Genomic DNA, 54,039 nt, shown 5'->3' on the forward strand with positions numbered 1-54,039 from the left:
ACAGTCTAATGTTGCTGATTTTACAGAGAAATCAAAAACATTTGAAAAGTGAATCTCTGATAATCCAAGACCAAGTTTACTTTGTGGAATTGCATGGACCATGTACTCTGATCAACAATGAAGCTAACTCAGTTATCAGTGTGAGCTGTTGCACCTTTATTCAGTTTGAAACTGGAACTCCTCAGCAACTGCTCGTGTTCAGCTAAACCCGTTTCCGGTTCCCACAGCGGTGGCTGCGAGTGAAGACCATTGGCCAAGTGCTGTGTGGTCACTCCGCCCCCTTCCTCCTCCGTGCTCCTGCTCATCCTTCTCTCTCCTGCACCTTCCATCCTCCCAAACTCCTCCTTCCAAGTCGCTCCATTCCACGAGCTGTATGCCGGCATGCTGTGGTCAGACTCCACCATGTTCTCCTTCTGGAGACTGCGTCTCCTCTGCAGCTCCTGCTCTTTCTCCTGAGCGCATGCCGCCACCTCTCTCTGGATGGCACTTTGCAGGTAGCAGCCCCCATTCCTTTCCACTAGCTGCTCCACCTAGGTGACCAGACAGAGTGACCCTTAATGACCCCTCTGGGGGCTAAATTTAACAGATGACAGAAAATGAGTTTACTAGAAAGACATTAATGCATGTCTTAGTACACTGTAGGGATTTTTCCCTGAAAATGTTTTTAGTGTAGTAATGAGGGGTCTATTTCTGAACAATTTGTTCCAAAACCAATTTCAATAAAGAAGGGCCATTTATAGCATTATTTCATCCCTCACTGTATCTAGAAAATGCCTAGAAGCTGTCAAGAAAAGCACTTATAATTATAAACCCACCATCAACACTGCACCACTGAAATTAATTAAGAATTCTGTTATCATTCATAAACTATTATTATCATGTAATCAGGGACCGTCAGTTTCATTAGCATGTAAACTAACTGCTGTGGTAGTTCAGGGATTAAGGTACATTACTTGACTAGTAATGGGAAGGTTGACCCTCACCATCACCACCAAGTTACCACTGCTGGCCCCAGAGCCCTCAACTTGAGCCCTTACCCCTCAACTGCTCAAGTTCAGTCATAAGTTAAGTCGCTTTGGATAAAAGCATCAGCTAAATGCCATAAATGTAAATTAGCATTTATATTAGTGTATGTGACTTAACACTTAGCAGGCAGAAACCCATCCTTCTCTGACCTTCTCTAGAAGAGATGCAACCTGTTGCCTCTCCTGCGGCTGCCGGTTGTTAATCACATGCCAGTGTCCGCTGCAGTTCTCCACCATGGCCATAAGGGCAGCCTCCTCCCGCCTCAGGTAGTTCTCTTGGTCGCGGCCCAACAGGTAATCGCCGCAGGTAAGCAGGACCAGGGTGTGTGCCAGCGCCCCCGGTCCAAAGGCGCGCTCCAGCTGGCCCGGCACCCGCCCTTCTATCTCTGTGAACTGGCCGACGGGCACCAGGATGAGGAAGGCGTGGGGGCCGGGCGCGGTCAGGGCAAGCGCCCTCTCGGTCTCCTGCAGCACGCTGTCCTCCACCTTCTGACCACTCCAGTACCAGCGTGGCGTCTCCACCAGCACCAGGCGCCGGCCCGCCGACACGCCGTGCCTCACCTCACACTGCCTGCACGTGACAAGTGGTGAAGACATCGCGCTCTGGCCCAGGAGGGTGTCCGCCGTCAGGGTCTTTCCGCAGCCGATGTTGCCCACCAGGACCAGGCGGAGCTCCGGGAGGCTGCGGAGACTGCTGCGCCGTTCCTCATGATCATCTGGAAAGTGTGGATAAGAGGTACACAAATTATTTATTGTATAAACATATTCACTACAGCAGGGGTGCCCAAATTATTTACTGTACAAACATATTCACTACAGCAGGGGTGCCCAAATTATTTACTGTACAAACATATTCACTACTGCAGGGGTGTACAAACATATTTACTACATCATATCGCCTGGACGGCACTGAAAGAGAGTATTCGTTTTCCGTCACATTGCTGGCTCGACCCTGCACAAGCAATATGGGCCAGTAACGAGACAACTAGGGTTATTGATCCATGAGACTGGATTTCTGGAGCTGGCCCAGTTAGAGAGTCCTAGGCCTTTCCGCATTGGCCCTTAAGAAGGAGGAGTTTAGGGTATCAGTGGTCAGGTGTCACAATCAACACAGCAAGGCAAGCTTGCTTCATATCAGCTGTGGTGAGCAAATTTGGATGAACTTGAACTAAAATACAAGAAATTAAGAGGAACCAACAAAACAAAAGAAATATAAAGAATAAAATAGGGTAGCATGGAGTTCGAGTCTGTTCTAACTGCTTAGCGAAAGGCTGTTGACTTAGAAAGCTTTGAGTCTTGATCTCCCTTCGCAGAATTTCTCGGGGGGTATTGTGGGTCTGTTTCACAGGTTGTATTCAGACCAAGTAGGAGGTTCTTTCCAGGTATCTGCTCTGATACACACACACTCCCGTATTTAACACCCTGTCAGGTCTGTTCAACAACATTCAGCTATGTAGTGGTGCACGCGTGCGCGCGCGCACACACACACACCCCTTTGCACAGATCCTGCTCTTTGCTGAATGATATTCACTTCAATTTGCTGAATGATTCTCCACATAACTATGCTCCTGAAAGGTATTTATATTCACCCTACTGCGTGTGTGTGTGTGTGTGTGTGTGTGTGTGTGTGTGTGTGTGTGTGTAGGGGTGTCCTTCTTGTGGGTCCTTCTCTGCTTCACACTTCGTTTCAGACCAAGTAGTGGGTTAAACTTCAAGTATACGTTGAGGTATAATTTTCCAGGTATCTGCACTAAGACACACAGTCTCATATTAAGCACCCTGTCAGGCCTGTTCAACGACATTCAGCAAGGAGGGGTGCACACACACACACACATACAAACACGTACGTACACACACACATACAAACACGTACGTACACACACACACACACAAACACACACACACACACACACACACACACACACACACACACTTGGATGGAACCTGCTCCTTGCTGAATGATCTTCACTTTAATGATTCTGCGTATCACTATACTCCTGAAAGGTATTTAGAGCCACCCTACTGTGATATGTCAAACCAGGAATGTCAACCATCTACAACCATTTACATCCGTCTTTCATGCAGTAATGACTGGCATTATTGGGCTTTATGTGTCTTTAAAGGCTTCAAATAGCTGTTTTTTTAAACCATTAAATTAGTAGCAGAGAACTATAGTGACAACAATTCTTTAAAAAACACCTGTGCCTCATAATCAGATCTTAATCACTTCTTTAAAAATCACCTGTGCCTCAATTAGATCTTAATCAATTATTTAAAAAGCACATGTGCTTTTTCAATTCTTTAAAAAGCTTTTCTCATCATCTCATCCACTGTTTCAGTTCTCCACATGACCCTGTCCTGTGTCTAAGGTAAGAAAGTATGAGAACAATGTGGACAGCTGGAACACGTAATTAAAGTGACTTTAATAAAGTCCAGTACGGGTAGACTCAATCCTGCAAATAAAACGCATTGTGTAATTTATGTAGCTACATTAAAGCCATTAAATGTAGTCTTATTTTCACTCTAGCACCCATTACTTACAAACAGATCATTCATTTTCATCAAATAAACTAACTACTAATGTAATTGTTAAATGTTAGTCACCCAAAATATGAAAGGCAGAATTCACTTTTCTTACCCCGACACAGCAAATCCATGTTTTCTTCTCTTCAGCAGGGCAGTGTCTCTCGTCTTGCCCTCTTTCACTGTAGTGTGGCCTGTCAGAGCCTCGCAGCTGGCTGTGTCACACCAGGAGTACCATTCCCCCCACCCTCTACTCTCTGTCTGGAATCTTGGAGGAAAAAAACAAACAAAAAAACAGCCGGTTGTCTCCACCCACCTGCATGCGCTCCTCAGCAAACACACACACACACACACACACACACACACACACACACACACCTACAGTGAATTAAATAACCATTGTTCACTGCCTTCCATACATTCTGATGCTGGGTGGAGGTGGACAGTTGTCATGTGTGAGTCATGTGCCCGGTACCAAAACCTGCTGCTCAATCAGAGCGGCACGCAATAGCTGTGAGAAACAACACGTACTTCCTCAACACCAGCCAGTCCCTGCTCTCCACTCAGGCCTCACTGGAAATGACAGCTCACACTGGTTTCGAAAAGACTTCTTACCTGGCTACCAGAACCCCTCAGCGCCTCTTAGGGGAAACTTAAATGACCAAATAATGCACATGAACTGCAGTAGCAAACATGAATTCTCCTCAAAAATCAAATATGTATTCTTTTGTTTTGTTGTGTGTCGGGCACTTCTTCAAGTCAGTGTGTAGCCAGAGGTTACCTAGCAACATAAGGATGTGTTAAACAAATGGCTAAGCTATTTCAACTGAACACAGAATTTAGCATTAACAGATCCAGACTTAAGATTTCCTTATTTAAAGGGCTTTAGAAGATCTTTCTAAAATCAGACACTGAACTAACCACTAACCAACACCGTCTAAACACGGATCTACAAAAGCCTCATGATGGCTATCACTAAAAGATGTTTTACAAATGGCACAAAAGAAAAAGCAATATGGGTACTTGTGTGCAGTGACAGAGAATCTAGTACTACTTGTTCAGTTTCCCTCGTCTTCTTGGGGGGGGGGGGGGGGGGGGGGGGGGTGCGTGTGCGCGCATAAACTCAGTCTAAACTCTCTGGACGCTTCTCCTCCCAAGCACAAGACAGATCAAACCTTGCTCCAAACATTACTTCTCTGCATAACTGTTTTTGAAGTACTAATAAAATCTGGAGCAACTATCAACAGTGAATGAGTGACTTGTCCATTCTAAATACACAGAAATATCAAAATCAGAGCAGCTGCACATCATTTAAAAGAGATCGCTAAAATACTTTTAATTGAAAGAACAACCAAACACACACCAACAGAAATACAAAAAAAACAAAAACAGGATAAAAATGGAACAATGGATTAAGAAGCATGTTAAAAGTAGACATGTTCCTGTGGTCTGTCCAGTGCAAAAATGTGCAATTCAAGTCCTTTCCTCGAAAACCAGTTGTTTAGGCCACCAAAAGCCTGAACGTGAGGAGCTATCAGCTAAGGTCCTTTATCCAGAGAGGGACACAGAGTGTATTTGTATGGGTGAGAGACGATCCTGGTAGTGTTTAGAGTCCAGGCATGACATAGGCTATATTGTCCAGAGTGTTTGACTGGAGAAAAGAGAAAAAGACAATTAGAGACTACAATTTCAATCGAGAAGATTGAAACATTAACACTGAGCACTCAGTTTATAAGTAACTTGATTGCAGGGCCTTAACTCAGTGCGATTAACTTTTATTTTCACAGGACGTAATGTGCACATGCCAAACTGATTTTAAACTATGAGGATACTGAACTGGTTCTTAACCCTAACCGAGCAAGGCCGGCTGACTCCAATCCCAGAGGGCAACGACACAGCAGAGCAATACAGCGATCTTTTTGCTGGATGTGACCCTATTCAACCTTTCCAGGACTGGTCATTAGTAACTGAATCAGGCACACTGCCACAGGGAACAGTCAACTGTGCCATGCTGTGGTCCTGAAGGACTAGTCTCTTTTTTGAGGATGAAACAGTTATCAACAGCCCTGTTATTTAAGCTGCTGTATTTACTAGTTCACCTGTTATAAGCTAGTGTTATTATGGGTACCATTATGATATAAACTACTGTAATAACCACATACCCCTACATTATGGGCCACTATAACGAGTACCTGTTTTATAAGCAAAGAGTTACCAGTTATAAGCAAGTAGTTACCAGAGTCTTTATGACATAATGAATACAAGTGTAATAGCATTATAGCAAGGGTTCTGAACTCGTGGTCCCCCTGTTCCAGGTAGCGTGGGCTAATGGTGGGCCTGAGAGGGTGTATATTAAAGGACAGGGCAGCATGGAGCAGGTACCAGTATGTGAGCAGGACAGCCGTTGAGTTCTGGCACCTGAGCAGTGAGACACGCCAGAGGACCCAAAGCACACAGCATAGAGTCCAATAGCACAGAGAGGGAGCCCGAGACAGTCACCATACCCTACACACACACACACACGCACACGTGCGCACACACACGCACACACACACAAACAGTTAATGTTTAGTACTAATTAAGACACACTGGGTCACTTTCTGGATGCACGTTGAGGACCCAAACAGTGATCAGGGTTTAGGAGTTAATCATGAACGATTAATGCCTCATGTCACGACATGTCTCTCTCACGTCAGTCAAGTCAATCTCAGCTGAAGTGTTGTGCAGGCCTACAAAAGCGATATTTTACGTTGCTGGCATGAGGGAGCAGACCGCGGTACTCAAAACTTGAGTTGGTGGTTCAGTTCATCTAACTATTGGCCACTGCAAATCTAGATCTAAACTTGGCTTGGTGAAGTTCTGTCTGATTCTGTCTAATTACTGCCACCACCCTTAAACAATCATTAGCTCCGCCCTTTTCTGCACACCTGGTGCTGCTACCGCTGTCCCTGTGGCATATTTCTAACCACTCCAAATCTATGCAGATCTAAACTGAGCTTGTAGCCAGAAAACAGATGTCCTATAGTTCCAAGCCCAAAATCAACGAGGAACTAATTGATGGAATCCTGTCACACCTCAGTCTCCTGCAGCCTGCGACCAATGAGGGAGAGTGACTCCCCCAGCAGCTGCAGGTGGGCTGCGGCATCGATAGGGTCCACATCCGGGTCTCTGAGCGGGGAGGACAAGGCCTCAGTTGCAGGAACCGGAACCGCCCCATTCTGCGCCAGGGAAACCACTGGCTCCGCCCTCTTGGGGACACCTGCTGTTGTGGGCGTTCCTGTTGCTGAGGTAACGACACCCGGGAACGTTGCAACACCTGTGGAGGGAGTGGGGTCAGAGTTTTGAGTCCAAATCATCAGTCTGCCTCTTAGAGTGGAATTCTTGCATTACTAGAGTGGAAGTTTCGCATTAATTATATAAAGCAGTACAGTACAGCAGTACAGTATACTACATGTCTCCTCATTATTACAGCTCTATAATTATTACATAACAATGATTAGCCATTTGTCCATGCTTACTGAATGAATGTACACAGGGTCCTTTTGTTTCCTGTGCAGCAGGTTTGGCCTGCTATGCTAAATGCCTGGATGTACTGATTCATCCATTAAGTATGCTTATAACATACAGGGCTTAAGGGGGGGTGGGATCAAGGACTCAGCAGTCGACAACGGTGCCGTCTACTGGCCTTTAGTTTTGTTGGTGTCTTTGGCAGGTCTGGGTTGGCTGTGTTTGCTGTGTTTTCCTGCGGCTGCTCCGGACTTCATTTGTTTGTGCTGTAGATACTCCACCCTCTCCCGCCACACCTGAGAGACCCGATAAGGCGCTTACTACAAGCACACAGTGCACCTCTAAACACAAGGTGACCCTACACCTTTTGCAAGGCTTCTGGTAAGAAACAAATCTCATTTACAGTATAAAGGTTGATATGCTTAAAGCTTGACTTAACTACTATATACATTGATGCACTAATAAGGAATATCCTGCGTAGACCATTGCATGGTGACACAGACCTGTTTGTCTCCCTCGGGGAGCTGCTTCCAAGCATCTGCCAGTTTCTTACTCAGATCCCCAAAGTCTGTGGTAAACAGGATTACAAAACCAGAACCCAGGTTAAAGGTTGAATCAGGTGTCAAAACAGTACCATCAGCAACACTGCAGCATGTGAGCAGGGTATGTTATTACAGTTATTACAGTAAATTACAGTATGCTTATTTTATTTTGCTCTTTTAAAATAAAATTACTAGGCCAGGCAAGGCAGTGAAATGTTCAACTGACCTATAAAGACAAAACTGAGGTAGCAAAAAAAGCTAAATCATAACCTACACATGATGCACCAGGTAAGCAATTACCTAATAAGTTAACATACATGCAATAACTCACATTGGATGTCTGAGCTGTACTGATCAAGCTATGATTCTCTTAATCTTTATCTTAATCTTTAAGGTCTTTAATCTCATCAGACACTCTGAGCAAGTATAAAAGTACTGACCCAGACCCGGCTGCTCTTCCAGGATGCTTATCCTGTACTCCTTACAGAATATCTGATATGCTGTAAGCACCTTCTGCTTCACCTGTGGGAAAGACGGGGAGAGGGCGAGCGAGAGAGAGAGAGAGACATGGGAAGACAGTGAGAGAGAGAGAGAGTAGGGTCATGGGAATCACTTAACATAATATGTGTTCTTTACTACTTTTACTTGTGGTCTCATTTTCACCTGATGGGGCCTTTAATTACAAACCCAGCCACCCTACCTTCTCAGCCTTTAACCTGGCCTTCTCTTCTTTCTTTCTCTTCTTCTCACTGTGAAATCCTGATCGTCCCATTCCATATAAACCATCCTGTGAGCTGCCGTTGTCTACAGCAGTGGAATCAGAGATGTGATGGACAGGGAAAGGCAAATCAACAGATCAAGGCAAATTTTTCAGTGCAAACACAAACACACAGACACACACAAAACAAAGAGGAGAGAGAAAAAAAAAACAAAACAAAACAAAAAAAAAAAAAAAAACCTCACGTCACCACAACAGTCAATTTTGACACAAGGAATGAGAATTAGATCAGGGGTTACCTGCTCCTGTTTTCTTCGTGCTTTTGCTGCTGCGTCTCTGCTCCCTCTCCTTATCTTTCTTCTTCTTGCTTTTCTTGCTCTTTTTGCTCTTCTTGCTATATGGCGTGAAGGAGTCATCAATGACCAGCTGTCCACTTTCCGTGCCCTCTGCCGAGGAAGAGCTGTCATCGTCCAACGGATCGTACGATCCCCCATAATGCCCTATGGCATGGTACGAAGATAGGTCAGTACATGCACCGCTGAAGCTACTGCCATCTGTGTTTAAGTGTAATGTTTGTTTATTTTATTTTCATAAACAGCAAATGAGAAAATCCTTCCGTCTAGTGTACTCGGCAAATAATAAAATTTGTGATTCTGACATCACTATCACTCCAGAACTGTAAGCCCCCTCAATCCAAACATTTTATTTTCTCAAAACATCAGCAAGCCAGAGGGCAGCTGCTTCCATGAACAATTGTATCGATGTCGCACAACCTTACGTTCCGTCCTCCACAGACCCGAAATCAACGCGAAAAGCTTCCCGCCATCCCTGCCTCACCTTCGAGCTCCACCTCCTCTCCGACCACAGGCAGTGCCTCTCGTACTATGTGCTGCTTCTTTTTGGCAGACTTGGGTGCCACCACGCCCTCTCTCCGGCGCTCCTTCCCTGAGGGGAGAGAAGGGTACGAAGGCTTCTTGGGGAGCGTGGGGCTTGGTTCTGAGCCCACAGCCGTAGGGGAGGTGATGGCCTGGAGGAGACCCATGGCAGTCACGGCAGTCTGGGGGGAGCTGGAGGGGGCAGGTGAGGGCAGGGAAGAGCCATGGATCTCTGACAGCCTTTTCTTCTTTTTGTGGTGCGACCCAGAGCCATGATCTGTTGGGGGACAAGTTTTATTGGGACACTATATTAATGAACTCATGCATGATTAATACATATGTTATATATGCAATACGTTATTATTAATTCATTTTGTAACTGGTGCTATTTGGCCAGTACTCACTCTCCTGCCTACCTTTGTGTTGATAATCATCGTCATGCTTCTTCTTTTTCTTCTTGGGAATCTCACTGCTTGCAGGAAGCCCCTCAGGGTCCTTGGGGATCAGCAGAGAGCCCATGGTGAGCTCAGGGCACAGCTGGCACAAAACATAACTTGTCATTACACCATAGTCTCCTCACCTTTGGACGTTTCTTTGAGGACTTGCGAACCTCCGCATCAATGATCTCCTCTTCTCGCAGGAGATCTTTGTAAGATCTCCTCTTTTCTCTCTGGCTGCGGCCTGCTACCAGACTCACCTCACTCTCCATCTGACAAATATAAGGTAATGCCAGAAAACCCTGAGACTAAGGTTTTTCTTGTACAAAGATGATGTTACAGTAACAAAGATCATTGTACTTACCACCAAATGTTAAACCAAATGTAAAAGTTCCCATATTATGGTGTTAAAGTTTACAAATCTTAAATTACTTATTTATTGTACTGACCAAAGATCCAAAAACATAAAATAACCAAGATCATTACATAACTTTACTCTTCAAACTTCACACTGTCCCAACCGCCCCTAGGATGTATAACTGAGATAGACTAACACTATTTAAATTAAGATGGCAAAACCGGCAGTGCATTGTTTACTGTCATTTTGAACCCTCCGTTTAACTTAATAACTGCCGTAACGGTTCCAGCGTGAAACGTTTCGGAAGCGCTGTTATCCTTGCCTAACAGAATGTAACAGAGACGGGTGCATTAGATGGACACAGTAACGTTAGGAGAGAAGCTAGCTAGGCAGAAACAATGCCTTCCCGCCTTTGTTTGAAAACAGTATTCCTAGCCAGCTAAAACGAGGTGTGTTCTTACAACCTCCTGTCCGCAGAGTAGCAGCTTACAAGCTCCTAATATTTTTAGGGTAGTAGCGTGGCTAACACACCCCTTCTTACAAGCTCCTAATGTATGCAGGGTAGCATCGTGGCTAACCTAGCTACCTAGCTAACCTAGCTAGCCCCACGGCTCGCGCTGCTGGCTCGCCTCAGCTTGGTCTCTTCGGTTGGCTAGCAGCAGCAAGCTAACCAGCTAAATAGCTAACTAGCTGCCTAACTTTCAAAGAGAATAGCTCTCTGTCAACTCTCAGAATTACCACAAGCTTTCCGCTCCCGCGCACATAACGTCATTGGTATCACTGCGCCTTTAACGACAATTAACATTTCAATTCAGAAAAAGAATGTACCATTAGAAACCATTCGTAAAGTTCAAGCTATCTTCGCCATCTTGACCACCGAAGTGCTTTTTACTCGACTGAACGCAACATGGTGGGAAAAGCTCAGTCGTGCCCCCAGTGGGTGATCTGAGAGCGTAACTGATACCCAACATGTGGCCCGGCAACGCTCTCAAAATAAAATATCCCGCTCATGTGCTCTTAAATAAATGGACTTCACCAGAAAATTATGGGAACACTTAAATCATACGTAGGATCTAAATGAACGAAAGATTCAATTTGAAGATCTTTATTGATATAAATTGTGTACTTGGTTGAGAACAAAATTATATAACAACAATCAATGGAATTCAGAACCATTATCCCACTGAGAGCTGATGATTCAATATTGCACCAAATAGTAAAAGAACTGAAATCACAGGCTGGTCCAAATTCCATCATGGCAACTCATACAGTGACTCAGTAGTGGGTATGGCCCCCACATATCTGTATGGAGCACAGATGGGGTCGTGGTGGATATCCTCCCAGACCTAGATCAGGGCACCAATGAGCTCCTGGACAGTCTGTGGTGCTACTTGGCGGCATCGGATGTCTAGCCCCAGAGGTTCCCTATTGGATTACAGTCTGGGGAACATGAGGGCCAGCCAATGGCATCAATGCTTTCACCATCCAGGAACTACACACTCTGGCAACAATGCCCAACATACCATGACGAAACCAGAGTTCTGCACCAGCATAAGGTCTGACAGTGGCTCTGACAATTTTGTCCTGGTACTTAACACCAGTCAGGGAAAAGTTAGCTATCACATGGAGGTTTGTGTGACCATCCAAAGATATGCCTCCCCAGACCATCACTGACCCAACGCCAAACCGGTCATGCTGGATCATGTTGCAGGCAGCATAACGCTCACCATGGCGTCTCCCTTACTCTTTCATATCTGTCACGTGTGCTTAGTGTGTACCTGCTGTCATCTATGAAGAGAGATAGCAAAGCTACAGTACTGTTGAGAAGAATTAGTCAGGAAGAATGAGGAAAGAGCAATTGTCTGTGGCCACTGAAACTGATTTACAGTCCTAACTGGACAGACTGATATGCTTGAAGTTTAACTTACTTGGTGTTATACTTCGATGATTAAGTATTCCCTTCATTTTATGAGCAGTGTATATTCGCCACCACAAATTCAATGAGACAATTTAGTGAAGACGAGAAACAGTGTCACCTAGTGGTGACTTTCAAACTTTTGAGTCGTTCTACTCTCTTGGTGTTCTCTTTGTTATCTGTTGCAGGAAACAAAACTGAAGCACGACAAGCAGGTTCATCCACGTTCCTTCAGAGGTTGAATGCGTAAGAAATTAAAAGGAAATAAAATGAAAAAAGAACAGTAAATTAAATTAAAAAGAGAATTTTTACAACCCTGTTTAAATAAAAGGAATCTGACACATTGCCCAACATCCTGAGAATCTGACACAGCTGTGTGCTTGACGACCTAAAGCAGACATTCAGCATGACATTCAGACAGTTCAGCAAAGAACAGTCCACACTCAGCCCACTTGCAGATTCTCAGCAGATACTGAAACGGTACCTGAAGAAACAAAGCTTGGAATAATTGAACTCTAGTACTCTGCAGCACTGAGAAGCAAACACAGGGAGAAGACAGTCTTAGAATTTTACCAAGATCTCGATCAGGAACAGATACTAATCAATTTGTTGAAAAAATGCACAGAAGTGGATCTCCATGTTTAGAAGCACTTACATATGTGAACAAATGTTTTTCTTAAAGAAGCTGAATAAATATCCTCTATGAAAAAGACTGACAGACAAGAACATGCAGGTAGCACTCAGACTTGTGACCACCTCACTGGAACCTGATATTAATCATTTGGTATCGTAGAAGTGAAGCAATATTTCCCACTGAACAAGACATTCCTTGTAAGACATTCCTTGTAAGTACCTAATGTTATGTAATAATGTACTAGCATATACTAATAAATATATGGAGAAGTCTATAAACAAGCAATGTTAATATTTGTGGCCCTCTATTATAGATGTCTGAAACTGTTAAAAATAAGTTGGGCACCTGGCTATTTTTAAAATTTTTAAAAATCTTTTTGTAAACAGACTTCCAGAGAGCACTGAAGTAGACTATCTGCTAAAGGATGTCCAAATATTAAAAACTAATTATACTTAACAGCCAAACATTGATGGTGGTAATAGAACCTGAGTGTTACAAAGAATAAAATCATACAAATGACAGATTTGGAAAGATAACTAGATGTGTTGTAAAAGTAAGGGAAAAATGAATATCGTGTATCAGAATTAGTGTAGTTTGTTTTGACTTAACTGCTGAGCTCAGGTAAAAGCCACAGAATATTCTGAAGTTAAATTAAATAGAGCATTTTTCATGCAGCCAGAATTTGGTAATCATGTCCTATTTTTGTGAGAACTAGCTTTGTTAACAAATAAAAACACCCTCATCTTAAAGCTGTTTTAACAGCTTCAACCATTTTTACTGTTTTTTGAAAGACTGCTAATGTTCCTCTTTTTTTTCTTTTTTTTTTGGTAAGAACAGAATCAGGATGCAATAGGATCTTTGGGCTTGTTTCTTCTTTAGTGTCAGAAAGTGCCCCAGTTCAGCTGATAAACTGATAGAGCAACAGTTTAAAAATCTAGCCCAAACACAGCCTAAAAGACAAAACGATTGTTAGCATGCATGTGTGTTTGCCAATGAGAGCTCATCTTACATTGCTCCAGATCACTCTGCCATTAGAACCCCTGGCAAAAATCATGGAATCACAATATTGTAATTAATGTTGCTTGTTCCCAGTCAGCTGTGTCTAAAATTAGGTATATAAACAAAGTCTAAACAAAATGAAAAGGTTATAAAATTAAAACATGAGGATAGAAATGGCAGATGTCAAAGCAGCAGGACAGACATCTCAAGCGTTACGTCTGAGAAAATGTAATAGAAAATGCACAAAATAAATCAAAACAAATGAGTGGGAACAGGACATTGTGAGTATTCCCTCCTTTGGCCTCCAGAGGGCTCTCTCCCCTGGGTTCTAACTCAGGCGCTATGGGTTTTTTAAATCATCTGCACCTGTTCCACTCTGGTTGCCTCACTCCAGTGTGAAGTATTACTGGGTTTTCTGTGTAGCTGGATGGCATGTTTGGTCCTTAGATTTCCCTTTGTTCCTCTGCTTTTCCTCTTTGCATCATTTCTGGTTTTGACCCTGTTTTGGCCTTGGACTGCATGCTTTGCCTCAGTCTTTTCTGTGTTCATTAAAGTCCTAACCTGCATGTAGATCCCTTTCAGCACTCTGAGCCTCACATTTTAGAGTCAGTGTTTGTGAGAGAACTGTAAGAGTGGCTGTGGGAGTAAAATGGGATTTACTTACAGAAAAACCAAAGGAAAAGCAGCATTAACACCTAAACAGAAGAAGCTATGGAGCAATGGATGACTTGATGAGAATAATCTTCACTGAAGCTTTATGAATTTGCATTGGCCAAGGAGATGATCCTGGAAACTTTTGTCTGGTGCCAAAACATATAAACATGTTGGGGGGGATTTCCCCACTCATTTATGATATACAGTCGCAAATTAGGTGAGTAATCGGAGGAGATCACAATCCTCAACAGTCTGAATGCAAAGGTATACTTTGATATTTGTAGCACATTTCTCATTCAGTTCATAGGAAATAGGTTTGGTGGTGATGAAATCATTTTTCATGATAATGTAGTCACAGAGCAAAGAGTGCTAAAGGTTTTCTTCAGAAAAGGTACATCAGTTGAATGACATGACCAGAAAACAGTCCTGATCTCAGGTCAGTTGAAAATTTAAGGTGGAAATGTCCATGGCAAGGCTTTATCCTGCAAAGCAGACCTGTCAACCACTATGCAAAAAATTAATGTAACCAAATTGATGCAGAATTTAATTTTTCACTAAGTTAACTCCATGCCGCAAAGAATTCAGCCCGTCATAAAAACCCAAAGAGAAGCAGAAAAGTACTAATTGTTTTTTATTCCATAATTGTTTTTTGCTTTATATGAAAATGATCGTCATTAATTAAAATAATTTGTTTAATGTGTCTCATGAAGCCAGAATGTTCAGCTATTAAAAAACTGTTTTGTGTCACGTCTGTGATTTGTTTATTTGCTATAGAGCAAAAAAGCCGGGTGGACGCCCTTTTAACGGCTATTCCATCACTTTTGTCAGGACTTGTATACACTGGAGAAACATTTGTCCGGAGAGTTTCCTGCTTACTCATGTTTAACGGTTGCCCTCCCTGTAGCGGATGTCAGCATTTCGTTTCCACGTAGCCGAGCCACTGTGGGGTGTTTCGCTGAGTCATGGTTCAGATTTAAAGACGCAGCTAGCCTTATCAAAGCAGAGTGCCGCGACGCCCAAATCACAGTTCAGCAACTGTTAGTCACCTTCTTCAACACACGTTATGTAAGGACAGAGAACATTACAAGTATATTATTCACTGTGTGTGATGTAGGCTACAACTGTAATGAGCACAAATGTACAAAAACTGTATGTTAAAGAATGCAAAAATGTCAAGGCAAGCAAAACGTGACCTAATGAAAGCTAAAGTTGTGAATAACCAGTCATTGTTGTGAAATAAATACTGGTCATACTGTAAGCTTCTGTTCTGCTTCACTGCAGCGCCTATAACATTTAGAAAACTAAACCTATGGAGTCATGTTTGTTAGTGTTACCCTTTCCTACAGCAAGTAACATTGCTTAATGTCAAACATCTGCTTTTGCTGTGCTGCTACAGTTTATACTAGTATCTGACTGTGTACTTTACTCACAGTGTGTCAACAGCAGTAGAGAATAAAGGTCATGTGATTTAACAAGTCATGATCTCCCCTCCCCCCCCCCCCCCCTTGGCTGTAGTACTGAAGAATGCACCAACTCATGGTTAGTCTCTTCCCTCCACCCTCCACCCTCCACCCTCCACCCTCCCTGCTTCTCTGTACAGTCCAGGCTGTGTCATGGTTAGCACATCCCTCCCCCATTGCCCACCCTTCCGCTGTTGTTGGGCTGCCTGATGTGCCGTGTCATGCTGAGCATGGACACTCCTCCTCTCTTTGTTCTAAGCCCTGCCTTCTGTTTGTCTGAGCTGAGTGCAGAGAGATGTGGGAGGGAGGCAGTGAGTGTGAGAGTGAGTATAAAAGAAGAACGCTTCAGTATGACTCCAGACTCCAGAGGATCAGAACTCAAAGCCGAAATACAGAAACTAACAAACCTCACAGGCTACGACACACCACCATCTAAACTTTGAGTGAGTAGAATTTTTTTTCCAGTAATGATCAGTTTATAATATATTTTTGTCTTTGTAAAGCATTTTGTTTAACTTTTGTTTTAGAATGACTGAATTATGGGTGTTAGTCTCCTGTATCATCATTCTGAGATGACTTTAGATTTACAGTCTGATGTTTCGTAACACTACTTGTCTTTTAAGAGATTATGTACTGAAGCTGTTCTAATTATCTTATGTATTTATTCACAGAAATGGAAGCAGATCACAGGTGCCTACTGAATGAGAGAAACCAAATCACAGACTGGTACATGCAAAACAAATCTTGGATCTACACACTGCACCTTTCAACTACTCACTCCCTTAGCTACATATTACCCAAAAACATCACTGAAGATAACGGAATCTGTGTTTCAGTGAGAAGTGAAACGAAACAGTAATTTTAGCTTGAAGGGTGTTATGTCCTTATTTATGACATACAAGTGAAAAATGACTTCTAAAATGGTGTGTAATAGGTTTGCAGTTAACGTGGTGCTGGTTGTGTCCCTGCAGTGACCTGTCCGAGCAGATAAAGGCGGTGACAAAAGAGAGCCATGTCCAAGCCGAGAACACCAAGGTGATGCTGGCCTTCCAGAGGGGTCAGCTGACTCTGCAACAGTACAAGGTCTGCAACCTCCCAGCCTTCTCAAGACTGTCACCTCTGCCACCCCAAGCTATTTTTAAAATGAAACAGTTTTAAATAACAGGGGTTTTTATGCAGTCATCATGGCTGTGAAATGCTGGTCAGGTCAGATTTGTAGAACAGACATGATTAGACTTGCCTGCACTGAGTAATGTAAACACTCACATTTGTTGCCAGCTAATGGGAAGAAAATGATCTAAAGCCAAGTTGACCTTTTCTTTTTGTCTCTTTCCTTAGCTCCTTCTGTGCTCTTTATACAAGATCTATGAGGCACTGGAAGAGGAACTAGACAAAAACTCCTCCCATGATGGTGTAGCACCAATTTACTTCCCCCAGGAGCTGGCAAGGCTGGAGTCCATCAAGAAGGATCTGGAGCACTTCTATGGTGCAAACTGGAAGGAGCAGCTCACTGTACCTGCTGCCACACTGAGATATGCTCAGAGGCTCAGAGAGGTAACAGAGAACGTGTTACAGCCTTTACATAGTTAATTTTTGGAAACAGGACAGATGAAGGAGATTTATCAATTTAATTGTTAACTTTCAAACACAGTCCTGAGGAACACTGCTCACACACTTGATTCAGCTAAGGATGTGTTTATAATTAGCAAATGAGCTGAAACAGCTGCACTAGAGCAGGTGCAAGGTCTGGTTCACCTAAGTGCATCTGGTCCTAACAAAGTATTTCCACACTGTACACAATGCTTTGCAATCAAATATATTTTTTCCTTCTCTTTCAGATTGGCAGGAAGCATCCAGAGTACCTCGTGGCTCACGCATACACTCGTTACCTGGGCGACCTGTCAGGGGGCCAGGTGCTGGGCCGCATTGCCCAGAAGTCTCTGGGGCTGAAGAATGGAGAGGGCTTGTCGTTCTTCTCTTTCCCTGCCGTGAGCAGCCCAAACCTGTTCAAGCAACTGTACAGAAGCCGAATGAACAGCATCACTCTGACTGAGCTGCAGAGAGAGGGTGTGCTGCAGGAAGCGGTCAGGGCCTTCAACTTCAACATCCAGGTTAGAACGCTACTTCCTTCACCACACGACAGCCCGCAACTCCATCTGGGTGTGATGTTTTCATGACTCTGCATTTTTCTTTTTAAAGTTACTTGTGAGGCAACTCTGTGACACAATGCTATGGGCTAATGTGAACCCATGTTTGGTTTGCATTGTCAGGTGTTTGAAGAACTGCAGAACTTGTTGAGCACCTCAGAGGAGACAGAACTAAGGCAGAGACACAAAACCCACAGCCCAAAGATGTCAGGTAAGAACACACACCCACAAACAATGAAATTTAGTGATCATTAACTTATGCAGCATGTGAACAACTTTTTTGCTTCCCTCAGATGCTGGTACAGACAAGAGCTTGGAACTGCCCTCATCCCTGGTCTCCAGCTCTCAGTTCCTGAGGATACTCCTTGGGTTGGCTGTGGTTCTGACAGTCGGCATGGGAGTCTATGCATTTTAAACCAGTTCCTGTCACTCAGTGGCATGTCAAATACTGTACATTATGGTAACGGTTAGTGAAGTTAAATTGTAGCAGTGCGTGGTAAAACTGCAGAAATGACCCTGGACAAAAAAACCTTTGTAGGCTTCAAGCCAGAAGCAATTTTCCTTAAAGCACTTTAAGGCGGCATTCTTTTTCCTAATGTAACATTCGGAACTAATTTTGTTGACTTTGCAGAAGTTGTTTGGTTGTCTTCTTAGTTTAATTATATCGATCCGTCTTAATCTTTCTTTACGCAAAGATCAAGGTGCAGGGCAGAATCGCACAGATACTGTTATGGTATCATCCTGCCATGTCTTCTACTGTAGCAATGTTTCAAATTGTTTGTGTGCAAAACGTTTGATTGTTTTTTTTTATTAAAAAAAGTACATATTTTTATTTAACAACGTTTCATAGCAGATCTCGTGTATTTATTTGGACACAACACATCGGGCTATATTGCTTTGCTATAACGGAATTAAGGGGTGCTAAAGCAGGAAAATACTCGATCTTTTCGCCAAAGTCTAGGAAACAAAGCAAGGTCTAGTTAGTGGAAATTAGGTGTTCTCATATGTGACTGGACACACAGATCTACTCGCAGAAGTCTATAGCTGTATTCGATTTAAAATACATATGGTATGGAATAACAGTATATATGTACAAACTCTGTACAAACATTCGTTACATACAAAAAGTGTGACGAGCGTTGAAATGTGCTTCAAACTTATTTGCAAGCGCATTTACACGCAGTGACTACGGGGTAAGGAACCTGTCTCCACAGACACTTTTTCCTCAAGAAGCACGGGCCCGTTCTCTTCTCCGCGCGCCTCGCTTCTCGCGCGCAGTCCTCTCCGACGTCGTCCCCGCGCCCCCAGCAGTGCCACGCGAGGATTTTCAAATGCGTTACCTGCGCGCGCCGGCACGCCATTCCGCTCGGGAAAGAGCAGGCGCGCGCGCTGCCGCCTTTCTCGCAGTCCGTGTGTCGCAACCACCGCGGCCAGAAGACCGGGCCCAGGTCCACCCACGTGTGGCGGAGGCTGCAGGTGGCCGACTGCACGAGCCATTTCCGTAGCGACGCCGCAGCGTCCACCGACAGCGCGCTCAGGTCCAAGTCCGCGGCCTCCTTCTCGAGTTTCTGCCGATAGCGCGCGGCGCTCGCCGCTAGCTCGGAAGTTGCCCTGACGCTGACGCTTTGGGTGGTCTTCGCGTAATTTGGAAACGACAACGTCTCGTTCCTTCGGGAGGTTTGGCCCGCCGTGTCCACATCACTCGCAGGCGGGGACGTGTCCGCCTCGGCCGGCCGTTCGATAGACATCCAGAAGGGGTCGAAGGACGACCCCAAAAGACGAATGAGCCTGGCGGGACGCAGGTGCTTCGGCTTCGGACCGTAATGGTAGTCCTCTTTGTTTAGCGAGAGAGTGTATGGACGAACCCCCTGCGCAGAAGAGGCAAAGTGGTCTTTGTTGCGCAAAAAACACAGCTGTGGATCCACATCCAGTATGTTAATCAAAGCGTCTTTGCTAGGTCGGCTAGTACCGGACGAGAGGACACGTATGGGCACACCGGTCCAAAACATCAGAAACAAAATCGTATTGCCCTTCGCTGTCCAACTGTAACATCCATTCATTTTGATACAGGCGGCAGAGGAAAGTTTAAAAAAAGCTGAAATACAAATCGTTGAAATGCAATAAGTCTTATAGCGCAACAAAACGATACGTCTGTCATTCCCCACCCATCGGAGGACGAGCCGACTAATTCTACAAAAATAAAAAATAAAAAACACACACACACACACAAAAGCTACAGCTCTGCCGATCCTCTCTCCGCGGTTGTTTTGAAGTCATTGTGTCCTTCTTGGGAAGCAGACATCCTTGAGCGCTATTTCAACAAGCCAGTTAGACAACAGACTCACTGCCGTCTAGACCGCACTCACTGAATCTAAACACGGTAACCCAGATTCAGACAACTCAAGGTGGTGGTAAAAACTAGCATGGGACACTACAAAAATCACACCTTTTAGGAACCCAAAGTCTATAAAAAGCTCTCAAGCTGGCTTCAGTAGATTATGCTGACAGTTAATGTTTTGCATTCCAAAACACTTTGGTCTGGATTTCCTTTAGGCACCTGGCAAGAAAACGCTGTGCTTGGTATTTATAGACAAAAGATCGAGATGTTCCACTTTTCAGAGAAAAACAGCAGTGATTTGACTACATAAGCATATCATTCAGTCCCAACATAATGTGCTGCAGAGACTAACTTCACATCATATTTGAAACAGCATCAAAATTTACTAAAGAAACTCTAAAATTCCCACACTTCCCCCAGTCCAGACAATCCTTAGAAAGAAGTCTTTCCAGAAGCCAAGCCGAAGACAGACAGCACATCTTTAATTTCGCATCACTCAAATCACAATGATGATCTTAACCACTTTTAGATTTTAACTGTCTAGACTTACATGCACATTAACTTAAATAAGATTCTAACATGACCATGTATGTAAGTTAATCTTAACAATATCTGGTATGCCACAGTTGTGTACTATGTAGTCCATATATCACCCCTATAACCAGAATGCACACATATCACAGTAAAGTCCTTCATAAACCTTCAGGTAGTAATCGCCGCTGGGTATGACACGCCAGCCTGTACTTGTACTTCCAGAATAGCACGCTAAGACAAATCTTTAATTACCTCCCCAATTCTGTATTTCCATAAACAGACTCTAATTTAGCAATAATTGCAGTTCATTTTAATTATCCTAAGGCTAATCATTTTCCATTCATTTGTTCCCTTGCAACGCATCTCAAATTCGTATTGAGGTAAGACTGCGTACCAAAGGCCCACTGACTGTAGCTGTTAACTATAGGCTGTCCTGGCAAATAATGACATTCAGACACTATAGAAAATGAGCTGGAGATTTTCATCTAGTCTAGACTGTGTAAGTAATATTCAGTTGTGGGACAGCTTTTTTGCAGTTTCTAACTGCTTTGATGCTCCTGAGTGGGTAAAAATGTCAGATTTTTCAATTCCACTGCCAACACACGGCATTGGGTGCTGCATGATCCGATAGCTGATGACACGCCTTCAGGAAGGCTGAAAGGCTGCACGCCCAGCCGTGCAGGTTTTAACATACAATGATAAACAAAACATCATTTTTGCCCTTAAGCGCTGCTTAAAAAAATAACTAATAAAATCTTGCCTTCAATAACAGGGATTACAACAGCCATTATTGGACATTATAACATTACGTTGTCCTCAAGGGATTTCGCTGAAAAAAATCTCTTCTTCAAAAAAAGAAAAAAGAAAAAAAAGTGTCATTATCTGTCATTATTATAACATTTACACAAAAAGGCCTTGGATATGTTACAGTGCTTTTACAGAAGGCTACTGGGTCGCACTCCTCACAGAGAGAACTCCGGTCTTCCTCCATCCCGCCCCGCCCCAAGTCTGTTAGAGGGAGAAGAACTCGTCCTGAGCGCTCTCCTGTTTCCCTGACGACTTGGGCAGCTGGGGGTTAGTGGCAGCTGAGGGGGGATTCTGGACAGATGGGAGATGATCCACCACTTTAGCCCTCTCTGCTAAAAACCTGTCGAATGCTGTGAGGGAGAGGAAATCAGGCCAGTGACCAGAATGACGCAAGATGTGTGGCTGTATGGTGCTGGGAGACACTGTATGGGGGAGGAAGTAAGGGTAGAGAGAAGAGAACAGAGAGAGAGAGAGAGAGAGGGAGAGGGGGAGAGAGGGAGTGTGAGTGTGGGAAAGAAAACAAGCAAAAGTGAGGGGGAGAGAGAGAGTGCGTGATTGTGAGAGAGAAAAAGAGAGCAAGCAAGACGGGGAGAGAGTGAACGAGTGGGGGAGTGACAAAAGAAAGTTAGCAATAAAGGGGGAGAGTGAGAAGAGTGATAGTGTGGAGAGGGTCAGCGAGTGTGTGTGCGCACTCACCTTCACTTGTAACCCCTTCATCATTTGTAGCATCATGCTGAAAAAGTGACAAAACCAGTCACTTCACCCATCACAGCTGAAATATCCCACATTTAAACAATTATATATGAAAACATTACACACATATTGATCACACGGTCAAACATTTGTAATGCTCACATGTTCAACTACATTACAATGCGACTGTATTATAAAAATCACCTGCCTATACATGTTAGTTTAACTTCAGGTTTAAGACTGTAACAAACATGTTATGAGAGGTTATAGTGAATATTATTACACTAAACACCGTCTCATTTAAGATGATTTGGGAAAGGGGGCCTTGGATTCTATCAAAATATATTATGTTTATCGAAAACAACAAACACAACAAAGCCTTCCCGGAGGAAATGATTCTAACCACCAGATGGCGCTATTGCGCTACTTCATTCTCTCTTAGACGCTAATGCCTGCAGATCAACAAAAACAAAAAGCAGTCGCAATGCCATGTTTACCGTTTCTGCGGACAGCCATTTTTCAATATCATCCATAGCAGCATTCTGTGGTGTTGGCATCTAAGAGACAACACAAAAACAATAGGCAATAGTGCAAAATGATTTCTGAAATACAAAGAATCAGTGAAAATCAATAGCACGATCAACAGTAACTGAGAAATGGCTGTTATCGTTTAGGCAAATCTACAGCTGAGACATGAGGCTAGCTATTTTAGGTTTCAGGTAAATTAGTAGCGACACAGCATGCATACAGTCATCAGACCACAATATGTGAAACCTGGAGATAAGTACATGTCATTCCTGGGTCAAACACTCTTCAAACATTCTCTCATATGATTAAAGCACTGAAGTGTTTTGAAAGTGTAACTGTTTTTTTTTTGTTTGTTTGTTTAAGTTTCGGTATTTATTCTTTTAGATGCTTCAAGATGCTTTAAATGCTGTCATTGTTTAAATTTGAAGTAATTATATAGTGAACTTGAATGTGTAGTGATCCAGCTATCATTGACCCTGAGTTTCACAGTAGAGAGTACTAACAGGTAGTACTACCAACAAAAAGCACTATTTTGCAGTTTTTAAACAGAGGACCCCTCTTTGGGGTTTTCAGAGAGCACCTTTAATGCACATGAGAGTTGCTCAGTCTTGATTACCATCAGCAGAACAAGCGTTAAAGTCCTGAAGAGCCACTGATTCAAAGGGATATGTATTTATTACAAACTACAGCTGGCTTTTTGGATGGAGTGTAACCCTCAGCTAGGCCTCTCTGAACTAGACAGTCACTTAAACTGATGAATAAAAATTTTTTTTGAAAGAATACAAAAAAACATGCATGCAGACCTTCCTGTCTGGTAGTATGTGTGTGGACCCAACACACACCACATACTACAGCAGGTTTAAGGTATGTTGATCTGTTTTGGAAGCCAGGCAGAGATTTTTCACTTCTACTCCACCACTGAACTGAGCATCATTTTTTAAGTGCATCTATGGAGCATCGGACATGGAGCAATATGATTTACATTATGAATTATGCAGTGTGGTGTTGCTGATGGACTATGGATTATGGAGCATATATTGTGTCGTCACTGGAACCCACCAGCCCCTCACTGTATATCCATTGAGACTGACGCATCCAGTCACCTGTCACATCCTTTGCACATACACACAGGTAAACACAGTCTGGGTTAGTATGTTAGTGACATGCTAAAGTGCTGTTGGTTGGTAAATAAAACAGATTAAACATTAGCACAAACAAAAGCACCACTCACATCTTTCTGTTCAACTGTTAGCTTAAGCAACATATTTCCTGACTTTAAAGAAAGGTAACAGATAAACATTTATGCACGCTAGATTAATATTTTTGATGATGTGCTAAACTCAGCATTACCATGTTAGAGTAAAGAGAGAGGTAAAGTGCAGATGAGTGCAGAGTAGTTAATACTGACCCCTCCTGTGACCTGGAGTCGAGTGTCTAACGCGCCAGCCAGGCTTTCAATGGCACCAGGGTCCTCGTACCTCACACTGCACGCATGCACACACACACACACAGACAGACAGACACACACAGACAGACAGACACACACACAGACAGACACACACACAGACAGACACACACACAGACAGACACACACACAGACAGACACACACACAGACAGACACACACACAGACAGACACACACACAGACAGACACACACACAGACAGACACACACACAGACAGACACACCTTGCAGTCATCTCGTTTGCATGGAAGGGGAGCCTTCTCAAGTATAGAAAGGCACTTATTACCGCTCGAACATCTCTCGACACATGGAAAATAACAAAAATACTCCCAGATTTCCATTTAGTACAACTGCACATCTAATTAGGAATAAAACTGACACCAGTGCTCAGATTACAACTTCATATAGTAGTAATGAATTTATGAATTTCTACAATAAGAAAAATTAAGCACATTAGAGATAACAGTAAGAGTATTAATGTGACATCGGGCAGCTACTTAGAGATCAGAACAAACAAGCCAAAAACAATTCTAGAATCCTTTACACCTATCCAAGAGCCAGAACCTACATCTCTGATCTCACCCTCAAACTCCTCCACTTGCTTACTAGATTCACTACCCTCACACTTTCTTAAGGAAATCCTACCTGAAGTAATTGAATGATTACTGCTAATTTGAAAGATTTAGCAATGTAGCCAATGTTCAAGGAGGAGTTAATTAAATTTAGTAATCAGACCGCTTATCAAAAAATGTAACCTCAACCCATGTCAGCTGTCAAACTACAGGCTAATCTTAAACCTTTCAGTCAGGGTTTAGGGCCCATCATAGTACAGAGACAGCACTGATTAAAGTAGTTAATGATCTGTTGTTGGTCTCTGCCCAGGGTTATGTCTCTTTGCTTATACTGCATGAGTGCAGCATTTGACACTATATATCACAACATTTTACTAGATAGATTCAAAAATGTTGTTGGGATTAGGGGAATAGCCCTTTCCTGGTTTAAATCTTATCTAGCTGATCACTACTGTTTTAACATAAATGGAGACTTCTCAGCATACTACAAGGTTAGCTATGGTGTCCCACAAGGATCTGTTTTAGAGTCTTTGCATTTTTCCTTATATATGCTACCGCTAGGTGACATACGTAAGCACTGTTCTAGTTTCCACTGCTATGCTGATAATACTCAGCTATATGTCTCAGCTGAACCAGAGGACATATATCAGCTTAGTATTACTGAGGAATACATAAACGACATTAGACACTGGATGTTGAGAAACCTTCTCTCCCCTAATCCTGACAAAAAAGTGCTTCTGTTAGGCTCACAGACAGCCAAGACCTCGCTCTCTAATTGCTTATTGACCCTCAATGGTCTCTCAATCACATCTTCTCTAACAGTTAAAGATCAGTTATTATGGATCCCAGTCTCTCATCCGAAGCTCATGTAAATATTTCTAGGACCGCCTTTCTCCACCTCAGGAACATTGGAAAGATTTGGAACATACTACTTTCACATGAATCAGAAAAGCTAGTCCAGTCCATGCATTTATCACTTCAAGATTGGACTACTGTAATACCTTACTATCAGGCTGTACCACCAACTGCCTAAACAAGCTCCAGCTAGTTAAAACATTTTTACATAATGCCCATCTTAGCTCCTGTTTCAGTAGTCTTTGAGTTACAGCATATGGTCATGAATCATATAAAGCGTGAAGCATATGCATACTGTGATTACGAGTAAAATGTGTTTGGCGCTATATGACGGTGATCTTCCACTTCTGCAAAGTCTAAGCATAAGGGGCAGTACAGTTTAGTGTTTAGTGCGCTAATGCTTGAACATTCAATGCGTGTCAGACCAGAGCGTATGAATTGCCAAAGTGTGCAGTGCAGGCCTGGGACTGATGTATCCCAAAGCCTACCTCTTCCTCTGCTCAGCTAGCGAGCTGCCTCTCGTCTGTGCAAACATATCAAATTCATCTTCTTCCTCTGTAGGTTGGGGTGGGTGAGAGAGAGAGAGAGAGAGAGAGAGAGAGAGAGAGAGAGAGAGAGAGAGAGAGAGAGAGAGAGAGAGAGAGAGAGAGAGAGAGAGAGAGAGAGAGAGAGAGAGAGAGAGAGAGAGAGAGAGATGTAGTAGGATGTAGCAAATAATAATATGAGAACAATGAAAAAGAAGTCTAAACAAACATCATATTCAACATCAGCTCTGTAGCGAGGGTGGGAAGAAGGGACAGGAAGCATGAGCGAGAGGGAAAAAATGGAGGTAGTAATCACTCACCTGCATTGTTCATGGGTTTGAATGGAGGGTCAGCCACTGGATGAACTTCAGGTGGAAGTGAAGCCTGATTGGCTGGTGGCATAACAGGGCTAAGGTCTATGAGGTTTCCTGTCTTTTGCATACATGAAAAACCATAAAAATAACAGTGTTCCATACTCATAAAAACATATATATGCAAAAATGCATAATTTGAGTGAACAACAGCCTGAAAATAAATGCATGAATAAAGAATTTTAAAAAGAAGTGTAAAATTACTTGCTCTGTCGTCGCTTGTTGTGTAACGCTAAGTCTTTCAAACCTTGATTCAGAAAAAAATGCAAACCTCATAAATGCAAGCCTGAGTGGTTACATATAACAAGACCACTTTGGTTTCTGACTTCTCAAACATCCACCTTTAATCAAGAGGTCTTCTAGTGCTGATGCAGGACCAGCTCCCAAGCAAAATGCTAACCTGAACTGTTACAAGGGAAATAGCAGAACGCTGACCTCAGACTAGCATAACACCACATCCTCTGCCAGCATCGCGACAGACTAGTGCAGGCTTTAGCTAAGCCTGTGATAGAGTGGTGGCACTGTGGTTTTGGTTTCGAGAATGCATTACCACATGCACGTGCCTGGGTATCACACAAGCACCTGCCTCATTACATTACAAAACTCCACACCACAGTGCCCCTGTATTCCACTTAGTAGTGAAGCACTAGCATACAACTCAATGTTACAAAAACACAGTTTAAAAAGAAGCATACAAGTATGTGTGGTGTGTGTATGTGCATATATGTGTCTGTGTTCCTTGCAACTATACAGTGTTATCAGTTCATTGCAGTTCTAGCTCCAGCACCACTAAGTGGTTCTTTTAGAGACTGCTAGGCTGTAGTACCTTTCATAGCGGATGAAAGCGTTGTTGAGATCATCGTTGACAACCAACAGCTCACCAATCAGCTCTTCCTCACAGAGCCTGGGGATCAACTCCACAACTCTCTGCTGCATGCTCTTACACACAGAGTTCAGCTGCTGCTTTTGCATGCACACGCGCGCGCACGCACACACAGACACACACAGATGTAACAGAGGGTGAGTGAAGGGACTAGAGAGGAGAAATGCAGAGGTGAGTTAGCATGTGAGAGGGTGTGAGACCAGGTGAGAGAGCGTGCTAGTGATCAGATGAATGGGGTGACCGAGCGGGTGAGTGTGCGAGCAGGTGAGTGTCGGTTGAGCGAGGGGTGAGCGAAGGTGTGCGCGAGAGGGTGCATTGGCAAAAAGTACAGAGAGCAGTACCTGCAGAAGCTCCAGGTCTGAAGGTGAGCTCTCTCCTGGTTTAAGCTGGTTCAGCATCTCTGTCATCACCGTCAGGTTTCCCTTCACCAGGTCCAACTCTGCTCTGAGCTTCTGTTTCTATGATATGTGCACACACAAACACACTTTACTACAGTGCTACATCTCTGCAGTCATACATAGAATGGTCAATCACTGCTTTACTTTTTGGTCAGTGATGAGTTAGTTCACATGCAATGAGCACCTGTTCTCGTGAGAGGGGAACAGCTGATCCATTTGCCTGTGGAGTGGGTGTGGGTGTGGGGATGGGAGCACGTGTCCTGCAGACAGCAGACACAGGAACAGATGGGGCAGATGTCCTGTCTTCCGGAATGCTCTGGAAGAGGCCATAAAATGGAGAGTCAATAAGGCCAGTTGCGGTTAAATGTCGGGTAAACTGCACAACACTTATCTGTGGATATAGCAAAAACATTGACATGACAATCACCAGCACGAAATTTAATCTGTGAGTGTACATGTAAAAACACAGCAGTCTTAAACATACATTGTAGTAGCTCATTTAATAGTGGTCATCTGATTGGTTTCTATAAGTGAATTAGACTGATTAATGATGACTAGAAATAACTCATGCTCGAGAATGAGTTTTTCCTACATGTGGAATCAACTCACGTTGTTCTATTGGCTGTGAATTCTACGTCCCAAATTTGATTGATTGTGTGGAAACCTACTATTATATAAGCTATGAATACAATCAAGTCAGGAGGATATTTTGAAGGAACTGAGTGCAAAAGTGGTTGAATCTACCTGTCTCTTTAATTTACATGACACACCGTAAAAGATGTAATAAAACATTTCAGAGATGAAAACAGAATTCATTTACTGTAGCTATGGTAACACATTCCCCCTCTTACCCTTCAGCTGCTAGCAATATTTGCAAGCAAGAAAAAAAACCTTTGTATTAGTCTCCATGTTTGTTATGCTTCATGATCAAGAACACTCCAGGCCTCCCCCTTGTTTAACCTTGTTTGACTGACTTTCTTTCCCTTTGAAGAGCTGCAGCTCGTTATTAAAAAGAGCTATTCAGTAAAAACTCAGAGCACAGGGTACGGGACAATGGAGCTAGTTTGCGCCGGGTCCCCTGCTCTCTTCTGCCACTAGACACGAGTGTTCTGAGAGCGTTTTATGTGGCCATGTGCTCTGTGTGGGAGGGTAAAGTCCAAGAGGTGGTGAGAGTTGTGGGGAATTACCCTGCTGGGGGTGTGGATGGGTGAAAGGGCATCCAGGTCAGTCATGGGAAATTCCAGCCCTCTCTTCCTCAGGTCATCATACACGCTCACCACTCCGGCCAGCGAGGGGGTGTTCCGGAAGGCGTCAGCCCATGCCTGCAGGAGCCGAACCCGCACAAAGAACGTCGGAGGCTATTCCCATAAGCTCTACTTCACAAACAGGTTTGTCATTGGTTTAAAAAAAAAAGAAATCTAAACAAACCTGAATGAGGCTTAAGATTCTGTCCTGCAAAACCATTGGGGGGTTGTTTTTTGGGAGAATGGTTCCAACAAGAACTCCCTCCACAAACTCCTGTGAGCAGACTTGAATGTGGAAACGATGGCCACAGTTCTTCACACATGTCTCGAGCACCTGGGAATATGATGATGATGATGATGATGATGATGATGATATTTATATGCATTGAATAATAAATATACACTCCAAGAGAGGCACATTGACTGTGCTGTGAAAACAAAACACTTTCCGACAAGTGTGTCTTGTGCAGACGTTATCCAAACTGTGCAGTCTTGAGCATGCACTAGACTAGACAGAGGGAGTGGAAAAGAAGAGAGGGGAGAGAGAGCCCAAAAAACTGGGACCTTACAGTCAGTGCCAGCATGACCTCTCTGAAGTTCTTATTTCCAACAATCTTCTTCTTTATGGCTTTCATTGCATCTTTGGGTCTGTAAACACACGCACGAGCAGAACAGTACTGTAGAATTCCTTTAGCATGTAGCGATACAACAAATACATGAGAAAGAGTAGATATTCAGTCAACAGAAAAGGGACACCACAACTGCGTATGTAATAACCCCACCCTTCATCTGTCTCATTGATGATGTCACAGATTTCCATGTTCAAGCCCCAATCCTCAGCCTGTAGTGCAGCGCTGGTGGCTCTCTCTGAACAAGACAGATACCGACGTCATCAACTCAGTAAGTGAGAACAGCATAGTACTTTAAAATAAAGGACATGTTCCATTGAAAATACTAAATTCAAAAGGCTGAAATACATTTGTCTTGTATTTGTCTGCAATTGACAACACCTCAAAGAAAAGAAACAGCAGCTCACAGCTCCGCTCAAACCCTCAGCACTGATGTATTTGGCGAAAACTAGACGCAAGAGTTGGCAATGTTTATGAGACCTCCCACCCCACTTTAAGGCTTTTCTAACATCAAAAGAGACACCAAAAGGTATATGCTCATAAAATCTGAAACACAGATGAGAAAACATAAGTGCATAAAGAAACACCTACAGTTGTGTTTCTGATGCAGCATATTGGATGCAATATATTATCCACTGAGCCATCCTGTCCAGTGTTGTCATGCTTTTTCAACATGTCACAAAGCAGTTAGACACATTTCACTTTTCTGCAAACAGGACAAGGGAATTGGCTGGGGACAGGTTTCCACTGCATGAAAGAACCATCATTCAGTGACAAAAAAACAGGCCTTTTTATATTACACTGCAAAAGGTGGACAGAATTCCTCTGTTACTTTGGCACACAGTCAAGTAGGCCAGCCCTGGTTGGAGAGCGAGGTATCTGAAAGTCACTTAAGAGCCTGTACCAAAGATCTCACAGGAAGAAACTACAAATTCACCAAGAGCAATTGTGAAAAGGAAATGCAGGAAATGCATCATGTCTTCTGTGTTAATTCAGAAATAAATGTGTTGCTCTGTAGGCCTTCATGACAGCTTTCAATCCAAACCATTCTATCTATGAACAGAGTTTCTGGGAAACATTTCAGTGTGTGTCCATGTGACGCAAAGCAAGCACAGCTCACATGAGTTTCACTGTGTTAAGATGTCAGCTGTGTGAGGGCCTTTTAATTCAATAAATCCCTCCTTCATGCTCTCTCCTCGGTTTGACTGCTTCATGTGACTATCAGCTGCCTCTGCTAACATTCTGAGTAGCCTAACTAACCCGTAACATTCATGACCTTAATGTGATAATTACAATGGAGGTGAGAAACTGTGTGTGTATGTGTGTGAGTGAGAGTGGGTGAGAGAGAGAGAGAGAGAGAGAGAGAGAGAGTTGAAAATGAGCAAGTATGCCAAAATTCGTAAATACAAACATCTAAAAGATATATAAAAATTACATTGTTGAACATTCTCCTGAAAGCGGAGGTTTGCTGAAGTGACGCAGTAAGCGTCCCTGTCCTCCGCTGTCTCCGCTAGACTACCACTTACAAGTGAACCCGCACTTCGCATCTATCAGGACAGATAAGGCTCCTGCTGGGATCACCTTGTTTAAGAACAAGCCTTAGAAATAAGAGTATGTCAAAATAGTGGGTCGAGGTTGCCTAATGTACCACTACAATCGGAACTCCAGATCTTAGATAAAAACAAAACAGTAAACCAGCGAGCCCGAGCATTCGGCTTTCAAGCTGCAGGTGAATACTCAACAAATAGTTTTTCTGTTTTCAGTTCTCCAATTAATCTAACGGACTCGCCCATTTTTTGCACACAAAATCGGGTCCAAGGAGGGGACAAATCCAACAGGCCTACAGCCACATAATAATTCTAAATGTATTGCGAATTGGCGAATCGAGTTCGTACTCTGTGCTACAAACGATTTACAAATAGGCTATGATAAGTTTCTAAATTTGCAGGCGGAAACTTTGAACTTAAACGATAAACATATGAACGTTTTAGACAGTACGAGCATAAATCGATGTAGGAAACAGTTGTTAAAACGTAGGAAACTGAAATCGACATCCAAAACAAACAAGATTCAACAGACCACAGGTTGCTGTTGCAAAATTCATCAACTGGTGAAGCGTATGATTGCAGCTAAAGGGCCACGCAGAAGAGGAAGCTCGCGCTCCCATTCTAGCTGACAGTTCCTATTCTAGTTAATAATTAAACAACACAACTTTAAACTAGAAAAGTTGTTTTAAAACACTCACGGATGCGCTGTCCGACCGGAGACGATAACGGGCTCCCGATAAGGAAATCCATTTTACTTTATGTTATGGAGTAAGGGAACGATATTCATTCACTCGTGCCACTTTCAGGGGCTCTCCGTTCGGTCGTTAAAGCGCGCGCAGACGTCTGCTGAGCCCTGCACTCTGAACGTGTGGTCACGTGAAGGAGCTCGGTTAAGAGGCGCGGCTATCAACCAGTTTACGCCACCGTGAGGATCACCGGTCTGAGGGAAGTGTCACTTTGCTGTTTAGCTGAGAAATAATTTTATAGACTGAATGCACAATTAATGCCACACATATTGGTTGTAGTAGTGCCTGTTCTCTGCAGGTCTACTTTTTTCGATAAATCGATAAATTCAATGTACCTTTCAAATTAACGCATATCACTGTAATTGTAAATGTTTTATTAAAACAAAAACCATGAACAGCTATTTTTCATATAATTGTATCACTATACAAATGTTTACATTAAAACAATGCTATTGACAGACAATGGTAGCGTTGACTTACGAAGTAGCAGATTTAAGAGTACCTGCAGTAAAAGAACTTTTCATTTTAACCTTCGTAGAAAGGTAGCGAAGGAGAGATGTAGCACCTTTGTGATGAAAGATAACATTCATGAAAATATCAATAGCACAAAATAATAATTTAAAACTAAATAAAATGTGTTTATGATTTGCCTACTATTGCGCATTGCTATTGCAGGTAAAGCACAGTACCTCTAAAACGGTATGAAACAGTATGGCATTTTACAGTTCCTGTGACATTTTACAGTTGTCAGACTGATCAAACCACAGAGATATGACTTCTTTGTGAGACACAGGCTACAGTGATAACAAGACATTTCTGGTTTTCTTAGACTAGTACATAAATGAGTTGTCACTGTGGTTGCGGTCACTTTTGATATAAAACAAGAAAGCAAGGCTCGCTAGTGGTTTCATTAAAAACACACAACCATAGCAAAAGCTAGAGCTATAGTCAAGGGTAAAACCCGAGACGACTTCTTTCCGCCACGATCTCCTCTGCCTCACAGGGAGGTAGTTGAATGTTACGAAGCTCATTTCAGTTTGATGTAGACGAGGATTACATCTGAGTCCTTGTTGAAGCAGCTTCCCTCTAAGGTAGTTTAAAATGGAATTTTCCCGTAGTATGCGGTGTAAGCCGCTATTATACCATCAGTATCCGACATGTGCTCACAGGCCAGGTTAGCTTCACAAACCTCTCTCAAACTGAGAGAGAGAGAGAGAGAGAGAGAGAGAGAGAGATTGATTGATTGATTAATATTGCTATTGTAAATACGATCATAAGATCTGTATCAAAAATGTAACCTACACATTTCTAACAACATTTTCAAAATAAGTGGAAAATAAAGCATATACGAATCCTTGTAAAGCCACATTAATGGCAGTACTGATGATAAAAATGAATCTAACTATCCTACGTGTGACATCAGCATTCCACAGGCACCCAGAGCCCAGTAGCATGTTGTGAAATAAATCAGCGTTGTGATATACAACAGTATGACGAAAAACCACGGAATATGTATGCTACCTAACTGATTGCCTATCAAATTAATGCTTGTTAAAACACTTCATGAGCAAGAACAGAATAGAATAAAATCAAAAGTATATGAAGAAGAGAAGAGAAGAGAAACAATGGTTTCTAGGAGGGTTATCCAGGAGCAGGTGTACCTCTCCAACTGGACTGGGGTCAGGTTTGCAACAGGCGTGTCAGCTCTTCTATGTCTCTTCAGCATAGACGTGGCTAGAGACCTCTTCATCATCACATGATCAGCATGCGCAGCTGTAGGGAAACAGTGGAGTCACACACACTCAAAAGCAGCACCTACAGCATTGGCAGGATGAGTCTATCAGGGTTTCCCAGTCTCTGGCCCATTCCATAGCAAATCCTGGTCAAGATAAGCTTGACTACCAGTCAGTGAGTTGATTTAGGTGGATAATAGCAGATAGTGTGCAGATAACAATTACTGTGCAAAAGTTGGGAACAAACTAATGTTTTGGACCCTGGCTAATTTGGTCCTTCCATGAGAGTGTTTGAGAAGATAAAGTGACACACAGTAACCAAGACGTTCTGTGCATGAGACGAGCAGGTATCTCACCTTCATCACTGACAGAGTTGGACTCAGTGGAATCGGATGCGGAATTGGAAGATGAATCGGAATCTGAGGCAGAATCGGATGCGGAGTCATACACAGAGTCGGATGCAGAGGACAAGTCGGATGTAGAAGAGTCGGAGGTTGGAGTGGAATCGGTGTCAGGGTCAGGGTCGGCTGCTGGGGCTGACTCGGGATCAGAGAAGTCCTCTATGGGGCCTAGAAACACGGACATAGGAAACAAAACTCTTACAAACACACACACACACTTAGACTTCAATGTTACCCTGCCTTTACCTAGTTTGATTCAAGGCCTATAGAATAAAAAAGAAATGCATATTCTTTAAGAGGTCTTTGGTCAGCCTGGGTAGTTATTTACAGATATAAGTAAAAGAGAGAACTGTCACTTCTTTCTCCTCATCTCACCTGGCTTGGGTGTGCAGGCAGACAGCAAAGCGAAGAGGATGAGGATGGTGAAGGTCTTCATCTTTTGTTTTTCGTTCTCGTTCGTTCTTTTGGTCTTCCAGAGATGTGAGCTCGGTACTCTTCTTGTCCTGGTCTTCTTCTTCTACTGCTTTGGCTCTTCGTGCTTTGGTGTTCCTTCTTATGCTGAGCGTCTTTTTATTATTACTTACCCCACCACACGAACTGTTGTCGAAGTTTGTGATTGGTTCGAGAATCAAGTGACACCAAGCCCCTTTCTGTATTCCAACACACACACCCACACCCACACACATACATGCATCTGTATGCATACGCTCACCAAATAGCACATTCTAAAACAGTAATACATGTACCTAAACTTTATATAATTCAGACCAGCCCACAAGCAATTATGAAGTGGTTGTCCTGGAATATGTGTTTACTAAAACTAAAACCATATTGAAAGTAATCCAGTGGTCAATATGTCTGTACACTTATACTGCAGTTTTTTTGGCAACAGTAAACGTGATGCATTTTGAGCTTCTGTATGATACGTGGTGTAGCTACTCTCACCTCGACACACACTTGTCTTTCTCTGTTTAGTAATGTACTGTGTGTGTTTACCTGTACTTTAGTCACCTGCAGTTCACCTGCAGGCAAGCGCAGTGCCCTTGCTTCCCTGTACTTCTGACTTCTAGTGCGGGCTAAGACTGATGGGTGTCTGGAAGAGCAGACTGCGCCTGTTTTAGTGTTTCTGAGGCAGAGCAATAACTAGCACATCCATCAAATTTGTCCCTTCTCCCATTTTTCACAGACTATAAACATTTGTGTAAAAGGTAAAATATTGAAGCTCTAAATCATAATTTACAGGCGTCACTAAGTAGGTGACACTTCTGTAAATAGTGATTTGAGTCTGCCTTAATGTGGGTCAATCACTCACCCACACAAACCAAAACAAATTACCTTTCATCCATGATTGACGAGCAAGGGAAGTACAGTTGCCAGACGTGAAATAGTTTAATTAGAGGCCTGCCCTACTTCCTTTGATACAGGCAGACCCCAGAAACTTTACAGCAAACTGTTGCCTTTGTCTCTATGTTTATTTGTATTTTTGGCATGCCGTATGTTGTCACATATGTATTAGAGATAGTAATTACTCATACCTAGACCCTAAATCTAACCTTAATCTTAACCTCAGTAACCAAAAATGGATTGTTTTGAACCATATCACAAAATAAAACATACTGACAAAAATTCCTTTATCCTGCTTGTGGTGGAGGTAGTTACCCCTGTTTTTCTCCAGATATTTCTGTCCTGGATATTTTTGTGTTTTTGACAACCCCCCCATAACACACACACAACACATGGTTGGCGAAGTAAACATGCATGTATAACCTGTGACCTCCTCATGACTTGCTGTGTGTGTGTGTGTGTTATTCTTGGTGCCAGACATTTGTCTTGGACACTATGCTGTATAATTTCAGTGTCTGCTGCAGTGTCTCTTTTGTGGACTTGATCCACCATGAGGTACAGTTTGAAGAAAATACCTCCCACACTGAGCTCTGTGGAAAGTTGAAGCTCCGCGTTGCTTTTGATGCTTCCCAGTCATTGCTATCATTTTTTATTCGGAGCACTGTGTAATACCTTATTGTTCATGCGAACAGCTCCTTCGCTGGTTAGTCAGGGACCACAGTGATTAACGGTTGTGGAACATGGACTCTGAACACGATCAAAGCAAGATTTCCCCACAACTAGGCTGACATCCTGATGCGTTATTGAAAATGTCTACATGGGACCAATCATACATTTAGAACTGCCAAGTAGCCTCATGGCCGTACATGCGTGATGACATATTTTTGAACAATTTTTCTTGTGTTTTGCAATTTTGCTTTTGCATTTCTTGGTTAACATTATACATTGTTTTATATATTTTTTGTAAAAATTGTATTTTGTTCGAGTTTGTCATATTATAAACCCCACTCTCCTCTTTCTTGTGTTCTGTGGGTCTTTTTCAGTCCAAAGTGAAGGTGCACCCAGTTCTTATGGCTTCAGAGTAAAACAGTATATTTTTAAACAGATTTTTTCAAATGATTTTATTAGATTAGCTAAGTACCAAATAAGGCCTTGATATCAAATAGGTCTCACTAGAAAATTCCATTTTACCCACAAATATGGTAGCTTTCTTAAAAAATATAAACATGAAATATGCTGAGGTGATGGATGTAGAAACTGAGATGCATTCTGGCTAACGTTTTCATAAAACTGGCTTAGACTCTAAAGAAACAGTTCAGTTTAGGCCACAACCATTTCCACTCTGTGGGCTTGATCCTATAAGGGTGTCTCCTTTGAACCACCCAGCCCCTCTCATCCATTTCTCTTTAAACAAGTGTTCGCCACCTCAAGAACTGGAACATGTTATTGTTTCTGTTGTTGAGGTTGATATTGCTTCTGCAAGAAGTGTTAAACCAAGTGTGTCAGCCTCCTGAGGCGCCCATGATGAGATGTGCACAACTTCTTTGTGCCATTTGTAACCTTGGAAATTAAACGTCTTTAAGCAGGAAGCAGGTTGTAAAGAAAGTGGCGTCTTCACATGAGGACAACAGGTCTGTTTTCAACAACACTGAGGCTAGAACAGATGGCTGTCTGGTGGAGTAGACTGAACCTGTTTCATTGTTTCAGAGGCAGAGGAGGGACCTTGTGTGAGGGTACAGGCTTCGCAAATTAAATCAGGGAAAAGGACTAAACCAGTATCCTGGGCCTCCATTATATGATCCTCCATTATATAATCATAAGCCTATAGGTTCTGACTTTGCCAGCTTTATGTCCTATCTGTGGTAGAGGACTGGTCAAATGAACAATTTTAGAAAAGCCCACAAGTGTGAAATTACTGGTTTTGGGCACGTCCACAGAGCCACAGAAGAGCCCAAGTGTAAAAACTCTCCTTGGGGCATATGAAAACACACCTTCGCCTTAGGGGTTTATGCCACAGGTGCTACAGACTAACAAGGGCAATTAGATACATGCACACACACACTGTGGGTGAAAGAAGAAGAGAGATAGAGAGAGAGAGAGACAGAGAGAGAGACAGGGATTGGAGGGAGAGAGTTCATGGAGAGGAGCAGCCAAATATGGGTGCACCCCTGGCATCTACCATTAACCAGTCCAGTCCGACCACAGTGGGTACCCACGATACAGTGCTAAAGAAATGCAGACTCTGGAGGCCGTGCACTGGCCGCCTGTACGGGATCAGACTGGATAATTACAGTGGGAGTTTATCTGTTTTTAGACCATAATGTTTTTACAATGGTTGCTTTCCGTGTGTCTCTCCTCTGAAGTTCCCATGGTTTTGGTCCAAGTCTTTCCAAACACAGATGCTCTATAGACAGGGCCCAGGCAACAAACAGACCTCAACCTTTTCTCTTCTAGGAATGTGCTAAAAAAAATTATTTGCACTCAAAGAATTGGCTGATTTTTTTTTTTACATTTTTCACCTCTCCCTCTTTCTCCCTGTCTCTCTCTTCCCTTATGTCTCCCTCTCCATCTCCTTCTCACAAATAGCATACAACTTGGTCATCATCCTTTAACTACAGTACAGCAAGTTGTGGCTTCAGTGTTTGTCTTGACACTGATTACAGTACATTGCCATAGACACATCCGCCTGCAAACGGTGGTTTGAATAGCTAAAAACATGAACTTTGCCTCTGCTGGCATTTGGCTGGAACAAATAGGTTATATGCATCTGGGGTCAGTTTTGTGGTTTTGCGGTTTTATTTGAGAGACAAAGGTCTGGATTTTGGGTGGGACTTCCTGTTTGCAGATCATTATGAAAGATGGGATTTAGATGTTCCACAGAAAGTCATGGATTGGTTTTCCCCGAAGTAGCTATTGTTTCTGTTAGGCTATATGTGGTTAGCCCACATATTATCATACTTCAGTCTGGCCCTCAAAAATCCAGAAAAATGAAAACAATCCCCACTACATTTGGCACTTAAAAAGAAGTTTTGTCTAACTTGATCACTTTGTTTGCAGTCCTGGCTGTGTGTCTATGTGTCTGCTGTGTGGGACGGGTTACACGGTTCGCCAGCTTCCACCATCACTGTAGGCTGGCACACAACCTCAACAACAGCATACATCAGACAGTCTAGAGATTCAGTTCTGAGGACACTGTCTGTCCAACACATGATATAAACTGATTTCGTCTTGCTGCAAATCTCCACCTGTCTTGCTTTTACATGAACACAGACACACAGAGACAATACAAACAATACACACCATTAATCAAAAAATGTTAGCCAGAAGGCTGACGTGTCAATAAAGACTTTAATGAAAGTGTTTTCATCCATGTTCAGAGCTCAGTCCTTGTTTCGTGTTCTCCAGCCACATTTTCATTCTATGGGGGAAAGCAAATCATTGATTGATTACAGAGGTTACCCCATGATATTATGTAGGCCTGTAACCCATGACTTTGAGGATATGATCTGAGAAGAAAAATGACAATCTCTACAAAAATCTCTAAAATCTCAACTTCACAAATAGACACAACATCTATAATTATTCTGAGTAATAGACTGAGTCAGAAAGTCCAGCCAATAAAAAATACACGTTCTCCAGCACATGCTGGTATTTGATTGCTCAGATAATAATCAATGCCAATCACCATAGCAACCCTACCTGTAGTTCTCCCCTGAGGAAGGAGTCACAGAAGGTCTGCAAACGCTCAGTAGAAATCTCACCCGGTGGCATGAGCCACGATTTGTCCAACTTGGCATCGTACAGGCCGACGCGCGGCAGATCGCTTGACTTCAGTTGGAAGTAGTCCAACGCACGTGCATTCGCCTTGTCCTTCCCATTTACCAGCACGAACAGCAACTACATACAAAACGTGCACCTTTGACAAACAGGTAGACATCGACTGCACAGCATAGTTAAACTATTTCCCTCTTGTAACCACCAAACACTTACTAGAATAACAACAAAATAGAATAAAGATGAATACAGAATGACTCATGTAGCTCACCCGGTAAAGCAGGTAGATCAAGATGCTAACAACATCAAGGTCATGGGTTAAATTTCCAAGAATTACACATACAATTTACTGATAAGTGAGTGTATGGTGCTCTTATCTAGAGCTTGTTTGTATGGTCTCTGTTTGTCTGTGTGTTCATGTAAAAGCAAGACAGATGGATATTTGCAGCAAGACAAAATCAGTTTATATTGCGTGTCGGACAGACAGTGTGCTCAGTGTGCTCTCTAGAGTGTCTGATGTATGCTCTGGATAAGAGTGGCTGCCAAATGCTAAAAAAAATTTTAATCTAAATGTACTGGTGCAAAGCTGATCTAAAATCAGCTTATGGGGACCAAACACGTTATTACTTTACCTTGCCAGTGTACTGCGGAGCCAAAGCCTCCAGCCTCCCCTTCAGCTTTTTGTAGTTGGAGCTCCCCCTATTGGCCATGAGCACTAGGTGCACCTTCACTTTGGACTGAAACAGACCCACAGCAGACTGAAAGAAAGAGGAAGGTAGGGCTTAAATATCACAAATATCACAAGATCTAAAGATGTTGTCTGTTGCACTGTTGTTTTTATGTTGCACCATGGTCCTGGAGGAACATTGTCTCGTTTTTGTTGTGTACTTGTATATAGCTGAATAAAACCTCTTGAACTTGAACTTCAAGTTTCAAGTTTCAAGTTTGGTTTATTCGTCGCATACATAGTCATACACAGTATAACTCGCAGTGAAATGGTGGAGAGTGCTCTGTCCAAACTGAGGAAAAGAAAACAGGGGTGCATAGAGAAATATAGATATTCTATATATGTGAAATATATATATGCAAAGAGAAATATATATATTCTATGTATGTACAAAATATATTAACAATGTATGTACAATATATGTATATTATGATTATATACACAATGTACAATGTATATGGTTGTGTATATATGTACACAATCTACAGAATGTACAGATCCATTTCGTATAATAACATATCTACAGTTGAACTTGAATCTAACTAAAGACCATTTTAACTAAACACGCAGAAAGCAATGCATAATGTTAACTAAGAATTGCAGGTGCCATTCCACAGATAACATAAGGGAAACATCAAACTATGTAATGCTGCAGGGCTACAGTGTTTACACCTCTGACCTGTGTGTCAGAATCAGAGATTTATGAAAATTTAAGTAAGCTCTGACTGATGCAATGAGTTTTGCACTAAACAGTGGAAGAGAGAAAAGAAGAGATTAGAAGAGAGATGGCTGTAATAACCTTGATTGTAAAGTAGTTATAAAACCTGAATAAAACAATTAAAGCAAGAAGTGTGTGTGTGTGTGTGTGTGTGTGTGTGTGTGTGTGTGTGTGTGTGTGTGTGTGTGTGTGTGTGTGTGTGTGTTGCAGTACCACTGGATTGTATTCTGTAATGAAGCGGATGTTGTTGATGGTCAAGAATCGGACAACTCCGTCAGTATCAAGTTTTTTCATCTTCGATAGCTGCAGGTTTTCCTGATGCAGATCTGCCTGTGGACACAGACACACACACACGGACTAGTGACTGAGGAGATTCTTTTCTGCATGTTGGTTCAATTTATAGTCCGTAAGACGCTAAGCAATAAGATGTCGTATCAGGCTGACGCTTGTTGACTGAATAACACAAACATGAGGAAAATGTGAAGAACGGCCAAGTGTACCTTCCTGAAGATGGCGATGGAGTCTGAGTCGATGCTATATTTTGCCCACACCTCCTTCACCTTGCACAAGGCTGCTGGAAGGGTCTTCACCTCTTCAGCAGCGGCGAGGAACTCTTGGTAGCCATGTCCTCCTTCAGCCTGGCAAGCACATCCATCCAGAGATAAAACACAGCGAGACGGAGGATATGACTATAGTCCAAGTGAAACACACAGTACACACACACACACACACATAGAGAGAGAGACAGACAGGGACAGGCTACAGCCATTCCCTCCATCTGTGCAACACATTCGCCGCACACACACAGGGTCAAGCTATAGCCATAGTCTCCATCTGTGCAACACACACACATACGTATACAGACAAGGTCAAGATATAGCCATGGTCTCCATCTGTGTGACACACGCATGTTCGTGCACACACACACACAGGGTCAAGCTATAGCCATAGTCTCCATCTGTGCAACACACCATACAATACACACAGAGGCAGGGAAAAGCTGTTGGCCTGGATACTTCGTCATCACACACATAATGCAGAGATTCTCGGATTTTTGCATTTTTCTGGTTTTTCTCTCATCAGTGACACATCATCTGAACACTTTCTATTATATTCTATTATATCTCATATTATTGCCATCAACCACTTCAGAAATTCTTTCAATTCTTTTACAGTAAGACTCTGGGTAAGGCTGAAATGAGACAATGAAACAAACCATTTTCTGAGAGATCAGGAAAACGGAACCTTTCATCGTTTTGTGTTATGTTTTCAACGGAAGAATTAAATGGAAATTAAATTTCAAATGGCACATCTATGCTCCAAGGTCTGTGTCCCTGCTTCCAGACTGTTTGGGTTTATGTTAGGTTGCGCCTGCTTTGGTTTACAGAGACTACAGACTGCCAATCCCACAATGCCTTAGATGCGCCCTTGTTTCCTGATCCGCTTCCTCCTCCACACGATGAGTTGCGCCAAGGGGTTGGCATTCTGGGACGGCTGCTCTGTGTTGCCACGACGCCAGGAGTGTTCTGGGCCAGGATCATGTGGGCTCACAGGGCACACTGGAGGGGAAGCTCTCTCACACACAGGCTTTTTCCCTCTTTGCCGGCTGTGTTTTTGCCATGGTACAAGATCCCTTTTTTGGTCTGTTCCGGTTTTACCCCCACAGTTCCACATCCCACATCTCCCAGACAAGCACAGTCACACACGTACACACTTCTGACCTCAAAAAACCCAACGATGACCACCTCCGCTGAGTCAATGAAGGTTTCAGCTGCAGATACGTCCGTCAGTTTGGGGATGGAACTCTCTGCAGGGGTTGCAGAAGGTCAGTACATCTGATCTGTCATTGATGGCTACTGCTTGGCTTTATTTGCAGTTAACATGCAACACGATTCACACATATCTGTCTTACCCAGCCAAAATTAAATATGATACAGAAATGTATCTGTAGATTATTACATCTACGCCATCATTCTTCTTTACAAAACACATACTTAGGAAAGCCGCACAAAACTATTGGAATTAAACAAGAGAGCACAGACATGTGGCGTGGACAGCGGACCATGTGATTTGCATGCCACATCATTCATTCTGTTTCCAATCATCCTTAATAGTAGCTAACATTCTAATTCTGTAGCCACCCCATTTATTCTAGAATCACCCACAGAAAACCTGAAAGGGAGAGGCTGAGATGGATTTATTTGAAACACAACCTTACCTTTATCTGCTGCTAGGCTGCATGTGAGTAAGGAAAAAACAAAAATGAACAACATTTTGGCTGAGCGACGAGAGAAGACAAAATAAGGAAAGAATATAAACTCTTTTCCCACTATTTTATGCCCCACTCATTCAAATCATGTGACATATTTGGAGTGGTGATTGGTGGATATGTGAGAACTAAGCAGGTGTCTTTGATATGCTGGTTTTGGATTACGTGTCATAGCACCAGTGAGACTTTGTCGACAGGAACTGTGATGAACAGAATCATTATGCTTGTAAATGATAGAGAAAGCCAATGGGTCACTTCTCAACTGGCACTGAAATCTATAGAATATAACGCTAATAAAAGTGTATCACTGACAATGACTTCCGTAAACACCTCCCAGTACCACTGCTCAGTGTGAATGAATGCTTCACACTCTCCCACATCATGAAGAAAGCACAAATAGGACAAAAAACCTCACAAAGTGAAGCACCACATAGAGCTAGTTGAAAGTGTCTACTCATTGTCCAGATCTGAATTTATGTGGTTAATATCTTCAAGTACTTGTTCCGAAGACACACTATCAGCAAGTTATTAAGCCAGCAACCCAGTTGCTGCCAGGACACTACATTCTCCAAAAATTAAGGGAAAAAAATGTATAAAATTTCATATGATCCAGCCAAACCAGAATCAGATGGTGCCTGAACAGCTTCTTGTCCCAGTGGTGTATCTTTAGTAAACAAGCATAATTGCCAGTCATGTGGATTCGCCATACCTTTGCTGCCATGTCCTGTCACTCCACCCAGCCAGTTTGCTGGGATTCTTCTAACTGTGTTTCTTTATAATACTATATGGTAATCCACATCTGGAACACTTTAGGCATATTTAGAAATTACATCTCATTTCATAGGTGACACACAGCCAAACCAAATCTCCATTTCTTGCAGGATAAATTCTCAAGATAATGGTATATCCTGCAAGCATTTACTACATCACATGAATCACATACACTGCCTGGCCAAAAAAAAAAGATTACCACCTGGATTTAACTAAGCAAATAGGTAAGAGCCTCCTATTGGATAATTACTGCATGGGTGATTATGTTTCAGCTGGCAACAAGTTATTTAACCCTAACTGATGCAATGAGTTGCTTCTCATTTGTTAAACAACCATGTCGAAAGACACATCCTGTAGTCGTGGAAAAGATGTTAATCTGTTTCAGAAGGGTCAAATTATTGGCATGCATCAAGCAGAGAAAACATCTAAGGAGATTACTGAAACTACTAAAATCGGGTTAAGAACTGTCCAACGCATTCTTAAAAAGTGAAAACAAAAAAAGTGGGGAAACAACATCTTCGAGGAAGGAATGTGGTTGGAAAAAAATCTTGAATGATCTTAATCGGCAATTACTTAAATGTGTGGTGAAATCACATCGTAGAATAACAACAGTAGACATCAGGGATATGTTTAATAGGGAAAGTAAGAGCATTTCCACATGCACAATGCAAAAGGAACTCAAGGGATTGGGACTAAACAACTGTGTAGCCTTAAGAAAACCACTTGTCAGTAAAGCTAACTGGCAAAACGACTTCAATTTGCTAGGGTGTATAAAGATTGTGGAGTAATAGAAAAAGGTCATGTGGTCTGATGAGTCCAGATTTACCCTCATCCAGAGTGATGGGCACATCAGTGTAAGAAGAGAGGCGGCTGAAGTGATGCACCCATCATGCCTAGTGCCTACTGTACAAGCCTGTGGGGGTAGTGCTATGATCTGGGGTTGCTGCAGTTGGTCAGGTCTAGGTTCAGAAACATTATGTGCCCAAATAATAAGGTCAGCTGACTACCTGAATATACTGAACAACCAGGTTATTCCATCAATGGATTTTTTCTTCCCTGATGGCACGGGCATATTCCAAGATGACAATGCCAGGATTCATCTGGCTCACACTGTGAAAGAGCAGTTCAGAGAGCATGAGACATCATTTTCACACATGGATTGGCCACCACAGAGTCCAGACCTGAACCCCATTGAGGATCTTTGGGATGTGCTGGAGAAGACTTTGCGCAGTGGTCCAAATCTCCTATCATCAATACAAGATCTTGGGGGGGGGGGGGAATGAATGCAACTCTGGACAGAAATAAATGTTGTGACATTGCAAAAGTTTGTGGAAACAATGCCGCAGTGAATGCATGCCGTAATCAAAGCTAAAGGCGGTCCAACGAAATATTAGAGTGTCTTTTTTTTTTTGGCATGGCAGTGTAATATATCTTCATAGGGCTCCCTCTAGTGGAGCTGAGTGGAACAATGGGGTGCCTCCACCCAGGTAGCAAGGGTTGAGCTGTCAAGCACATGTCAAAATATTAGCCATGTTCTTGTGATTTGGAGCTGTGAGGTGGGCCTGACCATTGCAGGGGTGGTGTGTGTGAGCGGGTGTGTCTAGGTGCATGTGCTGGGAGAAGAATGCGTTCTAGTTTGTTCCAGTTGTAGGTTCCCAGTAGCACAGTGCATGTGCAACAAATAAGATGACTGCAGGTTGCATCAGCATGAGGCTTCACACAGAGCTTTAAGTTCCACTCAAGCAGCCTGGAGAATGAGCAAAAGCCATAGATAACAGAATTCTAACTGAAGAGAATTATAACAATAGAAGAAGAAGAGACAAGATTATGAAAAAAGGAAGTCATATACAGGACAGATTTTTTGAAGTTAATGTATGGCATAGGATGTTTGGAAAGCTAGTAAATGCTAGTAAAATGTGGTTAGTTTTAAATGAACATTGCCATGTAAACATTTGCCACATAAAAAATAAGACACATAATTCCATAGAAGATTTTTAATGACGAAGCAACATAATTATCTTAAAAGCACATATGAATCTTTTCGGCATATGTCTTATTGCATCACCAAAACCTAGTCAGTTATAATGAGTCCTAATCGATAACTACAACACACTGTTATGTTAGTTGTGATGATTATGAGAAGACAACAGGAGTACACAGATTAATAATATCAGTGTTACTGTAGCCACCCATGTCTGACAGAACTCTTGAAATCTTGATTGAGCTATTTGTTTGAAGTTTATATAAAGACTTTGAAGGTGTTGCCTAAATAATGAAACATTTTCTTAGTGAGACACTAAATAAATAGCTTTAACAAAAAAAGGATATAAAGTTGAGAGCTGGCAGAAGTGGGTTATAGTCTTGAATTCAGAAAACATACACACCTACACACACGTGTGAACAGGGCCATATTTGAAGCCTGTGCAGACCCCACCCCCAACTCTGACCCCTCTTGCTCAATGCACTGGTGTAGGCTAATTAAAATACGCTACATGTAATCTGAAGGATCATTTTCACAACCTACGAATCAGATGAAATTTCAAATGTATGCCGAATTGCCCTTTCTCCTTTAAATATTGATTTATTGCAATTGCAAATAAATTCATAAAAATGTAAAGTTTGTCACATAAACAGTCATACATGGTATAACTGGCACTGAAATGCTTTTTGTGGCCAAGGAGAGATACAGGGAAATGGATGCGGATTAATTAATAAATAAATATGTTCGTAAAATAAGTTAAATTAAAATTACATTCAAAATAAGTTACGTGTTTCTTAAAATATCATGCAGTGTTTAATTTGGCAGTCGAAAACAGAGCGAGCCACAGGGCTATATCATCACATGTTCTCGGGTCTGAGCCGTGTTAAAGCTTTAAACTATTACAGCACGCCAACATGCTCGGCGAACTGAGAGCGGCGAGAGAGACGATCCGGTAGAGCTCATTACAGCACGCGAAGGCGTCAGGGCTAACATATGCTCTCTCTGCTGTGTGCGAACAGAATGTCAGAGGCAAGCGCTGGACACCTCACGACACGACACGAAGAGCCAGAACGCTGAAGTGCTCGGGTCAAGCATGCATCTTGAGGACCTGGAACAAGGAAATAATTCGTAATGGATTCCTTATTAAATGTCATATTCATATCTCTAACTTTTGATGAAACGAATGTATGGAACATCTGGAGAAAAACTCCAGTGAGGAAGGTGGGGGGGGGGGGTCCTCTGTGTCTATAACAGGCTTTAAGGTAAAGCTGTTATATCATTAGACCCAGTGAAAGCTGCTGAATTGTATTATATCATGAGTCAAAGGAATTCTGCTGCTTACACTCTTGTACATTTCACATGCTGAGCTAGGCCTAAGAAACCGTTAGGCAGTGCTCGTGTCTTATGTAAGCTTACCTTAAAATACACCACATTCTTTGGATCCCTCACCCTGTTCTCTGTATAGGGAGTGTGTGTGTGCTTGTGAATGGAGAAAGGGTTTGACACTAATGGTACAAGAGCTTGTGAGAGATGGAGGGGAGTAGAGAGGATAAGACCAAGTATGAAAGGAAGGGATCGACAGCAGACAGAAGGGGGGAAGGCAAGAGATGGGGGGGGGGAGCCCAGGATCCTAACCTTCCTTTGTTTTGCGATTCTGCGCTTGCCCCCAGAAAACCTCACCACTGCAGACGAAAGGAAGGGGAACGACAATCCCAAGCCTGCTGCGCTGTTACAGAAGCATTATTGATCCGTCATCCGTACTCTCTAGTGCAGATCAGAGCGCAAGCTCGAAACAATCTGTTGCCCATAACGTGATATTGTGTCTTGTTGAGTATGATGGCTAAGACACTGAAGGGAGGAGAAGCACTGGCAGGGAGTGCAGAGGTCAGTGACTACAGGGAAAACACAGCACAGTGATATACTGCTGCAGAAATTGTAGATAAACACGTGCTGTACCAAGTGAGGTCCATGTGGAATTCACTCTATGAGAATCCACATGGTGTAAACACTGAACGTTAACTCAGTGCTGACCATCCTACAGTGGGTGATGAATGATCAGGCACTTAATAAATGAGGTGTGTGAGAGAGAGAAAGAAAAAAATCTGGAAAGTTCCATAAAACAGGAAAATAACTGCAGACTTGCATTAATGGCCAAAAACGCCAAGTATGCACAAGAAAAAGGTGCTTTTGAGGCTTTGACTGTTAATCTAGCATTTTAAGAAAAGCTGGAGGCTACTAGAGTTTCCTAATATACTGTAAGGCTGAAATTACATTTCAAGGGTGCTTGAGGGCTTTCCTTGGTCTGTAAAGACTGGCCTACATTCCTGAAGTAGGCTAGGCTAACTGAAAATGTGTGTTTTGGGTTAAGGTACTGCAAGTGCCCAATATTAGACTACCAATGCTATTTAAATATGCTACAAATAGCCAGTTTGTAAATAGACCTGATGCATAAATTGCATAAATTTTCTGGCTGTACTCCAGATTAGGATGAGCTAAGACTAACCTGTCAAAAATAATTTTCTCCAAGTGCCCCAGCAAAGACAAATATAAACAGTCTAAGAGAAGTGAAAAGGTGTAACTATAACATGAGAGATGAGGATAAATAAATAAAAAGTGAAAAAGAATTTGCACAGATTTTTTTTTTGTACTTTTAATCTTAAGCGTGACAAGTTCAGCATTTTTGAGACTTTGCTTGTGCAGTATATGGAGTGGCCCTTGCGTTCTGCAGTTCTGTACCATCATTAGCAAATAAAGACGATAAACACACCAGCACTCGCAGACAACTGGAGACTCCTCAAGCTCCAGCACCTTCAGGAGCAAGGCCTCCAAACCAGGCCAGAAGGGCTTTGGAGAGGACATCCCTGGCATGCAGCATCTTGACCTGGCTAAACACTAACTCCATGCTTCTGACATTACATTTGACAGTAGCTTTATTCCGGCTTCTGAGGTTCACAAAGCTCTCCATAGACGGCACGGTAGACTTTGCCTGTCCTTGGGATTGATCTTTATAGATGTGATGGTAATGAATTGTTAAAGGTGATGATTACGCGAGAATTAGTTTGGTTTCATTTAGTGGTTTGAAAACCATTTGTTTGTCGTTGCCAGGCTGAGGTACGTTTCATGGCGTCCCTCTCTCACTCACTGTGGTTTGCCTGTGGGAGTCTTATGGGGACATGGACGTGAGCGTTTCGGCTAAATGTGGAATTGTGTGGTTGTCCGCTGCTCCTACTCTGCTTTATCCCTGTCTGGTCCTCTCTCCTCCCCTGGGCCCTTCCACTCTCTTATTGCTATTAGGCTTTAACCTGGACAAAACAATAATCGGGACATTTAAAAAACACACCACCACACATTTCTAAAAATGAATTAACACCGTTCTATAAGTTGGACATCAGTCAACAATTTCAATCAAGGTAGCCAAATGGAACAGATTTTGGGTGTAAAAAAAATAAATAAAAGAAATCAATGTCTCCCATTCCTTTCTAAATGACCACCGACATTTGGTTGCATTTGCTCCCATTTTCAGTTTGAGTGTAGAGCAGTACAGAAAAGACTCAAGCATTTCACAACAGCATGCTAGCATTGTACTGATGTTGCTGTAATGATACGAGTACATCAACAGATTGAGGCACCTCCTGAAGAGATGCTGCATTTATGTTCCTTGTCAGCCTATTTATGTACCATTTTCTCTGGCTTAATACATACATATTTAGATATGTATTTATGAACTTGAATTGCAAATTCTTTTTTTTTTTGTGAATGTCACTGAACGTGAATGTGTGTCACCAGCCATCCTAGTAACATGGCTAATCTGATAAGATTCAGTTATCTAAAATCAGCTTGATGGGTTTATGAGATAGAATTTAAAAAATCTCAGTGATGTGAATGTTTTGTTATTCCAGACATGATGGGAGGCATCTCTACAAATATTAATGCTTGTGACTGAACTACAATTCATCGAGAAATCAGACATTAAACATTTTTTAGAAGCAAGACCCAACTCCTTCATGTACATATTTTAAAAAACTGTTTATATGGACATTCAGATACAAATTACATCACAAATGGCATCCGAGTATGCAGAGAGAAAGAGTTTAAACCAAAAACACACTCACATTGTAAACTAAAGAATAATAATATGCACAACATGTATCATATAATAATGTGCAAAGATGGAAAGAAGATATATGATGGGAATGGAACACTACCAAAGGTGGCAGGCATTTCTTTTCCACCCTGACTGCACAACTGGACATTATGTATATTTGTGCTCGACAAGCCAATCCAACAAACCTAGACTCGCGCACCCTTTATGGTTACTGATCCAACTTCTCACCTGGACTCCCCCAGCAATTTCCAAAGTTCTAGAACTGGAGACATTGATCTGACTATAATTTTCAGCTAACTCGATTCACAGCAACTCTCACCAATACCTTCCGAGTCTAAACATCTCTGCGAGCTGAACTGGGTGGAGCCCGCCCGTCTGTCCGAGAGCTTTGGCTTTAGACTACTATTTACAGTAGTACCATAGCCACTACAAAAGTTAACACACCAGAAAGAAGGGGACTACAGAAATGGAACAATCCAGCCTTCTTTACCTAATGCAACTCTTCAAATAGTCTAAATTGGGCACAGGGAGAGGGTCAGATCGCAGGTACTGAAGCCTTTGTTTCCTGGTAACACTGAGAAACAAGAGTGCATAGACTGCAAAGTACCTAATGGACAGGGGAAAGAAACACCTTTCCATCTTACTGAGCTTTCAGAGAGAGGGCAGGAATTTCCTTAATCTAATACAATGTTCCACGTGACTTTCATCAACAATGGAATATAATTTAACCCCTACACCACAGAAAACTAAAAAAATATGCTGGCAAATTGATAAACTAGAAAAAAATTATGATTCTGAAATGTGTTCTATTCTTTTTACCTAAAGTCTGAGAGTTGGCTAGGAAACAATGTCACTGAAAGCATGTTTTAATGGAGCTGACTCTGGATATTGTAACAGATTACAGAACAGCTGAGTTTGAATGCTGTCTCCAACATCCAGCACTTCTTACTAAAAGTACTGAGATATGACGCTTGCACCAAACAATTTACATACACATTGGTAAATTCTGACCAAAAATAGCCTGCTTGTTTTGAAGTTTGTTAATAAATTAGCTTGTAAATTGGAAGTAAATGGCACTGAAGACACTGCAAATGCCATTTTAAACTGCTTTAAACTAAATCAATAAGTCACTTCAAACAAACAATAAAATCTATTGATACAAAAATAAAACAAGCCAAACAACAGAAATTACCATAGGCTCACACATATAACCGAAAATGTGCTTCACAAATCTTTGGAACAAAAATTCAATGGACAAAATATCAATATTTAGAAGATAGTGACACTTAGCGTAGCAAGAAAAAATACTATGTAATTTAACTTTAAAATAATAATAAAAAAATTCCATCGCCACTCAATCCATTCTGAAATGTTGTTTGGAAGTTGCATATTTGACAGAACTATTCTAATAAAAAGGGCAAGTGCCCATAATCCGATTAGGGGTTATTAAATTCCAGGAGAAAAAAAGCACAATTGATACATCCCGAACTTAATCATGTTATATAGCCGCTCATGCAAGCGGTACCATCATGTTGTGTACTACATGGGATCATTTGAAAGTTTCTTGGTTTACAGTCACATTTTCTGTTTTCACTTGAATAGGAAAAAAAAATATGCCGCAGAAATGGTATGTCAAGGAAATATAATAATAATAATAATAATAATAATAATAATAATAATAATAATGTTTGGTAACATTTTTGTTCTATACTAGTTTATTTGCATATGGTGACTATTCAATTTTAAAGGTATGTCTTCTCAAAAAGACCTTTAAGTAGGAGGTAATTTTACATCAACAGAAAAATCTAAGCAGGATTCTGTATTCTACTTTATGACACTTTGTCCCATTTGCATGCGCAAAATTCCTGCAATCCATAACAACTGGCTGATTTGTCTTCTTAGTCCATTCTTTTCTCGGATGAGATTTTGAGAAATATTCCATTCAGACGGTTTCCTTGTTTCATGTTGTATGGAATAACACCACAGTTCCACAGCAAAGAGCAAGTGGGGTCTGTCTCTTGATGGTTTACATGGTTCCCCTCCTGCTGCAGTCAATATGGTAGGCATGGGGCAGCCATCTTGTCTGTGTGGGCTTCTCCAATAAGGATATTAAATGTAGTGTGGTATGCTGAAGATGTGATGTACAAACTTGTCCATTGTAGTCCAGACACTCTGTGCACATGTAGTTTGGTGGCCACTAGCGGCCCCCTAGAGCCATTACTGCATGCATATGTGCAGAGAAACGTGCCAAAGGAAGAAGTAATAATCGAGCTTTTTTTTTTTTTTTTCAGCCGTGCAATTTCTCAGTCAGTCATCTCATCTTTGCATTTAAAGTTCTGTTGAGTTACATATTTAAAAAATAACCAAAACAAACCAAAACAAAAAAACACTTGTAGTGATGTACTTTCCTCTCTCAAGTATTCATTTGTAAAGCGGTGCATTTCATTTTCTGTTTGTCCACAAAAAAAGTACTTTTTCCACTCCAAAGTGACTGACTTGCTAAAAGTTTCGGAGTCGGTGGAGCTGAGAGGAATGGGAATTTAGTATGGGGAGAACCTGCTGTATCCTCCCCTATAGAGGGTTGCCTGCAGGAGAAAGAACCAGGTTAACCCACAGCTGCTGCCAATATGGCCTCTCACCTTAGACAATGTCAAAAGTTCACATTCTGTAACAGGCAACGCTTAAAATAAGTAAATGAGTAAATTTACCTCAGCAAAGTGATTAAACTGTACTTTTTATGACCTGTATGAAATCTCCCCTCCCACCACCCCAACGTCTGATCCACCCGGTGAGTTGACATTTGACACACTAAAGAGTGGGATAGGGCGGGACAGCCATACCATAGCTCCAACTCCATACGCGGCAGCCGCTGGTGCTGCCAGTGCTGTGGCGTAGGGATCTGCTGCGTATACACGGCCATAGCTGAGGAAAGAACCGGGGGTACACCTTTTAGGCCAGAGTCATTCAATGGACATCTGTAATGGCTAGTGCCATTTCTGGGAGGACAAACTGGAGAGAGGGAGCTGGTCTGCAAAGGGGAAGGCTGTGTTGTGTGTGTGTGTGTGTGTCTACCTTTAAAACACACTGGTGAGCTGGTTAGCTCCGCCGCTAATTCACTAACCTGTCACTGTAGGCTGCGGCTGCAGCAGCGGCCGCCGCTGCTGTTGGGCTGGCTACTGCTGCTGGCTGGGCATAGCGATAGGCTGCGTAACCACCCTAGAGAGAGAGAGAGAGAGGGGGGGGGGGGGGGGAGAGAGGGAGAGAGAGAGAGGGGGGGAGAGAGAGGGAGGGAGGGAGAGAGAGAGAGAGAGAGAGAGAGAGAGAGAGAGAGGGGGGGGGGGAGAGGGAGAGAGAGAGAGGGGGGGAGAGAGAGAGGGAGAGAGAGAGAGGGAGAGGGGGGGGGATAGGGGGAGAGGGAGAGAGAGAGAGGGAGAGGGGGGGGGATAGGGGGAGAGGGAGAGAGAGAGAGAGAGAGGGAAGAAAAGAGCATATAGATCATGAAAGCTCCTGTTGGCACCCTTCAGTGGGTGCAAGATAGCCTAATTATTACAGGTTGATAAGAGGAACACATTAGGCATTAAGCAAGATACGATACTGAATAACAAGCAAACTGCCATTAATGATCAGATGCAAACCACGTTCTGAAAACATAGTTGAGTTTTGCTGTTACGCTGTGAGTGTGTCTCTTCCTCACTGGCAATCCTGCTCATGAAATCATTTCAAAACTTTTTGTGTAATATGCCTAAAATGGTTGATGCCATTTAAGTTTGCCAAAGAGGAAGACACAAACTGAAATCACACATAATTAAGTGTGCATAGCCTTGGTGCCATATCTCTCCCCCCAAACCCCAATGCACGCTGCACACAACAAAGGGTGAGCAAGTCAATTACTGGTGCCATTACAGACAAACAGACAGTCAGATAAAGAGTGAGATTAAGGGAAACATTCATTCACACTCGTGTAGCCACAACCACACAGACAGACAGGTGGACAAACGGACAGACGCACATACATACAGACAGACAGCATGCACCCCAAACTTAACACAATAACAAGCGATTTCTGCCAATCACACCACTGCATTCTACCCTAGAGCCAGTCAAGTAAAACTCCCACATTCCACCACACGCCTGGAGAGGGGGGGGGGGGTGAAGGGAGAGAGAATGGCCGGAGGTGGGAGGAGGGAGGGGGAGTGTTAAGAGTTTTGTATTGATAGAGAGATGTGGAGAGAGAGAAAAGATGGAGTGGTATTAAAAAGGCACAAGGTACAACAGAATCTAAAAGAAAA

General features: G+C 42.5%; 7 protein-coding genes and 1 long non-coding RNA gene across 20 annotated transcripts in view; 2 read left to right on the plus strand and 6 right to left on the minus strand.

The window, feature by feature from the left end:
• Window positions 1-2,715: 2,715 nt before the first annotated feature.
• LOC118241877 lies at window positions 2,716-3,732 on the plus strand. Its single transcript, XR_004776389.1, has 3 exons — window positions 2,716-2,752; window positions 3,365-3,394; window positions 3,699-3,732. It is a non-coding gene; the product is annotated as an uncharacterized LOC118241877 (long non-coding RNA).
• Window positions 3,733-4,845: 1,113 nt separating this feature from the next.
• On the minus strand, window positions 4,846-10,889 carry LOC113579457 (HMG box-containing protein 4-like). Of its 2 annotated transcripts, XM_027013408.2 has the most exons (12): window positions 10,814-10,889; window positions 9,771-9,899; window positions 9,607-9,685; window positions 9,153-9,467; window positions 8,615-8,815; window positions 8,298-8,401; window positions 8,038-8,119; window positions 7,559-7,623; window positions 7,234-7,351; window positions 6,623-6,864; window positions 5,931-6,053; window positions 4,847-5,199 (listed from the first exon to the last, which is right to left on the minus strand). In XM_027013408.2, exons 1-12 carry the CDS (start codon window positions 10,814-10,816, stop codon window positions 5,155-5,157), a joined length of 1,506 nt encoding a protein of 501 aa, XP_026869209.2. In that variant the 5' UTR covers window positions 10,817-10,889; the 3' UTR covers window positions 4,847-5,154. The 2 variants fall into 2 exon arrangements, with proteins under 2 accessions (XP_026869218.2, XP_026869209.2); XM_027013417.2 differs by lacking the exon at window positions 5,931-6,053 and having other exon boundaries at window positions 4,846-5,199.
• Window positions 10,890-15,979: 5,090 nt separating this feature from the next.
• LOC113579527 (heme oxygenase-like) lies at window positions 15,980-18,631 on the plus strand. The gene is made up of 7 exons (XM_027013541.2): window positions 15,980-16,090; window positions 16,319-16,373; window positions 16,619-16,730; window positions 16,986-17,201; window positions 17,486-17,758; window positions 17,918-18,005; window positions 18,088-18,631. The coding sequence occupies exons 2-7, from the start codon at window positions 16,321-16,323 to the stop codon at window positions 18,207-18,209; spliced, it is 864 nt and encodes a 287-aa protein (XP_026869342.2). The 5' UTR covers window positions 15,980-16,090; window positions 16,319-16,320; the 3' UTR covers window positions 18,210-18,631.
• Window positions 18,587-20,422, minus strand: LOC118241719 (noggin-2-like). The gene has a single exon (XM_035528215.1). It carries the CDS (start codon window positions 19,852-19,854, stop codon window positions 18,952-18,954), a length of 903 nt encoding a protein of 300 aa, XP_035384108.1. The 5' UTR covers window positions 19,855-20,422; the 3' UTR covers window positions 18,587-18,951.
• A 116-nt stretch (window positions 20,423-20,538) lies between these two features.
• On the minus strand, window positions 20,539-32,021 carry LOC113579467 (target of Myb protein 1-like). 2 transcript variants are annotated; one of them, XM_027013432.2, is made up of 16 exons: window positions 31,880-32,021; window positions 29,788-29,872; window positions 29,575-29,653; window positions 29,190-29,339; window positions 28,949-29,083; window positions 27,946-28,077; window positions 27,705-27,821; window positions 27,307-27,440; window positions 26,685-26,727; window positions 26,430-26,541; window positions 26,074-26,140; window positions 24,103-24,178; window positions 23,754-23,807; window positions 22,664-22,723; window positions 22,170-22,206; window positions 20,539-21,823 (listed from the first exon to the last, which is right to left on the minus strand). In XM_027013432.2, the coding sequence occupies exons 1-16, from the start codon at window positions 31,929-31,931 to the stop codon at window positions 21,678-21,680; spliced, it is 1,479 nt and encodes a 492-aa protein (XP_026869233.2). In that variant the 5' UTR covers window positions 31,932-32,021; the 3' UTR covers window positions 20,539-21,677. The 2 variants fall into 2 exon arrangements, with proteins under 2 accessions (XP_026869233.2, XP_026869242.2); XM_027013441.2 differs by lacking the exon at window positions 23,754-23,807 and having other exon boundaries at window positions 20,541-21,823.
• A 1,002-nt stretch (window positions 32,022-33,023) lies between these two features.
• On the minus strand, window positions 33,024-34,573 carry bglapl (bone gamma-carboxyglutamate (gla) protein, like). Its single transcript, XM_027013606.2, has 4 exons — window positions 34,437-34,573; window positions 34,017-34,229; window positions 33,589-33,700; window positions 33,024-33,126 (listed from the first exon to the last, which is right to left on the minus strand). Exons 1-4 carry the CDS (start codon window positions 34,495-34,497, stop codon window positions 33,024-33,026), a joined length of 489 nt encoding a protein of 162 aa, XP_026869407.1. The 5' UTR covers window positions 34,498-34,573.
• A 4,146-nt stretch (window positions 34,574-38,719) lies between these two features.
• On the minus strand, window positions 38,720-42,948 carry LOC113579533 (endoplasmic reticulum resident protein 27). Its single transcript, XM_027013555.2, has 7 exons — window positions 42,843-42,948; window positions 42,346-42,431; window positions 41,125-41,262; window positions 40,838-40,954; window positions 39,812-39,937; window positions 39,105-39,302; window positions 38,720-38,823 (listed from the first exon to the last, which is right to left on the minus strand). Exons 1-7 carry the CDS (start codon window positions 42,895-42,897, stop codon window positions 38,779-38,781), a joined length of 765 nt encoding a protein of 254 aa, XP_026869356.1. The 5' UTR covers window positions 42,898-42,948; the 3' UTR covers window positions 38,720-38,778.
• Window positions 42,949-49,652: 6,704 nt separating this feature from the next.
• rbfox2 (RNA binding fox-1 homolog 2) overlaps window positions 49,653-54,039 on the minus strand; it is a 37,059-nt gene continuing 32,672 nt past the window's right edge. For 9 of the 11 annotated variants that reach the window (XM_035522635.1, XM_035522681.1, XM_035522454.1 and 6 more), the window contains 3 exons: window positions 52,872-52,966; window positions 52,591-52,672; window positions 49,653-52,335 (listed from right to left, as the gene is read on the minus strand). In XM_035522635.1, the coding sequence (XP_035378528.1) occupies window positions 52,291-52,335; window positions 52,591-52,672; window positions 52,872-52,966 (222 nt within the window). In that variant the 3' untranslated portion in view covers window positions 49,653-52,290. Of the gene's footprint in view, window positions 52,336-52,590; window positions 52,673-52,871; window positions 52,967-54,039 lie in introns of those variants that run through there. The other 2 variants (XM_035522558.1, XM_035522603.1) reach the window with 1 other exon arrangement.

The sequence above is a fragment of the Electrophorus electricus genome, chromosome 1 (assembly GCF_013358815.1).
Source record: "Electrophorus electricus isolate fEleEle1 chromosome 1, fEleEle1.pri, whole genome shotgun sequence".
NCBI classification, from domain to species: Eukaryota; Metazoa; Chordata; class Actinopteri; order Gymnotiformes; family Gymnotidae; genus Electrophorus; species Electrophorus electricus.

Excerpts from the sequence above, each read along its gene's own strand:
- LOC113579457 (XM_027013408.2), bottom strand. Across the intron at positions 8,816-9,152 it reads AGAGGAGGTGGAGCTCGAAG|GGCATTATGGGGGATCGTAC; the intron begins GTGAGGCAGGGA and ends ACCATGCCATAG. Across the intron at positions 8,120-8,297 it reads CCAGGTTAAAGGCTGAGAAG|GTGAAGCAGAAGGTGCTTAC; the intron begins GTAGGGTGGCTG and ends TCTTTCCCACAG.
- LOC113579527 (XM_027013541.2), top strand. The coding sequence starts at position 16,321 with ATGGAAGCAGATCACAGGTGCCTACTGAATGAGAGAAACCAAATCACA. Across the intron at positions 16,731-16,985 it reads TGACTCTGCAACAGTACAAG|CTCCTTCTGTGCTCTTTATA; the intron begins GTCTGCAACCTC and ends CTCTTTCCTTAG. Across the intron at positions 18,006-18,087 it reads CCACAGCCCAAAGATGTCAG|ATGCTGGTACAGACAAGAGC; the intron begins GTAAGAACACAC and ends TGCTTCCCTCAG.
- LOC118241719 (XM_035528215.1), bottom strand. The coding sequence starts at position 19,854 with ATGAATGGATGTTACAGTTGGACAGCGAAGGGCAATACGATTTTGTTT.
- LOC113579467 (XM_027013432.2), bottom strand. The coding sequence starts at position 31,931 with ATGGATTTCCTTATCGGGAGCCCGTTATCGTCTCCGGTCGGACAGCGC. Across the intron at positions 28,078-28,948 it reads CCATCCACACCCCCAGCAGG|AGCATTCCGGAAGACAGGAC; the intron begins GTAATTCCCCAC and ends GGCCTCTTCCAG. Across the intron at positions 26,728-27,306 it reads GCTTTCATCCGCTATGAAAG|GTTTGAAAGACTTAGCGTTA; the intron begins GTACTACAGCCT and ends TTCTGAATCAAG.
- bglapl (XM_027013606.2), bottom strand. The coding sequence starts at position 34,497 with ATGAAGACCTTCACCATCCTCATCCTCTTCGCTTTGCTGTCTGCCTGC. Across the intron at positions 34,230-34,436 it reads TGCCTGCACACCCAAGCCAG|GCCCCATAGAGGACTTCTCT; the intron begins GTGAGATGAGGA and ends CCGTGTTTCTAG. Across the intron at positions 33,701-34,016 it reads CAACTCTGTCAGTGATGAAG|CTGCGCATGCTGATCATGTG; the intron begins GTGAGATACCTG and ends GTTTCCCTACAG.
- LOC113579533 (XM_027013555.2), bottom strand. The coding sequence starts at position 42,897 with ATGTTGTTCATTTTTGTTTTTTCCTTACTCACATGCAGCCTAGCAGCA. Across the intron at positions 42,432-42,842 it reads CAGCCTAGCAGCAGATAAAG|AGAGTTCCATCCCCAAACTG; the intron begins GTAAGGTTGTGT and ends CAACCCCTGCAG. Across the intron at positions 39,938-40,837 it reads TTACAGAATACAATCCAGTG|TCTGCTGTGGGTCTGTTTCA; the intron begins GTACTGCAACAC and ends TCTTTCTTTCAG.